At 41.8% G+C, this 72089-nt stretch overlaps 1 protein-coding gene across 1 annotated transcript; it reads left to right on the top strand.

Annotated features, from left to right (window-relative positions):
* Positions 1-40232: 40232 nt before the first annotated feature.
* Positions 40233-43806, top strand: NEUROD6 (neuronal differentiation 6). Its single transcript, XM_009943056.2, has 2 exons — positions 40233-40474; positions 41887-43806. Exon 2 carries the CDS (start codon positions 41908-41910, stop codon positions 42919-42921), a length of 1014 nt encoding a protein of 337 aa, XP_009941358.1. The 5' UTR covers positions 40233-40474; positions 41887-41907; the 3' UTR covers positions 42922-43806.
* The last annotated feature ends 28283 nt before the right edge of the window (positions 43807-72089 follow it).

Here is a 72089-nt window from a genome sequence, read left to right as displayed (position 1 = left end):
TGAATGACTAAATAGACTAGGACTCTTCCACCTTGGCATAGGACTATGGTGTGGATATCTAAAAAAATCTACAAAACCATGAGTGCTGCTGTGTTACAGGAAATGATCTGCTGCTGTGTCTTCTGGTGTTGGAAGCAGGGCATATGAAATAAAACTAGCAAAGACTGATTCAAAATTAACAGAAAGAAATACCGCTTCTCACAGGATGTGGTCAGTCTGTGTATCTCTGTGTCAAGGGATTTTGGAGATCATGAGAGTCTGAATGAGTTCAAAAAGGCACTGGAAAAATTCAGAGAAGTAAAAAAAACCCCAATGCAACCACATTAGAATCAGTAATCTGTACTACTTTGATGGAGATGAGGCAGTGGAATGGCTGCCCAAGACTTCTCTTTACATCCCTGGCATCTCCAGTCTTATGTCCAGTCTGCCTTTTACTCTAGCACTGGAGACCCTTGTCTAGCCTACCATGTCAAGGTGAAATAGTTAATATATTAGTGAGGAAATTACACGAGCCTCAACATTGTTCAACAGAGCAGAGAATAGTACAAAACTGCATTTTACTTAAGGCGCAAGTCAAATGGAGACACTCTGGTAGCAAGGCATTGGTAACACATAACACCTAGCCCAACACAAGTTCGTAGCGCTTTTACACACCTTCACAGAGTCTCCCAACACCTTCTGTGTTGACATTTAGACATTATTACACAGGCCAGCACCAGAGAGAACTCTGACATCCAAGAGTAGAGAGATTAGCCTTCTTTTACAGAAGGAGAAAGCAGCATACACAGATGTTAAGTACCTGGCTCAAAGTGATCTATCAGCATAGCCAAGACAACAACCATCCCAGCTACCTCCCAGTCCTATGCTTAAGCCTCTTGACTGATCTGCTTTCCAGCCGACAAGCTCTACATGGATCTCCGCACCACAGTTCCAGGCAGTGCTTGCTAAGTGGCATATCCATTACCACCAAAGAGGTGCAGAGAGGGAATGCAGCATCAGAGTCAGCGGCTGCCTCGCTCCAGCTCCGAGTAGCCCATTCATCGTGCACTTTACAGATTTTCCCCGCTATAAAGAATGACTAATTTGTTTGAGCACTGAATGCAAAAGCTGGTGCCAGACCTGTCCGTGCCAAGTTAGGGGCTATTTCAATGCATGTAGGTAGCCTGAGTCCTCCACAAAGTGTGGGGTGCTGTGAGGAGCTGTAGAATATAGTCCTTCCTCTGTCTCCCTGGGAGGTGAGCTTTGGGTGAAGAAATTGCTTCTGCCCCACAGTCCTACTGCAGGCCAGGAGGATGCTTTTCCTTGCACCTGTGTGCAATGTCCGCCACAATTTGGCCGTGATGCACTGAGAGAGTTACTAAAGGATTATGAGGGTTTTTTCCCTCCCTCCAGGATTTTTTTTTTAAACTATCCTAAGAAATGCGTAACTCCAGATTAATTGCAAGGGGGAAGAGAGAGGAACAACAACAAGTCCATTTTTATTGTCCTTGAATTAGAAACATGAATTTTCTTCCCCTCCCACTGATTCACCGCTCAGCATTTAGCTAAGATGATCACCGAAAAAGGAAAAGCAAATGAACAGTGATGTTTCTTAGGGTATGAAATACTTTACAATTAAATAAGGTGCTGCGGAGTATTACGCTGATCACCAGTGATTGGTAGCTCTCTGCTAAGCTGCAAATGAATTCAGCACAGGACAGCATTCCAAATTGCTCTTACAAGCTTTCCTTTATTATTTTTATTTGGTTATGCTCTGACTCTCATCCAGAATTGTACTTAATGCCCTCATCTGAAGTTGTTGGAATGGCACCCCATGGCATAGTGTGACAGTGAAAGGATATTGCCTTTGGAAGCTGCTAATGGTCCATGAAAAGAAAACAGCAGAAAACAGGAGAGCAGTTGTTCCAAAATAATAAGAACAAAAATCTTTACATTTTTAGTTCATCGTCTTCCCATTGCACAGAGGATTGAGAATGGGCAGAATGTAGTTTGCAGCCAGTGAGGAGTTGCAGATCCAGATGGGTTGCAAGTCAAATTAATAAAAAAATAGTATGTTCTATGCAGCAAAATAATGTAATATTTTTAATCTTCCAATTGCCACTCAAAATTATTGTTTGCTACATAACATTATTGAAAAGGTATCATTATTCCCTGGGAAGGGAGCGATGGCCTGATAAAGTGTCATTAGAAATGAGCAGCAAAGGTTGCAAAGGTCAGGCCAAGCTACAAAACTTCGGTCCTGGCAACTCTGTCTTAGACAAAGCTACTTCCATGATCCCCAAGTACAAGGCCCCACTGAAGCCAAAAGGAGCTCTCTGCCTCAAATTCTTTAAACTTTGGAGTAGAAAACCCTGCTGGGAAGGTTTCATTCCTCAGTGACTTTACTCCAGACTTACCTGCGTATTGCTCCAGCAGGAGTATTGCAGAGATGAAGCAGTAATCACTTGAATAAAACCATGACAGCAGGCAAGGATATCTGTGTTTTAATAAACCTGATTGTCCTAATTCCCCCAAAGTGATGCACTCTTTTCTTGTCGAATACACTTCTGCAAGTAAAAACAAAGAAAATAAATTAAAGGCAGAAATAATGGCGACTCATTCCTTTAACAACTCTCGCCCTACTCACAAGAGCTTTTCCTCCACTCTTAGATCATTTCTGTGGTCATTGCTGCCTTGGCGTAAGCTTTGGCACCTGCCTCTGCATCCCGCAGACCACAACACTAATAAGGCACCAATAAGGGACCCTTTCATGCCCTATACCTGTCTACCAACTTGCTGTGGTGCCGTAGGAAAAAAAAGCAGATACCGACCTCTTTGCCCTGGCACAGCAACATCAAACTGGAGTCTGTGTCCTGTGTTACTGTAACAGCTCTCTAGCTTGCAGTATATTTCACCCCAAAGTAAAGCATTGCATTTTTTCAATATAACCATTGCTTAAATGACTTACTACCATAAAATTTGCCATTTTTTCTTCCCCTTTCCAAACAACAATATGATAAAATAATAATAATAATAATTAGAAGGAAAAAACATTGCCCTAAGAGACTGTTATGTTTACTGTGCAGTGATTTCCCAATAGAAATTAATTCAAAACAAATTTACATTCTACTTTTAAAGAAGGTATTAATAATTCATGTTCTCATATCATGAGCACTCTGCATGTCATACACCGGGGTACCTGCAATTTTTCAGTTTATCCATTTAAAATTTTCATTCAGGAACTCATTATCATGTTTTTTTGTGCTTCTATTCCACTGTGGTAATTTAATAGTCTTCAATAGAATTATGTTCAATTAAAATGTATTCAGTTTTACCATTCCAAATCTTTTTAGCTTTTAATTTAATTGCTGTAGGCTTCATTTTTACTTATGTACTATTAACTCACCTTGTTCACTGATCCTGCTCTCAGAAATACAGAAAGACTAACCCCATAAAGGCTGCAGACTGGGGTTTCATTCTTCTTAAGCCACTTCTTCATGAATGTCATTCCATCTATTTGAGGCCACTGATTCCCATAATCTCTGAAAGCAGAGTCAGGCCCCATTGCTTCATTTTTAGCAGCCATCTTTCTTCCACGTAAAAATGGTGAACTTCCTTGCCTGCTAGTGCACCCCGTTGTCCTCTGACAGACCATTCCCACACCAGCAAGCGGTCCTGCAAGTTTCTCCTTGCCCAGCTCCTGCCCAGGATTATCATGCGAGTTCCTGCAAGAACCCCCAAGACACTGATGTGCTCAAAGCCGAGCAGGTAAGTAGATGCTTTGCTGGAGAGGGCAGGAAGATGCTCCGCATCTTGTAGGATCGATAACATGGCATGGAAATGGACTTCCTTCCAGTCACTGGAGGTTTTGTGTCTCAAAATAGAGAAAAGGAACAAGTGAGCTGTGGAAAGGTACAAAAAGCTAATTCAGGCTTTTTTTCTGGATTTATAAAATTTCATACCCCCACAGGCGTGAGGGTAGTAGACCAGGAAGATCCTCATCAGTTTCTAAATCTCTGCTGCCAAAAACAGGTTTCCTAAGCTGTACTGACATACAAGCACTGGACTCTTACAAATGTAATACAAGAGTTGTCTGCGAGAAAAAAAAAATAAAAGAGAGAAGTAGCTCTACATCAGCCTGTCTCTGATTCTACATTGCAGGTGACAGCACACCACTGATCCATATAGTGGTATTATTTGAGCTACTATTACAAACTGACTAGTTCTGACTGACCTGTGTTCAGCAGTATGAGTGTTTTTGCTGAATATTAAAGTTAATTTCTAACTTCAGAAATGGATGGGCTATTTCAAATTCTCCCTTCATTATCCCAAGATAAATGACTTGCATTTATCAACTTCCAGTTTCCTCTGCCACTGTGTTAGGTCCTGTTGTGTCCTTCGGCATTTCCTTATGATCCCAGACTGGCATAAATGACTGTAAATTTTTCTGCCTGAGAGTTTACACGTCCCATGTTTAAAAATGCCAGCCAGTACTTCTCTAACTGCAAAAAACTTTCAGCACTCCTTTTCTCCTATGCTAAAACAACTACATTTTTTTCTTATTTCTACCAAAAGGAATTTTTTTAATGGGCATCTCATAGACACAGGCATTTCTTTCTAATAAATAGCGCCTCTTCCATTTTTTATGTGCAGATATTTCAAAGGGTGGATATAAATAAAATCAGGAGAAAAATTTTCTTAGAAAACACTTCCCAGTCATCTGAAATTACTAAATTTATGGTAAAGATCTTGGAAAAGCATGCTGCAAAAATACCTTGAAAATAATCAGGCACACAATTTACTGTGAAAAAAATAAAGCTAGCTAGATGTGTGTTGTTCAACATTGTAACCTTGCTGCACAGGTACTTGCTGGCCCTAGGTGTGCAAGCTGTGCTAGACTCAATCTTTAGGCTTGACTCTCTCCTCCCACCTGTATGTGTACATTGTTCATGAAAGGATCAAAAATCTACCCGAGTCTAACTGACCAATCAGATTATTATGACTGTAGTTGGTGGCATGAGAACAGGCAATGTGCTCAGCAACATATTTGGCTTGCTTCAGAAACCATTTACACATAAAAAGCCATAGATGAAATACATGTTAAGGTCTACAGCAGAGTCTAGACTCACACCACTACCACTGTATCAAGACTCTTCAATCCCTCTGTTCACTGTGCTGTTGAGAAGAGGCAACGGGTCATGCTTGGATTGGGCCAAATATCCAGCTAGCTGACATCGCTGTCTCCAACAAGGGTCAGCCACAGAGACTGTCATGGCCCCTCCACAAGTGAAGAGACTTCGATTTAGGGAGGGCAACACAGGCAAAATGTGCCAAAAAAAGAATTCACTGTTTCTTTGTGTGCAGTGACAGATGTATGTCCCCCCAGAACTCATCTGGCCTATGACAACTGTCTTTCCCGCAGCCAGCACTAATGAATTCCCATTATGAATTAATGCCAGCAGCATTTCACTTTTAAAATTAGAAAGACATTGAGCTCTTCAAACACTCCACAAAGAAACGATACAAGGAACCAGCAGGTGTAGTGTCTCAAAGCAACTTGAACATAGGTAAGCAAAGTTTTGTGTTTTAAATTTCAAGCAGCACTGAAGTTTAGCTGAGAATTTGCGTGCCGAGTTTCCGCTTAACGGGAATTTTTTTGGCTACAATATAAGCCCTGGAGAATTGGAAGCATTCTAGAGGAAACATCAAATCACACTTAACTACTGTATGGCAGAGCAAGTGTCTGTGTTACAACACAATCACTCAATAAGATAATTTCTTATGTTAGCATTTTAATTAAAATAAAGAACACTTGCCTCCATCTTACACTCTACAATTCTCTCTGCAAATTACACAGACGGACAAAATGTACAAAGCAAACAGAAAATAAGATCACAAATCCTAGCAGAATTGAAGGCATAACTCAGAAGCTTTGTGAGAAATATGGCCAATAAAACCAGAGTTAATGATTCTATAAACATTTATATTTTGAGGAAATATTAACAGTGGTCCCTAAAATGTTTCTGGGCAATGAAGAATAAATAACACCTATTATTAATGTAATGGTAAAAACTGTCATTTACCACACATTTGCAGTACGCCGGTTAAATACATTATTAAACAGCATCCCAGTACGGATTAAAACTGAACAGAAGCTCCAGATGTAGAGATGTTTCCCTGTGGTTTTATCAGCAGCAATATGGTTGGTGCTAGCCCAACCCTGATCCCAGTGTGGACAGGGCCTTTGGCTTGCTTTGTTTGTTTTTTGGATGAATAATAACACTTGTGCAGACTTCGTGCTGGGCTTGGTGCTTTGATCAAAGCACTTTCCAGTGGGCACAAAATCTGCCTCTAACGTTTGCACCTAAGCTTTCAATTTAAAGGAAATCGCTGGGGTGAGACCCTTCCAATCCAGCCTTGCATACCCCTCTCTCCAGGCAAACTGTTGCACAGACTGTCCCCTACAGGATCTTGCACTGAGAAAAAAGCTGGTCTTCTCCCATCCCTGTCAACGAATGGTGGGGGAGCCTTTCCTGCACCTCTATCCCTCACTGCCTTGCCCCAGGCAGTGTCTTCGCTCAGCCCAAAGGCAGCAGTGGGGGAATAGACCATTACGGGGCAGAATGCGGCGGAGTCAGTAACATATGCTGGTCCACTTTTGACAGTAGAAAAGCTCCAGAGGTAAGACAGAACATTCTGCATTGACCTTCCAGTTCTCCACCCAGCCATGTTGCTCTGGCGTGAGAAAAGATGTCTCACCCAGCAGGTCTTGAGAAAGACGAGCAACGTGGCACGGACCAGCACTGGCTGAAGAATTGGTTAAAGCCTTTTCTGTTCACTTCAGTCAAAGGTGATCTTCTCACTGGAACCCAGATCAGATGTGTTTTATGGAAAGGCATTGCTGATACTATCCTGGAGCACCAGGCAGGCTCGTGAAGGCTTTTTTCACTCTCTCCAGTCCCTACGGACCGCAGATGCTTAGCAAATCAGCAGCCTTTCACTCGGGCAGTAGCACTCCAGCCTGGTTGACATCTGCCTCCCCGTACTGGGAATTTTTATCACTGATCTCTTCGTGGTGGTAGACATGCTTTAGGTTATACGAGATCATGTCTCCCTCTAGTGACTAAATGTCTGTATTTTTGACAGCATTAAAGACATAATTTTTAAGGGGCTGCAAAGTACTCATCTGCCTATCTATGGATACATAGATTAAACTCTCTTTTCTTTCACTCCTGATTATGCACCAAAGTATGAACTGGATTTTGCTTAAAACCATCCAATTGTTAACAGAGTCATAGGACTTCTCAATAGGCATTGCGTCTCCGTTACACTGGGCTTTTAAACAAAAAAAGGCACTATTTGACCAGAAGGAATGATAGATCTTGATTAAACATTCATGCTATTTATTTTGTACTGGGAGCTAATCTTTGTTCAAACATCGAAATCCAGACTGTAGTATTTAATAGCAACTCTACTAAAACTCTCACTTGTGCTTGCTACAGATATGAGGATCACCCTTTCTTATTTGGCAAGCTAGAAGACATCTACTTTTCCTCACCGACAAAACAGTAGCCCAACTAGTTTTTAAAAGACATAGAAAAAAAGGGAAAATCACATTCAAGGTTTCACCAGCTAGAGATAAGAATAGAGAGATGATCAGAGAAGAAACTGGAAGCTCGGAACTTCACTACAGGCCTACCACGCGGGTTTCTTTGCTGGCTTAACCCAAAGGCACTAATATACTTCAAGCTGATAACAAAAAGCCACAACACACAAAGCATCAGAAAGGAAGGATGTCCTGAGATTTAGAAAAGTAAAATCTTTTTATCTTTAGCCCTAATAATACAAGGTGTAGTACAAGGCGTGGTATGTACATATCAACAAGCAAGTGGAACACAGAGTAGAATGACCAAAAACCACAGAAAGGATAAGCACTAGGAAAAAAAGAAAGGCAACACAAAATCTCACGGGAAGTATGTCACATTCCTCACACAAGGACAGAAGAAGAATGACCACATACCTGAGCTATACAGTAAAAAAACATTGCAAAATAATGCGCAACAATTTCGGTATTTCTCCTGAGTAGGACATCAGGGCCTGCTTCTGCAACTGCTAATATGTTTGGCCTCAAATCTTCATAGGGTCTAATGAAGTGGCAGCAAGAAATATCTCTACCAACTCTTTTCATGATCTGAGTTTCACGTTATCCTGCTTGATCCCCTAGATCTTTCACAGAAAAGAGGATAAGGCAATGTGATTTAAAATATACAGAAACTGATCAAGTTTGGAAGTGGAAATTGTGCCCAGGGCTAGATGTCAAGCCTATGGGGTTCCTCAAACTATTCCTACATAATTTCAAAAGAAAGTGTTATACCATTATTTTATATGGTCTGAAATATTTAATTTTTTTTTTTATCTAGTAATAACAATCATAATAAGACTAAAAAGCTAGAGGAGAGCCCTTGAAACTTTTCTTAAAAATTCACTGTTCACCTGGTCTGGTTTCAGGGATGGTTTTATCTTTCCTGCTTAGTCAACTCTAGTTCAGCGTCTGCTCTCAGCTCTATTCTGGTCCTGCTGCAAAGGAGTAACTAAACCTAAGCGCACATCCCTCATCTCAGGATGCTTTTAGTTTCCTTTAGCTACAGTGTAAGAATGTCAAATAACAGGTTATGAATTTTTTTCCCTTGAAGGAAACGATTTTGTAGAACATCTTCCATTCAATCATCTGCATTCCCCACTTTACCTCCACAGCTTCAAGCCACCCACTACAGCAATAGCACGTCCATGCTAGAAAAACCTGCAAAGGACAGAAGACATGCAGCCCTTTTACAAACCTTGTGAACAGTACAACCAACCACCCGCGCCTCCAAAATCTAGAGTCTATTCCAGCGCTTCTCACTAGCGAAGGAGACCGCAGCTCCACCGGTCGCTCGTCTTCTACCTATAGGTGGCACTAGTTGTGCTCGTAACGTCCCAGCCCCTGCTTGCCCTTAGCTCTGCCGACCTTGGCTGGAGCTTCTTGGCCGATTTCTCCCTTGCTGTCCGTCGAGGTGTTAATCACAAACTCTAAATATATTCAGAAGCAGCTTCAGACAAGCTACGCGTGGATTCATCACGCAAGAAATGAACTCTGACGACGCCTAGCAGTTTGCAGACCTGCACCGCCTCGGCGTACATCCATGTCTGCTGGGTGTCCTCAAACCTTACAGCCAAATGGTGGCAAAGTCCAGTCTGAATCATACAGAATCACAGAATCACAGAATCACAGAATAGTAGGGGTTGGAAGGGACCTCTGTGGGTCATCTAGTCCAACCCCCCTGCCGAAGCAGGGTCACCTACAGCAGGCTGCACAGGACCTTGTCCAGGCGGGTCTTGAATATCTCCAGAGAAGGAGACTCCACAACCTCCCTGGGCAGCCTGTTCCAGTGCTCCGTCACCCTCAGAGGGAAGAAGTTCTTCCTCATGTTCAGACGGAACATCCTCTCAGGAAAGGTGGCCTTCTAAATATTAGGGCATATTTAACATCATTCTCCCAGACCTGCCTCTAGTCAAGAGAAGCAGCAAACCCACCAGGCTCCCATGGAAAGTAGCATCAACCCACAGTTCACAGAAGTTCGTGCAGAATTTGGCAGGGCAACATTTCAGACACAGACCTTTCCAGATTTTAACCATCAAGCTGAGGCACAAATGTTTTTCTCGTCACATGAGAAATTTCAGAATTTTGGTAAAAAGCCAAAAACCTGAAAAATAATGCTGTTCAAGAAGACAAATGAGTAGAAATCACAAAGATTAAATTATTAAAATATTTCACTTACATAATATTAGTATATTTTTTATTTTTTGTTAATTTTAACACTTTAAACCACAAATTAACTAAAATACTCTGATGAAAGCATTGGTCTGAATTATAAAACCATAAACTCTTCTTCTTGAAAACATCAAAAGGGAATATTTCAAGAAAACATTTTTTTCCCGCAGAAATGTTTCAGATTAGATCAGAACATTCAAAGCTGATCCTTTCTAAAAAGCAAGTTTTATTGTTGTTTCAATGAACCTGTATTTTCCAGAAGAGAAAACAAAGAATTAACTTTAAAATGTCAGACTTTGTGTCCTATTTCTTTTTCTTGTGATCTGCTAATTTTTACCTTTCTGTTGTCTTTCATTTTGTACTTCAGTTTTTTGTGTTCTGTTTTTTTGAGTTTTACTTTAATTCTGAGATCCAGAATGTTGGAGAATAGATGTATAATTAGGTTTGGGGCTTTTTTTGCCCAAACTCTGGTGGTTGATCCTGGCCTATCCAGAGAGAAGGAAGACCTTACCCCAAACACATGCATAATTCTCCAAACAGCCCGGGAACTGCCCCGCCTTGCTCTGTCCAGCTGTACGCACAAGAAGAAGCAGAGAAAAGATGGGTCAATCTTATAATACCTATTGAGGGAAGGATTAATTTCACCCAACTTTAACCATCTAAACTGCAGATATCCAGTTAAAACCACCCATGTAGTGTCTACCAATACTCAATAGAGAGTGATGATCCATCTCAGCCTGAAGCAGTTTCCTACAGGATGAGTTGCAATCCAGAAATGTCTCTCAAGTGCCTTCTGAAGCAGCCTGCAGAACTCGTTTATACTCGTCAACTCGCATTTAGCTTGCGTGGTTGACCTGAAGGCTAAGACCCTGTGAATGTACCCTGAAAGCAAAGGCTGCTTTTGGGAACAGAATATGCAGAGGCGGCTGCCTGTGTCCTTCCCCTCTGCTCTCACCAGCCAGTCGCCATCTGCATCGCAAGCTTTTCAATCTTCGTGTCGTTGTTTGGGTGGTTTGTTAGGTGCTGCACTGCCCTGCCCGTTACTCTTCTTAGCCCCCAGATCAAAGACAGATATTATATACTGCAATTACCAGGCTTTTCTTTAATAAAGCAGGTCAATAAATATTCTGAATATAAAACACCACGTTATAACCTAACACACTCACAGAGGCTAAAGGATTGTAATTCTTTCCTATTGCAACGTTGTTTTCATCCACTTTTCAGTTGTTTTATTTAAATGTTTAGTTGTTGTGCAACTTACTTTTTCTCAAAAAAAAAAAAAAACCCGTCTTAACACATCTTGGCTCTGTTAAACTACCTTTTACACATGAATTAGTGTGAATTTTATTGCTGTATTTCCCCAACTTATTAAAAGGGCTGTACTTTACAAATAAAACTGCAGGATGGATTTATTATTTACCGTCCTAGTCCTAGCCTTCATGTCTACTTAATATGTGTAAAGTGTTTAGTTTTCCAATGTAGTCCAGCTGTATCACTGGAATCAAACTTGTAATTGCCTCTTTGGGATTTAAAACCATTATAGTTGTGCTTTTATGTTCTCTTTTGTTTTGCTTGAATCACTTTTTCAGGTCTATGAAGTACAGCTGGCACAATAAAAGTTTGATCAATGCATAACCAATGCAGTGTGTATTTCTTCCAGATATATAAAACCCAGGTGAAAAATGTTAATCTATGAAAATTATCTTTGTCAGCTACTTATTCCTGGAATTTAAATCGGTTTCAGTCTTGAGGTATATGGTTTGGCCTGGGGTTTTCCAGTCTGGGTTTTTCAACAGTTTCTTGTAATGTGTACATTTGACATATTAAAATGAATTATTGCCTGATGTAAAGTTTCAATTACCAGGGCAGATTTTTTTCTCATACTGTGATACTTGAATAAAATTATCCTGATACCACAGGAGTTTGCACTGGAAAAAGCCTACATTAGCAAGCTTTATTTCCTTACCAATTTAGGATCCTCTCACGCATCATTGACATTGATGCTGTTGGATCTTCTACTCAAATCCTTCAGGCCTCAGAGTCATGCTTTGGGCCTATAGGAAACCAGCAAATCCCTGCCAAGAAACTGAAAAATTAAACCATTTAGTTTTGGCCACATGAACTGATCTTCACGTTCTGGAGTACATTAACCTGATAAACAATTAATTCTTGTTCCCTCACGTTGATGTAGTGGCCTGCTCCATCTAAAGTCTGAGTCTTCTGGAATTGCTGGTGGAGCAGGGTGTTTTTCAGTATGAGCTAGGAATTCTGACCCTGGCGTTCAGACAACATTCATTACACTATACCCTTTTAAAGTAAAATGTAAAATAAAGTAGAAAACAGGTAAAATTTCTTTATATACCTTTCTGATGGTAAGTTTTCTAAATAACAGTGTATAAAAATATTGTAGATGTGCTGACATAAAACTGCAGAGCCAGCTTAAAGGTGGTGTTGCCAGACCTAATGGCTTCAGCAAGTTTTGCAGTATTTGATGTTTGTCTCTGAAAGATCATCTTCAGGATGTAAACGATTACACTAAGGTCAGAAGCAAGAAAATATATAAAATGGACTAGATCCGTAAATAAAAAATAACTAAAATAAAACTAACATCACAGTAAGAATGCTGTTAGCAACATAGACCCTGGACTCCTCTGTTCAGTCCACGTTATATATAATAAACAACATAGCCTATTATGGTTCCAGAACATGACTGACTTTGTCGTTGGGCACAATCAGGCACAATCAGGAGTGCAAGCTGTCCATACACGCTAACAGAAAGCCTCTCACAGCCACTCTGATGTATTAAAGAATGAGCCCAATTTATAACGGTGTCACAACTGGAGTGGTGGGCAAGTCTGGACTTCCTGCACTGCCTGCACAGCAGGACTCGTACAACTGCATGTGCAAGACAGAGTTTCTTTGGGAAGGCGTGCATAAAGACAGAGCCTTTAGTAGTTATGAGAAGGCTTTCCTAGACGCTCTTCAGATAGGTATTATAAATATGTCTATAGGAACAGAACTTGCATCAAAACATAAATGTGATTTGACTAAAAGTGTGAGGGGAAACAGCTACTTCTACAGTAGTCTTGACTAGTCTGATTATAGCAGAGGCTCTCATACCAGAACAAGGGCGATTTTCTAGACAATACTCAAATTTCTTCTTCCTGTCCAAATAAACTTACTTATGAGACTTAGGTTTCTGGAGCTTATATCCATACACATATATTCAAGACTCATATTCTGTGAATATGTTGAAAAAATAGTTAATATCCACAGGAATGCCAAGCCTTCCTCACTGTATCTTTAGCCATACAATGAAGATATTTTTCTTGCACAAACTTAGTCATATAAATTTAAATTAATACTCACTAGAATGATTTTGTAGTTCTTTTGTATCCTCATTTTTATCAGAAATGGGTGTAGCAAGAACATATTCACAAGTGCAGTATGTCCCATCTATTTTCTAGAGCAAAAAATATGCACAAGGTAATGATTATCATCATTCAAGGAAAGACGTTATTTACTAATGCCACGAATCTAAGAGAAAGACCTCAGATATGTTCTGAGATATTAACTTTCAATATATATTAAATAGACAGCTTTTTATTTATTGTTCAAGAGACATTTCTGACGATTCTTCTGTACTATATAATGCATAGAGCTCTTCTCCTAGATTGTCCCTTGAATTAAGACCCTCACTGTGTTTAGATAACTCTGGAAGACCTGACTCAAGAAAACATCCATGCAATCCAGATAAGTTCTGAGAAAGATTTTCTCTTCTCTTTTCCCTTTAATCAGCACATATTTGTTGCGTATGTCCCCATTTGTGTGGTGTTCTCCTGCCTTTGCTGCTCGTTCCTCATGTGTTCTTTGGTTCAGTCACTACTAGTAACTTTTTCAAAATACCTCCATGATTGAAAGCAACTCTGGCATGATCTGGCAGATCTCATGGAGCTTTCCAAACCCATCTAATTTCTTGACTTTTCCTGATTTGAAACACAGCTAATTGCAGAGGATGACGTTCTGACCACCCTCTCTGGATGGACAGCTTAGGCATGGTTGCTCATGCTGTCAAATGACTGTCTACAGAGCTCAAATCTGGCAACTTCAGACAGCAAATGCCCTGGACTGCTTATTCATTTCTATTATTTAAGCTATAATAGTTCACCTCAAAACAGTCTCAGACGTTTTTTAAAATCTAACAAGGGGTCTTCTTGCATCATTTTATGCCTGGGTAGAGAAAAAATTATACATGTCTTATAAAAAACCATCTCCCTTCTGGAAAGTTGGTGGGCCCTAGGCTTCCATATGGCTTCCAGTCTTTAAAGTTCGACTTGGGATTATGAATATGCAGGTCCATGTTATGAATTCTTCTCCATCAGACCTGGCTTGAGAAGAGGTTTCCTACATCCTCCCCAGAACCTTTCATTCCCACTGCTTCCCTGTCAAAGCTCACAGCCTCTCCTTTGTGACAATGCTTGCGTGTTTATATTCAAGACCACCTTTTTTTTTCCATTTCCTTTTAAAAAAATAGATTATTTCACATAAATGGAAGAATTGTAGTGAAGAACTGGCTCCGCTGAAGAACTGGAGTCCGCATAGAAATAAAATATCCTAAAATGAATTTGCAAACAAATATTTTATAAAGTAGCATTTAAAACTAAATTATTTAAGGCCTTTTAAGGTTCAGTGACCAGCAATGTGGGCTTCTCCCACCCTCAGACCTCATACCACCATCACACCCCAGCATGGGAGGACAGGAGCTAAAGAATCAAATGCTGTTGCCACTCTGATATATATCATCCCCTTTATAAAAATATCCTTACTCTTGCTCTCTTGTGACAGCTCTTGCTGTCATACTGAGACTTGGTTTGTCAAGTTTTAGGTCAAATCAAGCTTTTGCAAAAGAGTTCCCTAGTTTTGACTGTAGAGATCATGATGTGAATAGCAAACATTGGCAACAAAACTGTAGGCAGAACGGCTGCCGGAATTTGAACGGTGTGAGGTGTCTGTGAAGCTTAGTTCATCCTTCAACACAAGGTTCAGGTAGGGTAGCTGCACTACATTCCAAATTGTGCTGCTTTAAAGTAAATTATTTTTCTTTCACAGCAGAATAATTGTTAACTGTGAATATTTGCAGCCACTACAGGGTACTCATAGAAGGCAGAGCAACAGAACACTTGGTAATTTATTTTACCTGTCGTTTATAATGGTTCCTGAGCACCTCTCCTTCTCTCCTAGAAGAAAGAGGCATGAGGAAAAGATGTAATGTACATCTTTCAAACTCTTGTTTTCTATTGTCATTGATCTTAGGTATTTATATACAGATCTACTGCATCATTTGTAATGCTGCACTCTCTAGAACTGATGCTTTAATCACATGCAATATAGGCAACAATATGTACAAATCAGGAAGGAAAACATATGTTCAACCATACTTGGCCTGATATCTCTTGACTCTCACACGGAAGGCCAGAGTAGCAGGTTCTGGAGGCTGAAAGTCAGCTGCTTAACCATCAAATATGCTGTATGGAGATTCATGTTCCATATACCTTCCCATCTAAACCACCACAAAACTTTTCCCACCCAGAGTCATCATCAAAAAGGAGAAGAGAGTTCAACCTCTATTCTCATTCCGATCTAAACATTGGTGCTGAAGCAACGACAAAAGATGATTTTTAAAGCCAGTGGTAGCCATACTTACCTTGTTGTGTGGCCAGATATTCCACTAACTAGGAACTCAGCTCCCACAGGATGCCAAAACACAATCAGATGGTTCTCTGAAATCCTTTTTGCCAAGCTCACTGTACAATTTGTATGAAGTTGCAGCCCTTGTGTTAGTAAGTCTCTTTGTGTCACTACAAGTATTTCTGGACCCCTCAAGATTTTTATCCCTTGCACATGCCACTCATGCATGGGAGATGCAGCTGTGCCACACTCGGCCACAGCAGGTGTGTTAAGACATGCTGGAGAAACCCAGAGAGAAAGTGTACTTCCAGCCTGCGCTCCTTGAAATGACACCTCCAAACCCGTATTTAGCCTTGCTCTCTCCTTCCTACAGAGACTTCATAAATCAAGTCCCGTTGGTATATGATGGATCAGGAGGGAAACTACAATGCTGTACTCTATATGCATGAGAACAAGACCCAATTACAAGACAATGAGAGGCGGAAGTTGGTTGTGTAAGACTTGCACCAAATGCGTGAGCCTTGATTACCGGTGCTCTTCTCTGTGAGCCTGTCTTTGCATTCAGATGCTTTCCTTCTCTCACGAACCACAGTGGTGTTTGGTGCTGTGGTTGAAAGGAAATGTCTTGGGGTTTCCCCTTCGCTGGAAGTCCCCTAGTTAAGGCTGTTGTTGCTGGGGAACTCTGTGCAGCCTTTCCTCTGGTCGAGGGCTGAACCCTGCAGTTTTAATCTTTAATTAGCTTTCCCTTGACCCCTCCGCAAGGTTTGCCACTGGAAGGCTTCTCCCTGGGGTAAAGGAAAACACCTGTTTGCGTAAGTAAGACATTTTGATGAATCTCTTTAGGAGTGCTCAGGCCAAGAGAATTGCCAGGACCTGCAGAGCAGTCTGTGTTATCTTCACAACAACGGGGTTTTCTGCAGAATACTGTGGACTGGCCGCTAATTAAGGTAATTTCAGCTTTGCAGCTTTTGTCTCACCTGGTTTCAGGCCATTCTCAGCCTTGAAGATTTTACACGAGCCAGAAGAAAACAAGAAGGGCTGATTTAACAAGCCTTTTCACAAGCAGACTCTTTGCTCTCTGCAGCACAACTAGGCAGCCGCATGCAAGGAGCCTGTCCCTCTGTTAAAGGGACATACGGCGTTTCACTGGGCACAGACATGAAGTACTCCCTCCCAAAGAAGTCAAGGAAGTTTGGTGACATTGTTACTTCAGAACAGTTTGAGTTGGAAACTCCTCCAGTGTCTGAAGCGAGTATTTCTGAATGCAAAGACACGATAAGAATTGTTATTGCAACACCTACCACGAGACAGCTTCCTACAGAGCACCCACCACAGAGCTGAACTCCCCAGGTCTTTCCATTGTCAGCAATGGGAAACGGGCGCCGTCACAGAAAGGCATAGTCCAGGACCCCACTGCAAGCGCTCAGGACTGCCCTCTAAAGAAGCTCTTCTCTCTCTTCATTGACTATAGATGATACCTTTGAAGAAGAGGCTATAGTTTGGCAGTGACAGAAAGATGGGTGGCTGAATACTCACTGGTAGTGGCATTGACCGATCATGATTATAGGGGTTATAATTGTGTTCTCCCTTTCTTCTTCTTGCTGGCTCTTTGTGATTGCTGCTAGCAATCTCACTCACAGTTTCTGCATTGCAGCTGAGTTTTCATTATCAGAAGCAGTTGCACTAATATTAGCAATTCCCTGGAGCCTGCAGCTTCTATTTGATAACTACTTTTTCTAACTGAATGTTTTGCATTTCACCTGGGTGACTACCGCATCAGCCTTGTACTGTCCAATAGGGTCTTCCTCTGTTAGAAAGGAGTTTTTCTTACACCTTATGGCCTTTAGTCGTATGAGGATGTCCTCCTCCTTGCTCTGGCCCAGAAGCTGTATTAGTTCACTGAGCTTTCCAGCACTGGGCCATGAAACGGGCAACACCTTCGTAGCTGGAGTCAGGGGAAAAACCTCATCAGGTATGCTGAAGTCATTCAGCTGTCTGAGGAAACAGCCTGGCTCCAATTCAGTCATCTGGGCTGGCCGCCCCTGGGGTGGTGTGGCATGCAAATCATTAGTTGTTTGTGCATCAGACACCCATCCTCCAAAGTCTTCAAGAGTCTTCAGGCAAAATTTCTTCTCTTCATTCTGGGATTACTTGGATGGTAATACAGTATCTGTCGGCCTTGCTTTTCTTGAAGTGACATCAAAAAAGTTCTACAGTCTTCACTCACCATCAGATAGTTTTTCCTCCATGTCAGAGGATGCCAGCTGCTCCCTCACTTTTCTAGGTCCAACAAGCGTGCTCAGAGGTTCCCTGCAGCAACAGCCCTGCCACGTGGAGCAAGTCCAGTATTTAGCACGATAGCATGGGGCTATCAGTGCACAAGCGTCTAACTTAGAGGATGTGTCTCCAAACCGTATTTTGGATCATGCTGTATGAAGGTGTCTGCTTGGAATATTTTTTCCGGCTCTGGTCACAACTTCTTTGGACTCAACTTGCTACATTTTCCACAGTTTGCTGCATTTTCTCTCTGGAGTAGAAGGAACTTATTCTTGTACAGACCCTCTTGACAATGACCCCTGCTTTCAAAAGACTGATTACATCATCACTTTCTGTTTCTTTCCTGGTAAGGGCTGCTGCAGCACACACGGCTGCTCCTTTAATTCATCCTCCGCTTTTGCAACATGCTACCCGACACAACTACAGTGAAGAAAAATCTCCTAGAGGAATTTTTCTTCTGGGCTTGTATTGTGCTTTCAAGGACCACCTTCACAGCTGAAAAGTGCTGCAATGAAGTCCTGGCCATGCAGATGCTAGAGGTTTGTCAGGAATGTCTTCTGGGGGCCTGTGATCTGTTTCAGTGGTACCAGCACAGTTATACATGTGCTGATTAAAGTCCCAATACTCAGGGACAACAGCAATAATCCAATCTTTCCATCTGATTATTTTGCTGTGTTGACATCTGCGCCCTCAGTCCTTTCATTGTCGAGCTGCTTCTTGCACTAGTGCTGTTCCAACTCCCGCTTGTTAAGCACTTCCTGTGGTGGGACTTCCCTTGTTTTCATAAAGCATTTTGTTTCTTTCCCAAGGCAACAGCGTCCTTCATGTTCCAGATCGCTGCCCCATCCTGGCTGTTATGGAGGCCCTATGACTTCTGCTGAGCTTGGTACGCAGTATTAATCGGTAAGTAGTTACCCAACGCATGGCTTCCATTTTCTTAGAGGAGGTTGGTTAACGGTGTTCACTTCATTCACGGTGCCTGAAGTCCTTCATTTGCTATGCAGTGATTTGCATTCTGCTGTCAACCAGGTTCAGTTTATGCTTCCCAAATTTTGGCTGAGTGGCGGTATTCCCTCTTGCCTTGGTTGCATACCTCTAAGTTGTCATGTATGTTTTCACCTCCTGTCAACATCCATGCTTCGCGCACCCTCTTCCCAGGAAATCTCATGTGCCGATAACAGCCCAGCAGGTGTTTCCTACCAACTGTTGTGGCTGCTCATCTTTTCTTCCAATCTCACCTGCCTTGTCGAGGACGGGCAGGTTATATTCAGAAATGCTGCAGAGTCTTGATAAATAGTAGTCTATAGCATAGGGAGCTGCTGCCTCCCTGAAATACTGAGTTGCTTTTTTTGCAGTGATCAGTATGTATCTAGAATGTCATTTTCTTCCTTGTTGTACTCATTTTAGAGGTCTGACTACTTTAAATCACACTCTCATGTCAGACACTGAGGTTCCTTTACCTCTCTGCACCTAGCTCATGCAAGTGGCTGCTGAAATACCTGAGCTGTCAGTACCAGAACCTTGGGAGGTGACTTCTTTCTGCAGTTTCCAGGCTATAGCCCATGCTTGTGGGCAAAAAATTCTTAGCTGTTAGAAAAATCCCGTTTTATTTGCCTCTGGTATGAAATTGATTGCACAGATACCAAGCTTTTTATCAAGTGAAACTATTTTTTGTCTCAGGACTGATTTGCCAGCCTGTCAACCACACAGAAAGAGAGATTCTGACCTTTCCCTTTGCATCTATATTCAATCTGTATTTCTCCAGTGCTTGGGGTGGAAGACCTCTGTGCTTCATTAGTCCTACTGATGCAGGCAATGTTAGAATCCAAATGGAAGCTGGCTTTAGCCCATCTTCCTTCTCATGACTACAGATTACTTTTTCCCCAGTTCTCGGTTTTGAATGTCGCAGGTTTTCCTTTGGCCTGTGCAGCTAATTAGACCTAGGAAGCTAGCTGCATTGTGATCTTTCTCTTTGTACTGTACCGGAGCCAAGAAGAGTGCTGTGTCACTGCTGCCGCTCAAGTCTCTTTGGGGGTGCTCTCCAACTGCAGGCACTGTACACCCTGTACTTTTCTGTTTGCTTATGCGTCATGCTTCTGCAAAATGGTTTACTTTGTGGTTGGAATCAAACAGCCTTATCAAAATGCAACTCTTCAATAAAGCTGAAATGAAACAGTTGGACCTCATGAAAACAGAATGTTTTGCTATTTTGCACGGGGGAGTTTAGGAAGAAGGTGAACAGCTTCTCAGTTGTTGAGTCAGCATTTGGGGGGGTGAGGGGGGAATGGATCTCCCTAAAAGGCCAGGGCATCATTTGCTTTTAGTACAGTTTTGATGGTCAGAATTGGAGGCGATGTCAGAACACCAAGCTGCAAGTATGGGAAGATGATATTTCAATCTAGATCCAAAAGCAAATTCACAGCTGTCTGTAAATTAAAACAAAGAACAGCTCAGTGACTTGGGAGCTTGCAGACATGTAGAGCTATGCATCTGCCTGCACTTCAGGCTGCCGGGGTACCAAGCGAACCTAACCCACCAGGAGTATAGCTGTGTGCATGTGGTGCTGAGTCCCAATAATACGCCTTGCTAACAGGCAAGCGTGTCCTACGTCATGGTGAACACCTACCTAACATAGTGCCATGGCTGCCTCACATACATAAGTGCATCCATTTTCTAAAGGACTCTCACATGCCTACAGGGCTAGATTTTTAAAGAGTGTCAAAGGATGCAGATAGAGAAGTCGATGGGAAAGGAGCACAGAAAACAGCAGTGGGAAATAATTTGCCTCTATAGGTCCTGAATGCGTTTGGAAATCTGGTTGTTTCAAGTATAATAAAGACTTTAGTCATAAGTTTGGTTAGTTGGTCCTCCAAATTATTCCATTTTTACCTGAAATGACATTCATGAAGGACAAGTTTTATTTCTGTTCAATGTTTTCTCCTAATTGCTTATGACACAATTGAGTATGACAGAATCTTTGACAAATATTCTTATCAAGAGTGACTGTAAAAACTGTATCTTCACCTGTAGTGGTAAAAAGATTCTTTTAACTAACATTCTTTATCCATATTAGTTCTTTCTACATCAAATGTTTATTCACAAATTCTTTCTTACTAATACTGGATTTCATAAATGAAACAAATCAGAAACTAATGTTTTCTCCTCTTTTAATTACTTTCAAATACTGATAGAATTGACTCTTTTTTTGTGGTAAATGTAGAATTAAATTTTACCGATTGGTAGGGGGGAAAAAAAGGTAATTTTGCTTGTAATCCCCACACAGATATTATAATAACAAATTATCATACCTGGGTGTAGGTGTATAAAGGAAAAATAGGGGTTGTCTCTATTTCATAGGGACGATTACATTTTGAATTATCTTGCTTACATGGAATATGCCAGGGGCATCTTGGGAGCTAATCAACACCTGCAAATCTCACAAAAGTTAATGGATTCAGGTTTAGAAGATATTCCTGTTGACTTAGGCCCAGTTTACACTTAGATCTTACAAGCTAATGAAGGTATACCAGAGGGGACAGAGTTTATACCTACAAAGTGTACATTAGCTTAAGCTTGTTCCTTGAACAGCATAGAAATATACTTTATAGAATGTGGAACTGCATCTATACTAAAGCTCTAACTGCTGTAGCTAAATCTTTAAGCTTATCAGGAAAAAAAAAATCAAAAAAGAAGGAGCAAAGTGACTTGCTGTGATACAGCAGAGGAAACTACAGGAAGCTGCTACAAGTCTTGAACTCTACCGTGCTGTAAATGCACGGTGATGACAAGTGATGGGCAATACCCATTTGCATCTTCCACAACACCCACACAAGTGTCAAAGTGGCACCAACAGCTAATATCTGATCAAAGCTTTTGGACAAGGACTCAGTGAACTTTCAGAGGACTGTTCTGGGTTCAGCACTTGCTCATCCCCCATTCCCAGTCACAGTAATCTCAAAGAGGAGACAATGCGTCTTGCTGGAGGAGGACTGGAGATTTCTTTCAGCTGTAGTGGAGAAAGCAATGTAAAGTGCCACAAAGAGGTACCAGGACTTCCTCCACTGACCTATATGAAAACCAGCTCTGCTCTGGCATGCTGAGAGGAGCATTAGTAATCATTCTACAGATATGATGGCATCTGGATATATCACCTGACAGACAGACACATCTCTCTCCAATATTCTCTCAAACCTCACTAAAATTTCACTAAAACTTGGGACAATGGCTGTCCAGGCATACAAAGTTCAGGTATGGAGAGCAGAAGGACTGTTTAGATGTGTACAAATAGGCACACCCTCGAGGGTGCCCAAGGAGGAAAAGACGACAGCACAGCAATCTGGAAAGCTCATCACTTATCCCGGGCTTTTACGGGCTCCGCTGAGTTTGACCTCTCAGCTTTAGCAATTGGTTAGACGGTGTAACTAGGAAGAGGGGAAATCTCCGTCCCATCTATCACAAGGCAAGGAGGCTTCTTACAGCTCCCCTTCGGCACCTAAATCAGGAGAGCTGCAGCAGCTACCCTCTCTTAAAGATTTGACTGTTCAGAAGCATGGAGGAGTTTCATGCTTGCAGTGGCTCATTGCAGGAAGTCAGTTAATGGGAAAAACAGCTGAAAAGGTGATTAAAAAGCAAAAGAAAAAAAAATAGAAATAAAAAAATTAGCAGTCTTAGTATCTTAGACCACATATTTGCACTCCGTTCTCCTAACAAAAGACACGATGAGCTTGTGTGCGCACACACACACACGCTCATGCTTATTCTATGCTTTTTCGCCTCATCTGGCAGCCGCTTTCCGGTCCAGCAGACACTAACATCTAATGAGTCAAACTTCCCATTTTCAGACTAATCAGTCGGCTGCACTAATTGCAAATGCAAATATGCAAATTTATATTAATTAATTACTCTGCTAATTAGTTCTGCGGTCTTTTTGGTGTAATAAATCATTGTGCAGTGGAAGGGAAACATGTCCTGTCCCATTTCACTCCACATAAAAATTTAATGTACTCATTGAAGAAAATGTATAAAAAAAAAAAATCTCTATTCTGATAGCTCTGCTTCTGCTGACAAGTCCCCTACAGAAAGGTACGATTGTAAGAAGGCTTTCACATCTCCAGCAAATGCCATCACTAAGGTACCTGTTAGCAATTTAATTATCACATTATGAGCTCCAGGAAAAGCCAGTTTGCTGTGCTGCAGGCTGTGACTCGGAGCTCCGTAGTTCGCACATTTTGCAGCAAACGCTGTTTATACATACATGAAAGATAATCTGGAGGAAAGCATTCAGTTTGCTCTACCTGAGTGGACTGCTAAAGCTTGCCCTCAAATCCCAGGAAGCTGGTTCTGCTAAAACCATCATGACTATCTCTGCTTTAGCCCTGCCGCCTCACTAGATCACGTTTGTATAGGTTGTCAGCAAAAAATGAAGAGTAGGTGAAGAAACAGCTTGCAGAGCCCTTCCCTGGCCTTGAGTATTACTTCAGCTCTGATTCATTTCAACGGGGAACTCCCGTCTCCCGAGTAGGTGCCGCCTCTCCCTTGCAGCCCTCAGCTCCCCAGAGCACCCCAGAAACAGGGAGGGTCACCCCACTGACCCCCGCTGGCGGGCTGCCCAGCCTCAGGGGATCTGTGTCCTCCCTCTCCACACCAGTACCGGGAAGGTGCACCGAGTTCCCCCCACTGACCTCAGGCCCCCAGCCTGGGGGAGGCTCGGGTACCAGAGCCCCTCAGGGTGTGCAGGTCCAGGTGGCGGGTGGCAGGGCTTATTCTACACCTTCCTCCTTTTCGGACAGGAGGAAAACATCCCCACAGCATAACAAACCCAACAGCACCCGACTGTGAGAAGAGACTCACGGAGTCCCTGCATCCTACAGAGCTACACCAGCTCCCAGCGATGCTATGGTGCACTGTTCACCACAGGCATCCTAGGAACCAAAGGCTCTCCTGAGAGGTTTAGACAGGCATTAAGCAAAGCGCATCTTCTTATCTCACACAAGTTAAGGCTAACTACAGCATCTCCCACAGCTCTAGGAAGGTTTATTTATCCTCCACTTTCTTACTTTTCACTGTTATAATACCATCATTTCAATAAGCCTGGAACTTTCACAGAGCATTTTCTGGAGAGTTTGAATGTGATCTAGTGGGTTAAGCCACCTCATAGAGCTAGGCTGAAAACTAGATAAAGTTATTATAAGTTAACGGAGCTCTTTTTGTATCTCTGAGATTCAGGCAACTCGCATGTAAAAAGTCTTCCGATATATAAAAGAAAAAAAAGAAGAAGAAAAGGCATTAGCAAATGTTTTGCGTTATGCTTTGAAATATTTGGTTTAAATTGAAACAACAAATCAGGTTTACAGGTAATTAAATTCCAAGAGCTTTTATCATGCTAGGTTTAACCAGAACTTGAGCTGTACAGTTTTCTCATAGTTTGGAACCCAAGAATAACTTCTTCGTTATTTATTTTGTTTTCCTGTCCATATACTGGAATAAAATACTGTTGAACAGGTAATCTGAAGTCCTGTGGCTTAGATTCTGGGAAACAGAGGAAATTAAAAAAACTAAAACTTTAACTGACCGGGCAGTACATGGAACAGCCAAAGACAAAATTTAGTTTACAAAGTTGCCACCTTCGCTTGAAGTATTAATATGCACTAATGGCTCTGCCATTTAACATCATGCATATTAAAATATTTATTTAAAAGCAAACCACCTTTGTAATCCTTCTGGGTTTGCAGGATCCTGGAGTCACATGGGATCCAAATTATTTGTTATAAAGTACAGTCCTCCCTACCTGCCATGAGTTTTGCCTGATATTTAAAAAACAGCTGCTTTTTTTTCAAACCCTACAAGTTTTCAGAGATTAATATGTAAAGATTTTGACAAAACTCCACAAATGACTCTTTAAGAATGAATAGGTATGAGACAGTTATGGGACTTTGTTCTGGTCGTCTGTAGTGTCCTTTAAATAGTTATGTTTGTATCATAATTGCACTGGGACTTGAGATATAACTTCAGACATTTGACAAAGTCTCCAGACCTATGATGGGTTCGCTTCAGTTAGAAAGCTTCAGCTGCACGTGTATCTCCTGCAAATCGCAGTAGGCTTCCTCACGTCAGGCAGTGTAAACAAAATTATCTTTTTAACTAGTTTTTTGACTGTGTTCATAAAGTAGCTAAGAAAGCTTTGTCAATACTCATTTCTGAAGAATATTGTCTTGATTCAGAATACTTGCATATAGTCAGAAAATAAGTGATGCTAATAAAAATTCCATCATGATAATCTGTGTTTATTCCCTTTCAGTTACTTCTGGCTGATATTTATTCTCCTGTCAGGGCTGTGAAATTAAGACTTTTCTTAACATATAGGACAGCAAGACCCGTTTGGCATCCAAGACGAAAACCAGATGAGTGTTAAGATTGACAGTGTTTTCACCCTTATAATTAGCTATTCACACAAATGGGGTTTTAGTTTGCACTTATGTTTGGAACATGGCACTTCTTCATACAGAGAGCAGCATTCACATGTTAACATTTTCATTTTTGTTTTTTGTTGGCAAGTAAACCAGCGTACTTGCTATTGACTTCTGTTAGCGTTTTGCTGTATATTATTCGCTACTTATTAGTGCCCTGTTTAAAAAGAATTGAACATGAGCAAAGCATGAACAAGAACTCCAGTGATGCCCCTTTCCTTTGCCCTGCTCTGGAGGAGGATGGCACCTGCCTGGAGTCACTCTGCTTCTTCCAGGTGAATCCTTTCCACACGCAGAGTGCTGGGGCACCGCTTTCCAGCATCCATTTTTTTCAGGGTTAAAGCCCTCCCCCTCCCTTGCTGAAGGAAGGATGGGTGGCCCCGGTAAAACAGAATGCATACCATGCCGGGCTAATTTGCAGCCTTGTCCTCGGTTGTGCACAGTGATGTCTGGAGGAAGGGCGCAGAAGTAGGAAACCTTATGGCAGTACAGCAACCGTTGCCAGAAATTCATCACGGATTGTGATGGGTTCTGAACACGGTCCTGTTCATTCTAAATCGAGGAATAAAAGGCTCCATGGTGGAAAAGAAATCAAAAGGACAGCTAAAATGTTGCTGTTTTGCTAGATCAGAGATGCAACTGATTTGCTTATACGCATTAAGAGTTTTAAACAGAAAAAAACAAAATAAAGCATCCTAAATAGACTGCTCTCAAAGTGTATTTAGGCTAGAGAGCTCACTGCCACAAGAAGCGGAGTTTTGAAATGTCTGGTTGCAAAAAGGAATTGATATGCATATCAGAGTTACCATAATTAATTACAATAACGTTTTTGGGTCATGCTTCAGGGCTCACAGAATTCAGCAACTGTTAGAGAACGGGCTGAGACTTAACAAGGGTAATCCCTTTTTAACCTTCATGTACACACTTTAGGGGTCTCTCTTCGGCAATGACTAGTGCCAGAAAATAAATACGAGATGAGACCCTTCTTTGGTCTAAACAAACAGGAAAATTCCTGTGTTCTCAGCTGTGGACTACATACCTAAGTGGTCCTTCCTCTTCTGGGAAAGGATGTTTTTTGACAGTTGATTTAGTCTCTTTCCTAATACTTTATAAGGCTAGAATATAAAGGGGATGATAAAAAGATAAGGAAAACTTGATCACTTGAGCAAAAGAGGTGGCAGAATACACAAGGTCTTTTGCACCAAATTAATTAATATTGTTCATCTCTTTAGAAACAATTGCATCTACAATGGACAAGAGGACAACTATCAGGCTAGATTAAAATGAAGATTACATATAAAATCACTGGGGGAAAAAAAGGAGAACAGACTAATGGTGGAGAAAAGGCACAGAGAAGCCCTAAAGGCAAACAATAGAATGAATAAGTATGGTAACTGCAAACCACCTAAGCAAAAAATAAAAATAACGATTGGGGAAATAGCAGTAAAATGGGAAAATCATTTGTCTATACCGAAGCTCCACCACTGCAGCTCTTTGCCTCCAGGCACTCCAAGAACAAGGATGCCTTCTCGCCCAAGTGATAAGATATCCAGAGAAGCAAACCGAGACTGCTGTTCATCACTCTTAGAGGAGCAGAGTGATGCCTCCCTCTCTGGTCCTACGTCGATGAAGCACCACCACCATAGCTCAGAGAGGGCAGCTACGTAGGGAACTGGACTTGAGGATGGGCCAGGGGGATACAGCGATGTGTAGCGACAGCGGGAGCCCAGGGCTCGGACGCTGAGGTTGCAGCTGCCCAGGAAGGCAGCAGCAACAAGCATCTCTGATGCAAAGCAAGGTGTCAAGCAGGTCATTGCTTCAGGGATGGGGAATTCCACTGGTGTAGGTCAGAAAAGTGGAACCGAACCACCACATCCCTACTGGAGATAAAAAGCTCTAGCTTACTCTCTTTTATTGTATTTCGATGTCCTTTGCCCACTTTTGTTGGAGGATACCTCACTGTACTTCACTTAGGGCAGAAATACTGAGCCTGCTATGCGGCAGCTTAAAACAGAGTTATGGCTGCAAGGCACCTTGAGATAGTTAAAGATAAACCAAAATTAGGGTATTCTTCCAGTGACTTATCCCAAAATTTCCATGTTTGCTTTTAATCTCAGCCACAATGAAACATTACAATGTGCAGTTGATATACTCCTTAATACTATTTTCAACAGAAAGACTACATTTAAGTTTCAGAAGCTGAACCTTTTCATCTTTGATGTACAAAGTAGGAAACGGCTCATTGCCAGACACTTAAAACAGAAAAACACCTATTTCTCCACTGACCCTCTCCTCAGGAGAGCTCCTTCCTGCCCCAGCCACACACCGTGGTACAGAACGTTGGTCGTTCAGAGGCAGCATTGCACTGTGCCCTGGAAAACGCTACATGGCCAGAAAACAAAAGCTGTAAAGAAGAACTGGGGCCCACACCACAGCTCCCATGACCTAATGTGTCTTCTAGGACAGGACACATTGACATTTACCTGATTAGACAAATATACATCTTGGGGCAGCCCAACAAACAGATTATTCTTGTTAGGATTTATTGACGCCACAAAGGACTGGTTTTGGCTTTCTGAGCAGATAGTCAACAGACTTCACTACCAAGAAAATACTGATTTGTAAAAACAGCTTTGTCACGAGGAAATTGTTCTGGCAAATGATTTCCAATCAGCTCTAGTCCTGACCTCACAAAGACTTACAGTGGAATTTGATTTATCTAAGATCAGCCACCAAAAAAAGTTGTCTGTCTTAAGCACGTTGTCTAACACACACACAGAGTTAGTGGAAAGGTGATTCATTGCACCTAATTTAGACACCCCAGGAGAAGATGGTGCCTCCTCTTGCCATTCCCTAAAAGCAAGGTTAGACAGTTGGCTTTCACTCAGGCAGCTACTGAGCAGCAAACTGGGGGAATGCATGTCCTTGCACAGCTTCATGTGTACATACAGGGTTCCTACTCATTGCACATCTAAAGTAATGCTGGTGCTGAGTGAAGTCCACCTGGATCTGAGCTCAGTGAATAGCCCCTACCCTTGCTGTCATCCTTAACATCACCGTGGCTGCATGAGTCTGCCTGGACAAAGTGGAAATTATAATGTTTTGGGCTCTATCAGATTAAGTGGAAAAGACCTGGAGCTATGGCATGAAATATGTGGCTGAGAGCAAAGATTGCAGCAGTCTAAAATGACAGAATTCTCTTTTCATTCCCCAGTCAGAATAAACTTTCACTGAAATGGGACTGACAGGTTTGGAGTAAACTGTTGATGGGATTTTAAATGTCCTGGTGGTCTCAAGTTGGCTTGACCGCATTGCCAATAGTGTTTAGGCCCCTCAAAACCAAAGCCTTGAAATGAGTGTACTAGTACTTAAATAAAGAAGAAAAGACCCAAGGTCAGTAAAGATCCCTAGGAAAAAAAAAAAAAAAAACCAAAACAAATCAACTAGGGTTTTGGGAGGATCCTTACATGTTTAAAAATGTTTGCTTTGGGAGAAAAGATTTTGTTGTTAACTAATTATTAATTTTTAGTTTCTCTTTTAATTTCTTATTTGAATTACCCTCTAACGTAAACAGCAGAGTGTGAAATGGTTTTGTATGTAGTTCTTTCACATTCACTACCTTGCTTGCTTTGTGAAAAACTGAATTAAAATGCTCACTTTCAGTTAAATAATCCTTTCATCAGTTAATTTCTTTTACTGTGTCTTAATTATTTTTCTTTTTTGGCATTTTACTTATCCAAGATCATATCTTAGCTTTGAGAAGCAGTATGGTAGGAACTATAAAAGTTAAGTTTGCAGCTGATTCTTAAATCCCTTTTCCTATATAAAGCATGAAAATTTGCACCCTTTTTTTCTGCAAGAGTAAAGACATGTAAGTGTCCTATTCAGCTAAGTCTTTACATAAACAGAGGTTAAATAAAGCATTGGTGAACAAGATGCCATTTGACCAAGGCAGAGGTTTCTTGACCATACATACTGCATAAAATGCACCTTAAACATCTGACTTCCCTGAAAATGAATTATTCAGTTTCTTTGGAATAAAGAGGCAGCACAGTTAGGTCTGGATGGATTTTATCAGACTGCGAACTAGCTGTGCTGTAAATAGAGAAATACTTGAGCTAGATCAGGCTGGAGAGGGACAGAAAAATATTTATGCTGTGCTGCATTACCAACAGGACACCTGCGTGCTCCACAGACAGTAGTGTCACTGACTTTTCTTGCTTCTGCTCTACCCTCAGTCTATCCTGTTCTAGCCCAGACCAGTGTTGTGCCAGATAAATAATAATCAGTACCATCACTGTTGCCTCAATCTACCACCGGTAAGAGATTTCGGAAGGCAATCGGCCCAGCTGGAAAAGACATCAAAGTGGAAAATATATTTGTACCTAGGAAATGTTACATTTATACTTGGGACTTGGACACATCAGGCTCTCGCTTGCTTCTCTAGCCACGTGAGCACCCTTTTTTCTTAATCGCTTGCAGATATAAATTGGGCTCTGTGTGCATGGTAGCAGCGTACATGGAATTCACAGCAAGATTCACAGCGTCCACCTCTGGGAACTTGTCCCTTCTGGTTTCAGTCAGGAACAGCTGTTTTAACTACATAGTTTGAATAGAAGTTACTTTATTTTCCTTTGAGGTTGAAAAATCAAACTGTTTTGCTCCATTATCTTCTTACCACTTAGAAGTTAGAATTAGGTCGGTAGGAAGGGCACACACGTGTGTGGGTTAGATCCAGCAACCAAAAGTTGCTGAGCTCTCAGTGTATTTCCCACTGCACATCTGACTCACCATGGGAACTTGAGCAGTAGCTCCTCTGTCTGAAACACCGATATGGACTCACTGAACCAACAGGCGCTTAATCTCAGTATGTACAGAGCTGGGAGATCTCTACTTGCCGTGCGCTGCAAGAAGTACAAAGTAATTTTCGCAGTACCAAAAGTAAAAGCAAGTAAAGTGGATTTCTCCTGCACATTGCTTATAAGAAGCCCTTGGTGCTTTGAGAATCTTCTCCAGCCACTGATGGGATTTCACCATTTTAATAGTAGCACACAAAAAATGTTCCAAGTTTTTATTCCTCAATTCTACTTTTGTGCATAAAGAGTTATTAACTTTGCATCAACCTCTCCGTGGATTAAACAGTCCCTAAGTACACATTGACAGCACAGATCGTTACGGTTATGGACCCTTAACATTTAAAACGGGAGGGGAGGGAGGTTGCTTGTGTGTGCATTCATCTACTTGCTCCCTCTCTTTCACAAACTATAAGGTTTAATAGCGATTAACACTAGACCACAGCACTTCTAAATTAACGATAGCCCTGCCAATTCTAATTGGTATTCTAATTAGTCTGACAATTCTACTAATTAAGAACATTAAACTTTTTAACAAAGGCTATCTTTTTTGTGTTGTGTTTGGCAAAATGGAATTGAGGGTATAGGGGAGCCTGAACTGCTACTTCAGAGAACTGCTGATGATTAAAGAAAGAAAAAAAAAAAAGGAGGAGCATGTAGAAACAATTATATATGATAGTTAAATAACAAGAATAGGCTATCTGAATTATAGGATAAAGCACATCAGAGAAATGGATTAGTAAAGTGAAAACTGCAAATCCAGAATACATGGCTGAAAGAGCCTTTAGGAAACACTGATTTAGCCCAGGTGTTACCAGGATTTTAGTACCGTAGGCAAACTGAGACACTACTTTGAAGGCAGCTCACATTTCTAAATTTGCTTTCCTTCAAACATGACACAAAAGAATCAACTGTGTTCCACAATGCAAGATTTCCAGCAAATATTTGTTTCATCTCAACTGAAATTTCTCATTTTGGAAAAAAAATTGCTCTGGTTTTCATTTTATGTATTAGATGTGATTTTCAAAAGCATTATCCTTTTGAATCCCTTTGAAATGAATTAAAGGCCTTACTTTCTTACTAATGTCTTATTCACAGAATGAAACTGTACCATAATGCACTTAATAAACAAAGTTTTATGCCGATAAGTATACGCAATCGTCTGAAAGAAAACATGTTCCATTTTCTGCCTCTTGATGTTACAAGGTCAAACTGCAAATATCTTGTTCATAGTCAAGATTCCCGTTTCCACATGAGCCAGAGCATTTGCACAAAGTCTTTTAAAAAAACTCACTCATGTTAGTTGGTGCTGCAAGAAGCGAAGGAGTAACAGACTGAGTGGAGAGCATGGAAAGCAGTATTTACTCCAAATGCCACCAGTCTGAACCTCACAGGTTATACTCTCCCAACACCCAGTCTTCAAGGCAGAGTGCAGGAGCTCTGACTCTCTCAGGATTTGGCCCTGTGCTGTAACGCCGAGTGTATTTCCTCCATCACTTCACCAAATCGCTACGGCACTCCCTGTATTCACACTATTTGAGAGCTTAGGGGTACGAGGAGATATGGCTATTCCAGTCACCATCTGCTGGTGACAGCAAATGTTCTCCACAAGTCTTCAAAATTCATAGCAAAGTACCCTTTTGAGATAGATCTTACCTAGATGGCTTTACGTAGCAAGATGCCCCACAGGTCTAAATGCAGAACGCAGAAGCTAGCATGGCTCTCTAGGCAGAAAGTGCACTTCAAATTTCAACCCGAGCCACGCATCCAACTCCCAAACACAAGAATGAGACCCTGAACACATTAACGACACTCATCAGAATGTATATCTTTGAATACTTTGTAAAGCGCATATGTTTTCTCTGCTGGTCACATTGCAGCAAGGATGAACTAAACTGCAACGAGTGTTTCTCAAAAAATAGCAAATGAATTAAATACGGTCATGAAGAAACCAAAATAAGGCCAGATATTTACCGGCTGACACTATGCACAATACCATGGAAAAAAAAATAATATTCCTAACTTGCAAAAATTTATGTATATTCAGTACTCTCTCTGCTGACCACCGACTGTTTAAGCATTTTGCAAATATTCCATGACCTTATCCCATTACTTCAAGAGCTTAAAGAGTCAGACCTCCAGTAAGGCCACGCAAGCCAGGTAGAAAGTCTGCTTAGATGGCAACTAGCGCAGCAGAGGGGAAATGCAAGCAGGATTTGGGCTCCCTTCTTAGAAAAGGACATTTGGCCAGATAAAAGGGCTTTTTGCCAAACTTCCAGGTGCATTCTGGCAATGGTTGCTTTAAACTCTTTAGGGATTCAAACCAGTCCTCAGCCAGCCAAAGGACTGAAAGGATAACTCCAGGCTGCCAAAAGATGCTACTCTGTTGCCCTCGCACACCCTGTAAGGTGAGGCCGCTTTGCGGAGCGATTGCCTCCAAAAACAACACCGCGTGCTCAAGGCTGCGGCATGAGGCACTGATTTTTGCGATGCCTGGTGGCTGAGGAAGCTGGCAAGCTGTAGGGCTTATGCAACTCCTGAGAGATTATGCACACATAAGAGGTGGAAAGAGAGGGAAATTACTGAAACTGCTGTTTTACTTCAGCTCGTACTTAAATGTGTGGTAACCTCACCTCTCTTTACGGCAGATCATAACTCCACGTCGATTTTGGCAAATTTTATTGACTGTTGTTAGACAACACTGCTTCCCAGGGAATGCCCATAGACCTCACCAAAAACATCTATGCAGGCATAAGCAAAGCCCTCTCTTGAGCTCTACTTCTTTCAGTTGTGTACTCGAATAGATGGGAACCATCACTCTATTCTTAATCTTCTCTTCTTTACTCTGTCCTAGGAAAATAATGGGGCTTGCAGTGGGAATCTAAGAATTTACAGCTTACAACATCAGTGTGTCCACTTGCCCAGGAAATTTGGTGAAAAACACATTAAAATGGGTTTTCATGGAGATGAGAAGCATCAGTTACTCTTAAAGTAGATCTGCAGCTAGAAGTAATAGAGTCGTTCATTCATCACTGAAAAAAGTGTTCTTTAAACATCAATCTTCCAAAATGTTTTTGGAAAAAGATCATTACAGCCCAATCTGAATTCAGCACCATTTTACAGCTGAGCTGAAATTGGCTGTGCCTTTCACTTTCTCAGAAGCTTGGGGATTGAATCCAGAAAACAGTTTTATAAAATCCTGTTCTGTTTGTGGTCAAATTCTGTCACCGAATCTCCGGTACTGTCAGGGGGAAGCGGATCCTGTGGGTAAAATAGCCCAAATGACCTAGCTTTCACTCTCAGTTGTGACAAACTTTCTGTGTCTTGAGGTAAAATGTGATGGTCAAGCTCCTCTGCAGAATATTGCTATCCATCTTCCACCACCTTCAAATCCGTGAAGATATGTATAGTTCTGTGTAACAGGAAACAGCAGGAAAGCTACAGGATATAGTGACTAAACACTTCATCTCATCTCCTTCTGAAAAACAATTTTTGGAGTAATTATCAAATAGCCTTTTGATTCTTGATTACTCCTAACATTTGCATGGGATGTTTAAATCAGTTCAGGATCTGTGCTGCAAGATCCTTGTGCCTGTCTTTTGCTTCTGGAAGGCAGCATCTCCCCTCTTCGTAGGAGTGGTATAAAGATAAACCTTTAATTCTGACACTGGCTTAGGTTTTTTGGGTTTTTTTAACCCAAAGTTACCTTTCTTTTCTGTAAGGAAAGATCTCCAGTAAGGTTTTTAAGTATACATGTCATCACATGTTGCAGATGCTAGGAGAAGTCAAGAGTGTAACACAGATTTAGGAAATGTGAAGGAGGTCATAGTTCGTTAACAGCTTGGAATGCCCAATTGCACAGCTTTTCTGCTTTTTGAATGGTAAATGTACTTCTCTTTATCAGACCAGTATCTCAGGAAGATCCCGATCCAAGAAGGATTATAAATTCAGATAACGAAAAGCAAACCAAAATGAGGACAGATTCCCATTACAGTAAGCCTGAGTCATCCTGCCCCACACTTAGAATTTTTTCTAAAAACAAGCATCTCACCTCAGCTTTGCTGTTAAAAAACTACCTGTATATTTGTATGTAAGAAAGAGATTTGAGATTTCACGGGCAACTGTCGCTCTGGCATTTCCTACTGTCAGCTACTCAACTTCTCAACTTTAATAATGTGCTTTTGAAATAGGTTTAAAGGAATTGTTCTTTCTAAGGGTCCCTTTTTTTTTTCCCTAAGATGTTCAGATACTATTTCAGCATGCTGCTAAAATTTGCCTGAGGAGTGCACACAAGAGAAAGGAAATGAGGATTATTAGGAGCTTACAGCTCACCTGAACCTGGATAAAGTTTCATGGGAGTAAAGAAAAGTCATTTCTTTAGCCTGAGGGCTTTCTCCCTGTTGAGTTTCAAAGGTCTGCTGGAAAGAATGGAAATGTCACATTTTCTCACAAACTTTGCAAGGATCTGTTACAAAGTTCCCCTTACAAAACATCCTCTTGTTTCCTGGGAGGGAACTGGCCACCAGAAGTTGATGTTACTCTTAGGTTTTATTATGCACTTCCGTCAAGTCAGTGTTAATTCAACTTCTCTATTTTCTTGCATCTCACATTTAATTTAGAGCATGCTGTGTAGTCCTAAACAAAGTGCTCATCTCAGCACGTGCTTTCTGCAAGGTCGTTCTGCTCTTCTGAGTTGATGCCATCGCCACGCACTCAGAGCTCCCACCACTTCCCAGAGGGACATTGCCCCAGCGCTGCCTCACCACGTAAGGCTCGGCGAGTTGTTGCTCCCTACGCAGTGGATAATGCTCTCATAGGGAGAAGGCTGCAGGAAGGGAGAAGAAGCATCAGGAACATCCACATGCATGACCTAGGGAGAGTATCTCATCAAGGTGCCTCTTGCTGGGGGAGATCTGCAGCAGAGAGAGGAAAGCAGTCCATCAGCCTCAGAGATTTTTTAAGGAAGGAGTGTCCTGGTTTATGGAAAAAAAATCATGCATCACATCCATGGGGTCTGCTTAGGGAAGGGGAAGCAGTGAAGGTCTTTTCTGGGGTCACGCAGACCCACACCACTTCTTCTAGAAGGAACTGGCTGCAAGGCCCATCCCAAAAAAACATGCTTTGATGGGGACAGAGATATTCTCAAAATGGAAACACGGAGGAAGCATGCCTGTGAATCACTGTAGGCACCAGCAGAAGAAAAAGAGAAAAAAAAAAAAAGCAGCATCACTAACTAGCTCTTTGAGAGGGACTGCCATTAAAGAGTAGACACTGATCAGCAGCGTCAGGGTGCGTGCCACAGCCAAGCGTCCCTGCTGCAGCCTCTAATGGCTGCCGAACTTATTGATCTCAGAGCATCCTCAAGACAGGGTATCAGAGTGTGACAACTCCAGTCACAAAACATGAATTAAACCCCTCCCAGTTTCTCAGATGTACCATAGGGTTGCTTCACACCACAACACAACAGGAATGATATTAGACCCCTGCAGTTTCCAGAAGTGACACAACTACATGACTAGTCTGACTAGAGCATTTTTTTCCCCAGAAAAGTACCTCAAACCCCATATTTCTGCAAGGTACATATTGCCTCTTAATCTGGTAATAAAACTTTCAGGTTATACCATGCCATTACTTTCCTAGGGTGGAACACTTCTTTTTTTTTTAATGTATTTTCCATTTTAGGATTATTTGGTCCCCCCCTTTCAACTCATTTACATTTGTGTAATCCAGGAGCAGCTCAAAATCAACATGATTATGCAAAATGTATGTCATATTTAAATCAGACCCATTCTAGTCATCTGTTTCAGAAATCTTAGAGCAATTTCTGGTCACAAAGTCATTTTTCGTTAACCAAAGCAAGCAATTAGTATTAGAGTCTATTTTCAGACTCTAAATTCATGTTTTACTCAAGCGACTCACAATAAAACAGAGTAACTAACCCCTCTGCAGCTCTTTCATATTTGTCCCTAACAGCCTATTGAAAACATAAAACTAAGGATGTCTGATTAGAGCAAGAAGTACATCCTCATTACAGGGGGCTTAGATAGCGCAAAGCGCACTTATAATATTTCACAGCATTAGCAGATGGGTTAAAATCACGTTAAAGGCATGTTTTCAGACTGAACCAAGTCCTCTTGAACTAGTGTAGGTTAGTTCTCTGAAGCTGGGGGGTCCTTATTAATGTCTTCCTTGCTCTCTCCTGGGAGAAGGACATATATTCCTGTACATCAGTTTAGCACTGGTGGGAGAGGGATTAGCCAACTTGATGGGAGCAGCAGGTTCCCCTCATGAAGCTGTCCATAGTCTCTGGCAGTGTACTGAGGACACAGAGAGGTGGAAGAGGGCAGGGTCGCCCTGGAACAAGGACAGACATCACTTCAGTCCCATAGTCGCACATCGGGTATGCAGCTCGCATGCAACATGCGTATGGCACGTCAGTCTGGTTCCTCCCCCAGCTGCTCCTGCCGTGAGCACGTGGTCCTGCCTTTGCCAGAGGATCCCAGTTCCGACCGGTCTGAAACTCACAGGGGTTAGCAGACCAGAGCACTTGCCCAAGACACCATGCTCTTTTGCCCTACTTTTGTAAAAAACAACAAAACCATAACAAAACCAACACCCTTCTCCCCAACCCCCAGCACAGGTATTCCCACCTCCTCCCGAGCTCTGAACTCAGCAGGAGACTGGAGCCAAAAGCCACTGTTTTTCAAACTATTACCCAGCTTTTTGCTGCTTGTGGTCTGGCTTTTTGATTCAGGATGCACTAGACACCTTTTCCCCCAGCATCTCTCCCAAGGCAGCGGAGATAACCACCAAGGGAAGCTGAGCGCCCAGCCCCCCTGCAGACGTACAGTCAGGTTCTGGCATAGGAACCAACTGCCAAAGCCTGCCCAGAAGTGAGCGGGTTCGGAGGGGGTATTTCTGGTCCTCCCCAGGTGTTTGGGCTGTGCATATGGGTGCTGTGGCATGAAAGCAAATTCCTGGTAGGTCGTGAGTGAGGAAGGAGTTTGGCATCACAGGATTGTCACCAAGACTTTACATGCGTGTGAGGAGCAGAGTTGCTCCGAAGTTCAGTGCTTACATTAGAAAGATGAGGAAATAAGGAAAAGAAAAAGATTTAAGCTAACTTTCCTCTTTCTGAACTGTCCCCCAGTGCCCATGAGGTCTTATTTCTACCAGTGAATGACCCAGACTACCACACACCAAACTGGTTCTAAGCAAACATCATTAGAGTTCCTTAATTCTGATGCAGTTCTCCTGTTACAGCACAATTGGGAGGTATGGGCCAGGGAGAGTAGGAGAGGATGATGAAAAAAAAAAAAAAAAGAAAGAAAAGAGAAGAGAGTGGAGACATTCCCTGGAGATCCGATGATAGCGTATTGAAGTTACTGGAAGGACTCCCATTGATTGTAGTGCAGTTTGGGTCAGTCCCCCTGATGCACCATGGAGGTTCTGCAGTCCTTTGAACTCCGCATTATTTCAGTGAATCTATTAATGTTTGGCTGTATTAAACGTATTATAATAATATTGCATTTGAAATAGAGTCACTTATAATTCAGAACTGCACAGGCAAAAATATTGTGGTATGTGTTCAGTAACATATTTGGTGCCATGCAGCCGTTCTATAGAGTGCATTTAACTGTGTTTTGTGTATTATTCTTAACATGCATTCACAGTAGACAGCAAAGCAGCAGTTATGGGGTATGCTGTGAATGCATATTAACAGCAGTACACATTTGCATATCATGGATCCATAATACAAAATGCGTAGTAAAATCCTTATGAAAAGTTATTATGCATGCACAGTAGAGGCTTTTTAAACCTTGATATCTCAGCTATTTTGTTTCTCCACTATTTATTTGAAAATATTAAAAAGGTCAAATGATGGATTAAGAATCTGCAAAAATGTAATGTTACTACTAAAGAGGGAATCCTTCAACACAAACTAATTCATTTATTTTGTTTTTAGTAGCAGTGAAAGAGCCATTCAAAAATGCATTTTACAATAACCTTTAAGTAGCTTTAAAAAAAAACAAACACAACCTACTTCAGCAATAAAAAATGAGGAAGAAAATATTTCTATAAAAGTGTATTTCAGAGGCTGGGTGATATAACTGGAAATTTTGACTGTCCTTCCCGAACACAGAGCCACTACAATGTCAACCTTTCCTTAAATTTCCTGTAGTGTTTTTAGTATGCATTGAAACAGGGTTTGGTTCCTCAGGACTTTGCATATTCAGATTATGGTGCATTGTATAACACTCTGAATATGCAAAAACCTTGAAAAGGTTAACAACCCTTAGGACCTTCCACAATATAAATCTTAATACATAAATTCCTATTGAGAATAATGGAATTCTACCCTCTCCTCTATTACACAGATTGCAATATTTGGGACAAAATGAAACAAATGTTATAAAAAGTACAGCTATTGCTCCTTTTGTACAGTTGGCCCTTAAGTTTTAACATCTGTGGCACTTCCAATATATTTGACTTAAAAAATAAAAATTAAAAAAAAAGAATGAACGACCCAGTATTTCTCAGTTCTGTAAAAAGAAATGCAAATTTTGGGGCGAGGGCTTTTTTTCTTTTTAATGAAAGGCTCTAAAATCTTTGAGCACATACAGGTGGATGTACATAACACACACTCCACACACATATCGTTCTGCTGCTGCCTTATTTTTTTGTTCCACTCTCTAACCAAAAAATGCCCAAACAGATTTAAATGAAACTTTGTGAAAACAAAATAATTGGATTGGGGCTGAGGACATTAATGCCAAGCTTGGGCCCAATGTGAATTAAAGTAGATGAGTTATAAACCCTTCAAAAACAGGATTTACAGTGGAAACACTGACACAGACCCATAACAATAGCAGCTCTGCCAGGGATTATTTTAATACTAAAAGCATACTCAGTCGGTCACTTTTTAAAATAGAGATTACTTCGTCACTAAAAAGCAGTGATATGTGATCATAATGAAAGCAAACTTAAAAAAAAAAAAATGTTTCTAAGATGACATGTTGTTCCCCCTGTAACTCTCTTGATATTTCTTAGATGTGACACGCCACTCCTTACATTAAAAAAAAACCAACAAAACAAACCACAAACATAACCCACCAAGGTGGAGTTTGCCATAAGCTCCATGGCAAGGCTGAGCCGAGGGGCTTTGTCAGCTTGGTTTAACAGTTTCTTGCCCGTGGAAAGAGACAAAAGGGTTAAGGGAGGAAGAGTGGGGAGGACAGGCAGGAGAGGCAGCTGAGGGGAACCAGGGCACGAAGAAAGGAGCAGCCAGGGAGGCAAATGGAAGAGCAGGGGGAGATTCTAAGGAGAAGGAAGAGCCTGTTTCCAAAGGAAATAACTCAATTTTTAAAGAGATTTCAGGGAAGAGTTCGCAAAAAGGCGAGGCAGGCGGAGAAAATTTGGCAGAGGGGGAAACGCTGCGAGCACCTCAAGTTTGACCCGCCAGCCCATTGCCCTGCCACAGGCAGGTGTGCCCCAGTCTTGTCACACCGGGGCAGGACGGGGACGAGTGAGCCCCGCCATGCGCTTCCAAAAAAAGGCAGCGTTTGTTAAATCTTCACGTTGTACCTCCAGTTTCCCCACAAACGCCTCTCTTCTGTCGGGAACGTTGAAAACCACGGAGGAATGCGAGGGGAGGATTCCTTACAGCCAGCAGGAGGTTTGCTCCCGCTACCCTGCGCTCTGGGGCGACCCGCTGCGCTCCAAAAAAATCCCACGCCCCAAAAATCACTCCCAGTAGTGTCACACAAAAACTACTTTCTGTGACCGTGCTGTGTGTTATAGCATCGGCATTACTTCCCCATGCCTGCCTTCCCTTCCTCGCCTTTTTTTTTTTTCCTGGGTACCAGGTGCACCGAAGGGACTCAGATCGATGCAAGACAGCACTTTTCGTATAAACAATGCCGTATTAACAATCACAGGGCAGCCGTACCTGTAGGCAGGGACAGCACCAAATGTTGGCACGTCTATCCGTGCAGTTAGACTGCTAAAAAGAAGCAGCTCCAGTGGAAATGCACCTACTGTATGTGAAATGCTGGTGCAGATTTTTTTTCAGGGTTGGTTTTTTTTTTTTTTTTTCTATCAGTCTAACCTTCTGTGTTGATACATGAATGCTGGTACCCACTTAGAGGGATGCCAGATGATCAGTGCAGAATGAAGGTCCCAGGAGAAAGGCTCACGTGGTTTTCTCTGCCCCGTGACGTCACTAGCAGATGGCATGGGTACCAGCTCTGGCAGTTGGCATCAATGTCACTTTTTAGAGATCAATGAGATAGTGCAGATATACACAGATCTAGACTCCAGGAGACGATGCGACATTCAGACTGAAAAGATTTGGAAGGCAAAAAATGAACACTGATTGTTGAATGAAATAAAAAGCTAAGGTAATACAAATAAAGATATATTTCAGTTGGTGCTGGGTGTGCATGCAAGTGTTTAAAGATACAGTATCATTGTCTTGTCTTTTATGTATGCTATTTACTGTCTAATAACTCCTCCTAAAATTTTATTCTGCTGATGCAATTGCATACTTTCATTGGTGTTATGTAATATTGCAAGTGTGTAGACAATACTGATAGAGTTAGTCTTTGGCTGGGGTTTTTGTTTAGTTTTGTTCTATTTTAAAAAGTCCCTGCGTTCGTTTTGTTTGTCTCTCTGAGGACCGTGGGGTCCAAGCTTTTGCTGCTCCCAAACTGCAAACAAAAGCAAAATAATTGGGAGAAGGAAATTATTTTCCCTTTTCAGGCTGGATTCTGAGCACACGTGCAGGACTGCAGTCAGAATCCACAGACCGCTCCTGTCAGCTACGAGCTGGAGGGAGACGTCTGAGCCTTGCAGAACATAAACACTGCTATAGCGTGCAGGGAATTTTTCACCTCCCCCCCACTACAATTGATGGGGGGGAAAAAAAAAGTGAGGAAAGAAAAAATGAGAAAAAGCAAATAAGTTGATTCTAACTAAACAGATAATATCAATTAGAATTTTTGCTGGGAAAAAGGAAAAAAAAAGGTAGGGGGATTTTATTTCCTAACTCTAATCCGAATACTTTTAGGGTTAGATCATTCTGATTTTTCTCTTAATATGAAATAATTAATATGTGATTTTCATACAAATAATTAGAAAAAAACTCTTCATTTTTAATTATGTTACTAGCTGAGTGATCGGGGGGGTATATTCCATTAATTTTTTTTTCTCACCCACTCTAACTTACTAGAGTTTAATATCTTGATTTATAAGGGAAGAAATGTGGAGGGGGAAAAAACAAACAACTTTGAAATAGAAGTCAGAAAGTGATTTTGAAATATTTAACCGTCAGTTAATAGAGATATGGCACTTTTCAATTTAAAGATTGCTCTCGCTCTCTTCATTTTTTCACCCAGGGGAATTTGGATTAATGAAATTTCTGTATTGCTTTATCGTGTTTTGCATTTCTTTGAATTTCACGGTGGCGAGGGTTCGAAGGGCTTGTTTAAAAATAAGATAAATGATCAGGGTGCTAACTGTACATTTTAGATATTGATTTAATCTATACTTATTTGTGAGAAACGTGGCTTTTTAGTTGCAAGTTCCTGAATGTTTCAAGTGATTTTAAAATTCTGGACAGCTTGTATTTTTTAAATAGCAAGAATTTGCATCTGGCATTTTATGCAAAAAATATAGATTTTGCATTTATATGTACAGATACAATCTCCACAGAGCATGCACGCAGACGTGCGGAAGGTGCATGAGGATGTGTGTGTAAGTCAGCAAACTTTAAAAATGGAAATATTTAAATATTGTGCTGGCATTCTTTCAGGTAACGTAAGATTATAGAACCATGTTAACACTACCATTTGATGAGTCTGTTGTAATGCCAGAATCCCAGATGTGCAGAAAGTTTTCCAGAGAAAGTGATGACCAAAAGCAAATGAAGAACCCAGAAAGCTTTTCAAAGCAGATCGTGCTCAGAGGAAAGAATATTAAAAGATCTCCTGGAGAAGACACAGAAAAAGAGGAGGAGGAGGAAGAGAGAGAAGAGGAGGATGAGAATGGCTTGCCTAGGCGAAGGGGCCTTCGGAAAAAAAAGACAAGCAAGATAAGGATGGAAAGGATCAAATTCAGGCGACAAGAAGCCAACGCTAGAGAGAGGAACCGGATGCACGGCCTTAACGATGCCCTGGACAATTTAAGGAAAGTGGTCCCTTGTTATTCTAAAACACAAAAACTGTCCAAAATAGAAACTTTGAGACTAGCCAAGAACTACATTTGGGCTCTTTCTGAAATCCTGCGAATCGGCAAGAGACCCGACCTGCTCACCTTCGTCCAAAACTTGTGCAAGGGTCTGTCCCAGCCAACGACAAACTTGGTGGCGGGATGCCTGCAGCTGAATGCCAGAAGTTTCCTGATGGGCCAGGCGGGTGAAGGCGCCCATCACACCCGCTCGCCCTACTCCACCTTCTACCCCCCTTACCACAGCCCCGAGCTTGGCACCCCCCCGGGGCACGGGACTCTCGACAACTCCAAGTCCATGAAACCTTACAACTACTGCAGCGCTTACGAGTCCTTCTATGAAAGCACGTCCCCCGAGTGCGCCAGCCCACAGTTTGAAGGTCCCTTAAGTCCTCCCCCAATTAACTATAATGGGATATTTTCCCTGAAGCAAGAAGAAAGCTTGGACTATGGCAAAAATTACAATTACGGCATGCATTACTGTGCAGTGCCACCCAGGGGTCCCCTTGGGCAGAGCTCTATGTTCAGGTTGCCGACAGAGAGCCACTTCCCTTACGACTTACATCTGCGCAGCCAGTCTCTCACCATGCAAGATGAATTAAATGCAGTTTTTCATAATTAATGAGGAAAATGAAAATAAACAGTGGTCATTCACCTCCCCATCTAATTAAGAGCAAGCAGATGCTTGGGCACTGCGTAATTGGCACAACCCTATTTAACGTGTTTACTAGTTCCTAAAGTGTGTTTCAACTATTGTGGGGGTTTTCTATGTATTAATAAACCCTTTTTCCGATAAGTATTCTTCCTTTCGTTTTTTTGTCTGTAAACACTGTGAGATTCTGTTTCCTCTCAGAGGTTATTTCCCCCTCCTTTTTTTTCTTCTTATTTCCCTATTTGCTTGGTTTGTTGAGCAGTGTGTCTGAACAATATCGCCGAAATAAAAGCCAACACACTGTGTAAAGTCAATGTCTATTTTGATTGTACAGTAATTATACAAATGCATGTTATTGGAATCAGATTAATAAAAATGATGTATTTATAATTGGTAGAAAATATATATTATGTATTTGAGGAGCACTGGATGAAAAATATTCAGAACTTTAAAGAAATTATCTCATAACTGAGATGGGCTCGCAATATGCAGAGGTGAGAGTGCAGCAATATTGAAAGCTATGCAAAAAAAAAAAAAAAGCAAACAAAAAAGCAAAACTGTTTTTTGGGTTGTTTTGGGGTAAGCTAAGGAAAACCAGTGATTGTCACTGACATTATTCAACCTGAGCTTTAGAGTGTTGCTGGCAGGGGCCACATGCTAATATTTTAGAAGATGTTGTCGAAATTTTGCCTCAGTTATTTTGACCATATATAATCAGCACTTTTTTTTTGTATTATTCTGACTTCAGATGTAAAGGTTTGTTATAACAATGTATAACTGTGGTTTCTCACTACGTACTTTAAATGCAATTAAACATAGATGTTTCCACTTTTAAAATACATCTATTAGCTGTGATACTGTATTTTGCCTGATACTTGTTATTTCACAGTATACAGCTGCTTTTGGTCGTGTCTACACAGCTTTCTTCCCCTCACCTCCGTAGCGCTCGAGCCTGGGGATGGAAACCATGAATTATCAGGGCGAACCCCACGTTATTTTCAGAAGGATGTATTAGCGATGCAGTAAAAGCAGACCCAAAATATCACTGCAACAGCTGCATGCTAAATGAAACACAGGTTGGAGGAAGAAAGTAACTCTATAGCTCAACAAAATGGCAAATTTCATCGGGGAAAGGGCCCTGAGCGGACACCAGGCCACAAGCTGCCCCTCCAGCTCTGGCTCGTGGAGGGGTGCATGAGCTTGGGAAGTGTAAGATCTGCAGAAAGGACTCCCCCCTGAACATTACTAAACTTAGTCTTAGCTAAGAAACAGCACCAATAAACTGCAGATGTGTCTGCAACCCACATTAGATCAGCAGCTGCAGGGGTCTGCGTGGCCATTCGCATCTTAGCAGAGTTGAGCTCAGCTGAGCCTCGGACATTTTCTAACTGCTCCGAGCTACTTCTCAATAAGCTACACGAGTGGCAAAACAAATTAACGGTTGAGTTACAAGCCAACAGCCTTTAAACCTGTGAGTCAGCAAGACCTCTTGATTTTGATGGAAAAACAGCAGCTACCTGACAAGCATTCACCTGAAGTACCAAAATGCCATGCTGTGAATGAGCAGGGAATAATTTTTTTAAAAACTACATAAAAAGCACAAATTCCGCCTGCAAGTTAGAGACCGCTGGCTGCATCGCTGTCTGGGTTGCGGTTTGTTAATGGCATATGAACTTCAGCTCCTCACTTGAGCATGCAGCTTGACAAAGAGGGGACGGGCCAGTTTTTCCTGATAATTTGCCTAATTTCGCAAGCGGGACCTGTTGTAAACACTCTGCCCATCAAGCATTGCAGCTCCTTGAGGAGAACAGCAGCCTGACATTTGTCTCTTCTAAATAAGACCAGGCTAGCCCAACTGCTGGAGAGGGGTAACGAGTCCCAAAGTTTGGATTAGGGTCTAGAAGTTCCCAAGCTTGCAGCGGAGGGGGGCGGACTTGGGGTTTTGCTCAACCAACATCATGCCTAGACAGAAATATCAGGCCCAGAACAGAGCCTTTTGAAGGAGAATCTTGAGCCATGCTTCAGGGGTTTGCCTCAGGATTATCCCACCTTTCCTCAGGGCCAGGAACTGTGGAAGGTACAGGGAGCAGTTTTCTGCCTGAAAGGTGATGGTGATGGCTGTCAGCTCAAAAGCATCCCCAGCTGTTTTGCACTGAATACAGGACAGGTTTGGGGAAAGGGAATAGGGTAAAGTAGATTGGGTTTGCTGTTACTCAGAATTGGCTGACATTCAGCAAAGCACGGAAAGGTGACAGGAGAGAGAAGGAGGAAGAAGATGGTCAAGATGAAGAAAGCATGCAGTCCTGGGCACAGATTCACACAAAGAGATGCTGAGATACACGAACAGATCACAAGGCCGTATAGGCAAGTGGGCCCAGAAACAGGGGACCCTCTGAAGGTGAAGGGAGCTGCTCCCCCCAAACAGTAACAGCAAACCTCTCTAACCAAGTTTTGCAAGAGGAGCCTCCTCTGGGAGGCTGAAAGTTAGCAGAGCACCTCAGAGCAGCGTTGCTGCACCGGGGAAGGGTGCATTTGCAGGAGCTGAGAGCGAAGCGAAGAGGCAGCTGTGAAGTGCTGTACCAAGGGAAGGAAACGCCTGCCGCAGTACACTCACCAGGCACCCAAGGGACGTGAAGACTTCAGGCTCTGCAGTCTGGGGGTCTCCAGTTCTGTGGCCCTATATTAACTCGATAACTCATGGGCTAGTTCCAGTTTCCCCTTCTGGCAGCAGAAGCAAAGGAAAAGGGGAAAAAAATATCCTTGCCAGTTAGGATCTTTCTCGCTCACTCCACGACAGATGGGGAGGCAATTCACAGCCAGATTCCCCCTCTGGTAGCTCAAGGCAGGCACCACGCTTGCTCGGGGCATTGCAAATTGGAAAGCCAGTCCAGAATAAATAATGGAGCAAGCCATAGAAAAATATTGAGACAGCATAAAAAAGCCCCGACATTCCCTGCCTGGGAGGGTATGGATTATTTAGAGGTATGGAGGTAAGGAATTCCCTTGAGAGCAGGCTCTCTCACACACCTTCCCTTTCATGCACATGACAAACTTTTCTGCGGTCCTTCCCCAGCCAGTCGCAGAACATAAGGTGAGCCGAGCTCTGATGTGATTTCTAAAAGCCTTTGAAGTAACCTTATTTTAGAGAACAAATCCAAGCACCAAGAAAGTTGTGGCGCTTTAAACTCACAGGAATAAAAGCCAGTGGGTTTCTTTACCCAATCACTGCTTTATAAGGTTTGTCTCTTTTCAACCCCATTCATACAGCATAACAAAGCTGCTCATTTCTGCCTGCCTTGTTCTCCTCTTAACTGCCTTTGCTTCCTTGAGGATAGAAATATGTAAAATAACAACTGCTCCAGAAAAATTAGGTGAGAAGTTTCTAATCTCCCCTGTCCTCTAGCACAAGAGTAATGCAGCCTTCTGTCAACTTCAGAGGTGGGAACCCCAAAGCTGGCAGAAGAAAAGCTATTGCATATGTGGTTTTGTTACACAGCGGAACTCTTTGCCATTTACTATTTCCCAGAGTAACATTTCAGTGAGATTTTTAAAAAGCACTGGTTCATGGTACAAGACATACACTAATTATTTAAGAGAGGCAGCTCTGCTTCAGATTAAACCTTCATCTAATCTAATATCCTGTTTCCTACATAACAGCATGAAAAAGAAAAACGTCCAAAGATATCAGAACAAGGTGAGGGAAAAAAAAATTGTTTTACTAATAAAAACGGTGGAAAAAAACCTAAACATCATGTTCCAGGATTTCAGCCAGCCCTGTCAAAGACAGGGATGTGCCTGAATTGGGAAAAGGGGTGGGAAGCATGACAGCGTACTGCAGGGTTTGCACTCTGTCCTCTGCAACACCGGGCTCACCAGTAATCACCAAGCAGAATGGACTGGGTAACGCTAGGCTGTACCGCTGAACTCTGCCTCAAAAAAACCCCTCAGCAGGAGTAAAATTTAAAACCAGTGGCCCCAGCCCCGCAGTCCTACAAGTCCCAGTGTGACCGCAAAGAGAGAGGGAGGGGTAATCACTGCTTTGCCAGAGCTCAGAGGAGATCTCAAAAGCTCCTCTGCATTACAGTAGGAATACGCTCGTTTTAGGACATGTCCTGGCTGTGCTCCCTTTGGGATTGTCTGCATTCTTTCACTTGATAGATATCTGCACAAAGATTTTTAAAATGTATGGAGATTGCACAGGCACAAACGTGTCGGCAGGTTTTTTCTATGCTAGCAATTCCCTCTCCTGTTTTTACCCCTACTTTACTCTTCTCTGCTCCCCTTTGCCTGTAGGGCTCTCAAATGGCAGCAAATTAAGTGAAATGCCATCAATAAAGATGAATGAAATCCCAGTGAAACACATGGCAGAATCTTTCCTTGCAAAAGCAAATATTACTTGCCTAAATTAAAAAGTAGCTGCATGGGTTTGTTTTTCAGATTGTGAACCTATCTTAGCTCCAGCCTATGGTTATATTTTATGGTCCAGACCCAAGGTCAAAGCAGGTTTAATCCCAGTATCAAAATCCTACAGCTTTTGATGTACAAGTAGGAGCGATGGCTGAACTGTCATGAAAGCAGCTCCCCTTACAAAATTTCAGCAATTTCCAAATTAAAAGCAAAACCAACCAACCAAAAAAAAACCCAAACAAAAAACCCCCACTCCTCAATAATCTGGCGGTGGGTCTGACCCAGAGCTGAACCACGGCAGCAGGTTGTGATTTTGCTCTGGAGAGACACAGATCAGTGTGGCGAACAGCTGGCGCCGTGCCACCGCAGAATCTCAAGGGCAGACCTGTCGTGCCTCACTGATACAAATCTAACTACCATACATGGGGCTGCCATGCAGAATCGCGCTCCCAAGCCCTCTCCAACCACACAATCAGACCCGAGCAAGTCGTCTCGCAAAACTCTTGCGCGTTATGCCAAGAGGATGGCCTATTTTCCTGCATAGCCTTCCCCCTTACCCCAGAGGATGCGCAAGAATGAGCTAGGAAAAAGGAAAGGAAAGCCAAATTCACAGGCAAAAGAGCTCTGGGGGAAGGAAAAAAAGAAAGTTTCCTTTTTTTAATGCCTGCAGTGTGCAGTCCTTCTGACTCACAACTGGCTTCGAATTGGCATCACCCGCAAAGGTTGTTACAGGGTCGTAACGAGGTTTTCCTCCCCCTTCTCCCCCAGAACATTGTTTTCTCTTGGCTGTTTTCCTTTGTCACCGGCTCCTTACACTTCTGCATTTATCCTGGTAACTGTGCTACTTGCACTAATTAGTTCTAGGACACTACATATGTAGAACATTCCATACAGAAACAAGCCAGATCTTGCTGTAGCTGAAATTCTGGACTACTTCAGGAAGTTAAAAATAAATAAAGAAACTGGAACAGAAAAGCAACCTTTATGATTTATCATTTTTCTAGGCTATTCAGTGTATCCGCATCCCCAGCCCAGCCTCATGAACACTGTACTTTCTGATATTCTGGGCTTTTTTGTGCATTTCTGTAGAGCATTACTAAACAGGTTGGGGTTTTTTTTTTCTTTTCCTCTTGTTTTTTTTGATTGGACTTGATTAACATTTGAAACAGTATTTTCAAACTGATGACATTTCCTGGTCTAGATGTATACCCACATCTAAAAGGTTATAAATTCTGAAATGTTTGGACATTCTGTTTGCAAATTAAAATTATAATAATCAACTAGACATCCTTGTGTAAATAGAGAATCTAGGTTAAATCAGAGATTGTAACATAAATTTTGTACTCTTGAAAGCAGGAACGTGAGGGATTGGGTCTACTCTTGTTCCATGGGAGCTGAGCAGATACCAGATTGGATCCTAAATCACACGGGAAGCTACACGTAGCCTTATCCATTATGTTATTTATTTACAGCCACACGAGCAGATGCATAATGCTTAGATGCAACTGAAATGACATTTCTGTTGGGCAAACAGCTTGCAAACAAAGAAACTATGATGGGATCTTCCTCAGAATCCAGAGGGAATCCCACATGAATACTTGTGGATATTTGCCCCGCACCAGGAAAAGCACACCTGAAAATGAAAACCATTATCCAGGCACCAAGAACAGCAGAAGTGGGACTCCTCTTAATTTTTTATAATTAAGCAATTGAGATTCCGTCCCCAAATTCCGAGGGAGAATCTATGTCAGTCACGATGAAAAGCCCTTTCCCTCTGGATTTACGAAAAGAGCCGTTCTTGTGCTTGGCATCTTTGTCTTGATAATGGGCATTACTTTAGAGAAGTAAATATATTCCCCACGATAGGTGTAATAACCATTTTGGTTGACTTCACACCCACTAGCAGAAAGAGACACACCTATACCCACTGAGAAGGACTTTTTTGCAGAACCCCATCAAAGTGGTGAAATCATTTGACTGAATGCATATAGTTATATTAATTTTGATGCCAAAAGGGCACAGAATTTAGGAGTGTGATAGACAGTCAGTGAATAGTCAGTTCACAGGTGTTTAGCTACACAGACCTTCAGCCCATGCTTTCAAACTAGTCATAAGGATCATGTTCCCCCCATTCCTAAATTTCACATATTCTTACTAATTCTAAACACTCCGGTTTTTCTCTTATTCAATAAAATAACACAAATGGAGCAAAGAGGATAACCTCGTCCCTGTGTCTCATCTGAAGCTCTCTTTTTAGGAGAGGCTAAAGATAACTAAACCCAGAAACTAGAATGGCAAATGACGCAACCATGGAAACACAGCCCCAACATAACGAGTGGCACAGGATGTGAAGAAGAGCCACCAGAAGTGTGAACAGGGATGACCTAGCAGGTAGACTAATTCAGTGCAGAATGCACTGTGGCACCCAGTGGGAACACTGGTAAGGAAGTACTTGGCTTCTGCAGGGGAAAAAAGTGATTTTGTGGTCACAACAAATTGAGAGAATTCCATCCTCAGGGACAGGTATGTTAAAGGTGAGCTGGGATGCTCTGCCTGGACAGCAAGTGTGTCCCGGCTCCAACTCTGTTTATCCCTATTTTGAACGATGCAGTTGCTTTGCACAGCAGGTCATCTACCCCATAACAGTTACTTCAGCCTGCATGCTGGATTAACAGGCACTTCACAACAGCTGAGCCTGCAAAAGATGCCCTAGAGGAGATATGTTGCTGTACAATACATTCACTTCTTACTCAATCACGGGTTCCCCGTACCCTCAGGTACTCACACAGATGTCAGCACGTTCTGTAAGATGGTGACTCCGCCATGAGTAATGGCCCCTACCACAGGCACAGCCTTATGGAAAAGCTCTTCAGTGGTTCATTTAAGCTGTGCCTAGTGGCCTCCATGAGAGACTAACAGTACAAGCTGCCCGAGCGCGATATCTCACTGCTACTGTGGTCATATTCCTTATACTCTTTTTCCTATCTGGGTGTTTGGATGTGCCATCCCTTCAAATTCAGCACTCTACTGGGTAAAAATGACACTAGCAGCATCGTTATTAACGTATTAAATATGTTAATGATGCACCAAGTCATAAAAGAAGATATTTTATACGGGACCACACACATTTCTAGCAATCTCAGACTGCAAGCATACGCTCACCATCATCCTTTGCCTTCTTACAGACATCAGTGAGATGGCTGGGAAGCAACTGCTCCTCCAAAAAGCGTAAGTTATTGGCAAGAAAGAAACTGCACACAAGGAGGGATAACCCCCGTGCTCATATATTCTAGATCATTGTTATACCTACCCCTTCTTTGCTGCAGGCCAGTGTGTGCGAATGTAGCAGCAGAAAATACAGCTTCTTTGGTTAGTTTACGTATTTCACCTCTGATTTACTCCAGCTCCTGCATCATGTATAGGTAATCTGGTATCCAGGTCACTCAATTGCTATGTGACATTTTACTTTGAAATATCCAGAGAATTATTAAATAAACTCAGTCTCAAATTATAATCTGGCATTAATTTTTTTTAAAGAAAAAAATCCTTAGATTTGTTCCTAAATGTATTTAAATCTTACCAGTGAACATGATGCTGGTTATTAAAAAGTAATTCTGGAGAAATTAGCTCGCAGCTACAAAATTAATATAATTCATATATTACTTGCAGCCACAAATCAAAATGCTGTTAACGCTGCTGCATGCAACTTAATATGCACAGTAAGTTTCCATATGGCTTCAATTTTAGGTTCCCTGGTCACTACAGAGGCTTATTTGCAGAACGCTCTGTAGGCATGTGAGGTCAGCTTGTGCTTACCGGCAGAAAAGCTGTTCTAAATGGTTCCTACATAGGCACAACAGTCCAAACAGGTCCAAAACAACTAAGACCATTTGGGACTATCATATCCGATATCAAACTGAGGAATATCTACATGCATTCACAGACCCACAGGTGTAACCAGTGTTTATAAAAAAGGCATCCACAATCAGACTGCTATTACCTGTTCAGCATCCTGACCAGAAGGGCACATTTTTTAAAAGCACTGAGCATCTAGTACCTCTTCTGGAGCCAGCAGGACCAAAAGATAACAACAAGATGATACATCAGCATTAATTATAAAGTTTAAAAACAAACAAAGAGCCTAAATTTTGACAGTGACATATAGGTTGGCTGTTAGTGAAGTACCACAGAGTTTTTTGCATAATATACCCAGAGTTGTGCATACACTGTGATTAGTTTGAACACATCAACTAGATGAAGGCAGTATGCTGCACATACATTTCATTTTCCATAGGATTGTTGCAGTACCTTGTCATATCTGAATGAGAGACAGTGTTTGTTCAAAGTTGTCTCTCTCTTACTTTCTTCTAGCACTAAGACCACACTGCACTCCAGCAGCAACAGGCTCATCGTTGCCTAACAAAGCCAACTGAAGAGCAGTTACAGTGGATTTATGCCCCTAGATTCAAGTCTGATTGACCTTTTGCCTGACTGAGAGCAAGAGCGATAAACTGAGCCCTTTCCAAATAAGAGCAGGCCATGAATGCCAGCATCCCGTCCCACAGCTCCAGTCACGAGGCTGCAAGCCCACACAGGTCACAGCAACACTCATTCTGTCCCTCTTCCTCCTCCTCCAAAAAACCCACCCAACGAATTCTTTCTCATAACCAAAGCAAGATGTTTCAAGTTGGAAGTTTTCTGAACAGCTTTCCTAAAAAAATTGCTGTGTTTCTTCTCTGCTGCTTCAAACAGGCAGCTGGCATCAGCTGTGGCATGGCGGTCAGCCCCAGGTCAACAGCAAATAAGGCCAAAATCATAGGCACAGAATTACCTTTTTTTCATTGACAGCACTTGTGATTGAAACCTTGCCACTTGTTTGAGAAGTCAGCAGCTCTTTTGATTCAGCACTGTTCAGCTGTGCCTGGGTTCCACTTATAACTGGGAAACCACATCAAGCACAGCCCCAGTCATATCCAAACTCAGAATAAAAGGGCATGAGTCTGGGGCAAAAAACAGCCTTTCACATCCTGAGACCACAGTACATCAAGTAACAGCCTGAAAGCCCCTAGCAAAGGCATGAACACCACCCAGAACTATGAGGTCAGGCTTATCACATCTCCACTGAGCTAGTCAAAAAGAATGAGAAGACAGCCTGTCTTGGTGACTGTTATTTATCAGGGACACCTTTGAGGCTCATTAGTTGTTGGTTGTTCAGCGGTTGAAGTCAGCACAGCCCCTCACCCAGAAAACTTCTTCGCCAGGTCTCTCCTGGGAAGCAAAGGCATCAGCACACCACTACAGCCTGGCTAACCACAGATGGGAAAAACCATTAAAGCACTAACGATGCTGAAGCCCTGATTCTGAAGAGGTTCTGTGAAACAAGTCTCTGATCCAACCTCTGATAGGATTTCAGGTGATTTTGACTAATTTCTAACCAATACTTCCGGGACTACCCCAGGCGAAATTACTGTGAAAGAAGGGAGACAGATGGAGGGAAGAACAATAGAAGCAGGCAGCCTATTGTAACTTGTCCCACTCTTCGCAACACTCCTGACATCAATAAGTTCTGTCCACCAGAAGGGCATCGTGATGGAAAATGGACCCACAGAAATATTTCACTGCATTTACACAACGATTTCCTGAGATGGGAGGGAGTGGGGAAGCTGCGTTCTTTATTTTAGTACTGTCAACTGTTAGTACACAGAGTCTCTCTCTGGTGTGTTATGTTCTCATGAGCTGACAGACCTGTTGGGAATATAATGAGGTCTGTGCATGCACCTCCTGGTGTGATGTTTAAAAACTCCATTTCTAACAACTTCTTTCTCAGATGCTCTCCCGATTTTCTTGAGGCGTAAGGACCAGTTGACTATGCAAATGAAAGAAGAGAATGTAGGAAATGAGTTAGACACAAAGGGAGTTGCTGGCAAGTGCCATTGCTTCCTCGGGGCATAATAGTAAGAGACAGCTGCTACTGCCAGCCCAGAAGCGGTAGCTGAGGGGGTTAGCACAGCTCTGTTGAAAATCTTTAGTCTGATGAATAACTAGGGAGAGGCTGCCTGCGCTTACGAGGCAGGACCCCTAGACCAAGATCTTTGATTCTTGCTCTGCCGTAAATGCATTCAGCAGCGATATCAGATGATTTTTGTAGCAGTTTGCAAGTTTATTGTATGAAAGTCCCTTGTAACAGGAGGGGCAAGGCAGGAAGTTGACTGAGAGTATGTCAGAAGCATTGTCCTTTGCAACTTCGAAAGCTGCTACTGTAAGAACACGATGACCGTTTTTGCAGCAAGACATTAATTTTCTGGATCAAATATCTTGAAATATGCACCATCTCCATGACTGTAGAGTAAATCATTCCATAAATATTTAATCACTGTACATGATACTATGATTTTATTTTTAATTTTCATTATGGAGCGCTCCCTCAAGTAATTATCATAGCCATGGTAACTCTGATAAATGTATTTTGTCTTTCTGCCCAATAAATAGTAGCAGAGTACTGTAACTGATGTGCATACATAAATATTTTAGGACTTTGTGCTTCTTGAATTGTTTGGAAATACTTATGGTAACCAGTAAATACTGATACTTTTCTTTTGCCTCCAAAAGAATCTGTCACTTGCACTGGCATGATGCTTAGAATACCACTTTATGGAAAAAATAACACAAATGTTTATTGGTAGTATTAAAGGAAATGCTTGGTGGTTTTTCAGCTCTGAGCAGAATAGCTGTCTGGAGTGCCACATGTTATGATCACCACACAAAGACAGAATAAAAATCCTTCCACTAGGGAACACCTTCATTTCAAACAGGGGAGAAAATAAACCTCTCAATTTAAATGATTAAAAAGCACATCGTATTTAAAAAAAAATAGACACTTGTGCACTTTTCCTGGGAGGATAGGGGCACCTGATACTTTCGAAAACACCCAAAGAGAGTCAGTAGTAAGCAAAAAGCACGTTTCCCGATTCTTCTGCTCTTCCCAGGAATTGTGATAAATCTCAGCCAAGGTTGTGCATGTTCACCAACGGAAGGCTAGGTTCCTATGGCAAGATTCTGCCCTCATTTATACCAGCAACAACCATTTAAACACATTGCATTTACTCGGGTATTAGTGAGGACAAGCATGAAAACTTTGCACTAAACTCAGCCAAAGTGCAACATACTCCACACTTCTACCCAGCAACAAATAACATCCTGCTCTTATTCCCCCACCCCCAAGCACTTCACAGCTGTGAGCTGGTGCCATTACTACTGCTATATGCATGAGAAAACCAAGATGAATTCATTGCCCAAAGAAGTCACAAAGTAAGCAGAAGCCTGGGGAACTACCTCCTGAACTGAACCCAGATTCCTTAAATCAGATTTCAGACGTACGGAGCTACCTTGGCCTAATGGCTGCCATGCATCAGCTGAGCCCCAGTGAAAATAGTTTAAATTAGCCTGTGCTACCCTACATTTGCAACAGCTCAGCTGCTACACAGGAACTCATTAAGCTATGGTAACTTGCTCAAGTGTCTGAGACCTCAATGTGATGCTTTACCCAGTGGCCCACATAACTGCCCAAATCGTGCTCTCCGCCTCCATTCCAATACACATCCTGAGCCCCTCTTTCACAAAGTAAGGACGTGCCCAGGAAATTAAGCTCAGTACAATTTTCCAGTGAGATGCTTCAGAAGATTTGTTCAGATAAGGAGAGAGCCCTCAAGGACGCCGTTATTTTTTCTCTTCCTGACTTAGATCTGGACAGAGCTCTCTGCAATTAAAGTAATTTCTGTGGACAGTACTAGGATTATCTTCATGTCCTGTCTTTATCTTCTGTTTCATGTACAATGTTTGCTTCTTCAGCCCACCAACAAGGATTACACTATTCATCCCTTTTACTTTAACTGTTGTAATCTCTTCTACTCATGATCTCCTCAAGACCTACTTCTCCAGAACACTTCAAGCAGCTGCTTTTTCCTAGAGGAGAAAAGAAAAAAAAAAAAATTTTTTAAATCGGCTATATAATCCTATTTTCGTTAAACTCTGCTGACTCCTCCTTCATTTAAAAATCAAATTCCAAACAGTTTCTGTCCTTCTCTCTTCCTCTCTAAACCATCTGTTCATCTATTGTCTACCAGAAATGTAGTGCAGGAAACTCCAGATCGGCTAGTGCCATGTGAAATGTTCATCCTGATCCTTGACCCATATCCCCCTTATTGGAAAGGGGGCTCGAATTCATTTTTGCTTGCTTCCTTAATCTCTCTTTTGGGGTATAATAAATGTATCATTTAACTCTGTTGAACATTTTAGAATTCAGATCACAAAAATTTTATGCAAAATTAAGTTATACTTTATTGTCTTGCACAGATTTCTTGTTATTTTGCAACCTGTAATATCTACCAAGAGAAATATCTGTGAAGATTAATAAATTATATTAAATGCAGAGCAAAAGCAAACATCCCTGTATTCCTGACCCAATGTAGCTCAGTATCTCAAGTTTTCCAAGTGATTAATTTAAACCTTAGTGCAACTGTTATCTCACTATTGTGTCTACAGGTAAAAAATATTGGATTGAGCCAAGAAATTTTGGGCATCCATAAAATTGTCATGATAAGATTTGCAATTTTGCACTAAAGAGCGAGTCAAGATCTAGAACCACAAAGTCAGATTTTGGAGGGGGTAAATGCAGGGAAAGCAGTTACCCTCTGATGCCACAAACTTACCAAAGCAGCTCAAGAAAAAGCAGGCAAGTCTTCTCCCGTCTGATGATGATATTATCATCGCAATTTCAACAGGTAACTATGATCTCAGCTGTGTGCTGTAGCACAAAAGCACTGATCTCTGCGTGAGCTACCCCTGAACACACTACAATACTTTCCCCAGCTTTGTGACTCCTGAGGTGACAAGCAGCCAAAGCCAGGCTTAACTTCAGAGCACCTCCCAGGGCTGGTGGCTGGGCTGTGCTGGCACAAGGTCTGCTCAAAAATGCACTTCCCTGGCTGAGAGAAGAAGTAGCAAAGGGAGGATTGCTGTAGTTGTTTTCACCTGGTTGGGCTGAGAACTTGCTGCTTGCTCAGCCCAGCCCCACCAGCTGTGAAATAACAGGACCCTAAAGGAGCCATTCTCATTACCATTTTTCTCTTGTTTTCTCAAGTCTCTGAGGGGATGTTTCCTATTACTTCTATCTTTGAGGCGGTCATGGACTTCAGGGTCAGCCTGTCCATTAGGGCATCATGCAGTCTGTCCGCTATCCTACAGGACAGCCAGGAGGCAGCTGTCAACAGTCTCCAACCGCACAGCAATGGTCAGGGAGCTGGCCTCAAGCTTGCTTGATATAGACTCCAAATGGCCTTCCCTGGTGGCAATTTGTTCAGATCATTGGCAAGTTTTAAAGCTGTGTATTCACAGCAAAACCTCTGGGAAAAGACAATGAAAATTTTGTTCTTTGGCATCTACATGAGGGAACCCGGACTTTAGCTCAATCAGTGGCTACCAGAGCGATGGAGGAAATGAGATGCGAATCCCTTTCAGTGAGGGGGAAAGGGTATCTGTCCCCAAGTGCCTGGGTCTAGATTCTGTGCCAGGAGCAGGAAAGCAAACAAATAAAACGAAACATGTTTTATAATAAAAAATGGGAAATGGGGGAATGTTCCCCGAAACTAAGAAGAATCGAATAGCTCAGCACACTAGAAAATTGCTGGACACAAAACCAAATGCATTCTATTGCACTTTCCCAGAGCTAGGAAAAAAGTAACTAGTTCATAAATTTCATCAGGAGCTTGGGGATTTTTGATGTAATGAGTTTTACAGTTTCAGAGGAGACTGCTTTGCTAATAATTATGTAACAGTAATTAAATCTGAAAAAGGCTGTACTCTAACTATGTTGATTTATTGCAGCTCCAACAAAGTACTCCTAGAGTGTGCTTTGGAGCGTGCACCTCCTCCCTCCAGTTTTCTTTAAATTCTCACAGAGCACTGGGTCACAGATGGTCTGAGATGCGATATTTTCCCTATTAAATTCCTAATAATCTTTTTCCAAGGCTGAGTCATGGAAGCATGGGGATTTCTTATTTTAATTAGAAGGTTTAAGGAGCTAACTCTGTTTGAAATTTCCTCCTAGGAGAAATGGGTGCAGGTGATCCCATTCAGAAGAATGACACAATATCAAGGCCAACATCTCATTTCCATATTAGATTACAGCTAGTTTGGCATAACTCCTGTTCTGGATGCTGATGATGTGCTGCCTGAGCAGGAGGCACGAACTTTTACCATTTGAAAACAGGATTATTTTAGGATTATGTCTGAAGACATTTTAGGCTCTAGCTGGATTTTTCCTACCCTACCACAACGCTCCACCACCCTGTGTAGAAACCATTTAGAAATGTGAATTATTTATTAGTCTGATTGAAGCAAGAAGTCTATATCTTTTGGAAAGCAGTACTGTTAAGGATGCTTATGAAAAGAAATTTTACCATATTGTCCAAAGGGCTGATCCTCATGGTATTTAAGATATTAGTGTTTCAGATGGATTTTCTCTGAAAATATTATAAGCTAGATAAACAGAGCATTCACCCAGCAAAAGGTTTTATGTACAGCTTTAGAATTTACAGTAGGCAAAGAGCAACATCCCACCCCTGCCATCCAAAGGAGGTTATTCTTAGGCACTCATAGCTGAGTTTGATCGTTTGTAAGAATGCCTGTTGTTTAAGAGTTAGTCTGGTGTACTATTCACATGTCCCTTGATAGTCTATTGTGAAAAAAACCCTGCTTCTTAGAAGACAGCTGTTGAAGTTTTGTCAGCCTACGCTGTAGAGCCAGTTCCTGTGCTTTAGGAAAATAACGAGCATCTCATATTCTTCCAGCATGGCATGCAGTTGTCAAGAAGTCAGATGAGACATTATTTGCTTTTTATAACACTAGGTAGCTTCTCAGTTTTCGAAAGACAGAAGTGACTGTATTTTGGGAAAATAAAAAATTTCACCCACTCTAGGCTGCACTACTTAAACATGCTAAAAATAAGATTTTATTGGAAGTAGTACTGCAGCATATAGACTTGGCTCTGAATAGAAGAAATAACCTTTTCCACATTAAATCCTGCCAGTTGTGCCATCTCCCTGAATAGGTTTTGATGAGCCTGAAGTTCTAACTTTGTTACGCATTTTAAAAATACTCTGCGTGTAATTGTTCAAAAGCTTTAGTTGTCATAAATTGTTTAAAAGGTTTAATTTCTATATATAATCCATCCATTTGTACATGCAATTTTTATGCCCTTTGTTGCTGAAATGCTCCAAATATTTGGGATTTAATTTCATGGGAGGTATTTCTCTTATGCATTACAGAAACAAAAGAAACTTTAGACTATTTTCCAAAGATCGAATCCATCCTTACTCACATCACAGACTGCAAATGCCGAAAAATTGTTACTCCCACAAAAGTGCTATGCCACTTGAGAAAGAGGAAGAAGCCAAACTAGTAATGAGCAAGAAAAACCAGCCCTTGTGAGAAAGCAGAATTTAACCCAGCCCTAGACTGCACATAATATTTTGTACATGAAACACCAACATGTGAAGTGCAAACCCAGACACTCTTCTGAATGCCCATGGGCCTGGCCGATGCTGTGGGAATTGGCTGGATTTGGCCACTGGCTTCACAGCACCTGCAGCTGCCTTGCCAAGGTACCCACGTGGAAGCAGGCTGGCTTCTACCTGTGGTGTATGGTTATAACACCATTTCTTGTAATAACAAGGAACGTATACCCAGTATTACAATGGTGTGGAAAATCCAGTCATGTTAATTTCCTCAAAACTGATGTAGGGAAAAGCAAGTATTACTTTTCAGTGCCCGTTCACGTAACAGCTGAGATGCAAAATGAACTCCTCAGTGAAGGGTCAGCAGAAAGCTTGGGCAATGACATCTTTTTCTGCAGCAATCAGCCTTACAGCTCTCCTCTCCCCCTTGCAGGCCCAAAATACGAAAACACAAGGAAAGGTAGATTCAAAATACTCTGTAGTGCAATGAGTTAAAGTGGAAGATGAAATCAGGTTCTGTAATGAGTTAAAGGGAAAATGTCTCTGAGTTCTGATTAATGACCAGGGACACCTAGAGCTGCTTTGCCTGTCTCAGCAGTACATGACTGGTGCAGCAGGGTAATGTCTAATAACTAATCTTTGACACTAGAATTAAGTCATTTTGCAAGAAAGCAGGTCATTAGAAGCTAAATTGAATTATAAGTAATACTATCTCTATGGAGGATTGTAAATTAATTGGTTTTTAACAATAACATTTCTGTATTTTATTAAAGCAGTGTAAGAATTCAGCGAAGAAAAGAACGTAGCAGATAAACAGGGCAGGTGTTGATGATGCAAATGAAATAGATGACAGATGGTTAGTAGCACGATCACTCACTGTGTGTGTATAATGGATAGAGGTAATCAAATTCCTTTGTGAATTGGTGACTTTCTTTACATCAAGAACTTTAACTGTGCCGTGCTTATACATCTTCTCCTTCAAAATTAACTCCAGTCCTTGTCATTATCTGGAGGTACAGGACACTTGTATTTGCATACCGTCACAAACAAAAGCCAGACGTGCAAATAAAACCCCACCTGGGCAACCAGCTATGTTTGCAAAGTGTTCACAGGGCAGCGAAGCAGCCTCTGCCATCAAAGAGCAGCCCACCCCCCAGAGAAGGCCAGGTGACCCCCAGTGTAAAGGCTTTTCTTCAGCCCTGTGGATGAATTTCTGCGCTGAATATGGCTCCACGACATGGGTGCTACCCCCAAACAAACCCCAGTTCAAGGTTCTGTCTCAGTGGGAAGAGGCAAGTTAACACTGCAGCAGAATAAGACGACTGTCGCTTGCTGATGGGTGCTAAGCTCGGCTCAGTCCATGATCTGTATACCGATTTTTGAGGGACATTTATTTCATGGCACCACGCAGATACATCTGATGATTTAACATAGACTGCAAGAGAAAATCACCAGGCTCTAGATGTAGAGATAAGGCAGCATTACATATCCACCACACACACATGCAAACACACCCAGGGAAAAAGCAGAGAATGCTTGAGCCAGCACTTGCTTTACAGAAAGCTGTCCTCTTTCCGAGCCAAAAAAATGAGCAAAAATAATTGACCGAGGGCTGCAGACACTGTACTGGGAGCCAATCTATTAGCAGAGCAGTTTCCAGGATGACTACAGAATGGGTTGTTGTTGAGGTAGGTAGGAAATATTATCTACACATGGCACTTTCTTAGCATGCTGCATTTCACCTAAACAAATCCATGCCTTTGCCATGGAAGTACTCTGCACACAGCAACGTTGGGAGAACCCCTGCAAGATATTTCTGTGGTCGCTGGTGAGGCCAGGTTGACTTCGCCTCAGTCCTTGCTGTCACAATTACAAGTCTAACATCACTGCACCAAGGCAGCCTCAAGCTCTTCAGCGGAGTGGTGTTGTCAGGATGGCATAAAAGGGCAACGGTCCCGATTTTGTGGTCTAGCAAAATATTCCTGTCAGAATCTGTTGTGCTGAAGCACCTGCATTTCCCACCCGTTCCTCACCCTCCAGGAACAGAGTGAATGCCTGCAGGGGGAGAGAAGGGTGGCCGGATCCTACTGCTTCAAGACCACCACAGAAAACTTGTACTGGCTAATTCTACTAAACAGCCAAAACCTCTCCTAAACCCTAAAATTGCTCAGCAGGCGGCTTCATTTGCTTGAAGGCTAGAGTAGTTTCAGGGCCACAATGTCAGCTGCTTGTGCCCTCTTCTGTCACCAGAAGCCTAAGCCTGGATAAACACAGGTCACTCACAATGCTTATGGAGAGCATCGCAATGTGATGATTTTTGTCCACACGCTAAAATATTTTGGTGACGGGTGTCCTGCTGCGCACACATAGCTGTGCAGAGCATTGGAAATCTGGACAATATATTTGATGATTTGCTTCAAGTGTGCTATATCCGTTACGTTTTAGTGAGGCATGTAACTTTCATATCCTGAATATTTGTTCTTCAAATCTTGAGTGTGGAAAATAAAAAATTAAATCGGCTAACAAGTATCACAGAGAGGATTTTTTTTTTTCTATTCTACCTCTCTGTAGCAGGAATGTAGTACTCAGTTTCTCTGACCAGCAGTACCCTACATGAAGTCAAGGAAAATAACCCATGCAACTGCATTTTATTATGAGTCAACATGGAAAAGTGAGGCAGCCACCTTTCAATAGAAAAAAAACCACACTTTCTTTGGCTGTTAAGAAAGCCACTGCAGCAGCATCAATAAAAAAAAAGAAACACGGTGCACAGTAAATGCTGTGCTTGAAGCTAAATGTCAGGAGTTCTAGCAAGCTTCTGTGGTGAGAGTACAGATATACATGGATGCTAAAGAAAGTTTACTACAATTTATATTAGGGACTCAAAATACGTCTCTGTTAGATGACAGAGCACATTATTACATATCTTTTGTAAAACATCAAGAACACAGTTCTTGACACTGTTTTGGAAGAGAATCTTTTTCCTCCCAAAATCCCTACATCTACTCCCTATTAAAATGAAATTGTAGCAGGTTGCTGTATCATCAGAACAGGGGACACGCATGCACAGTCCATAGATTACCATATGCAACAAAAGACTGGAACTGCATTCAAGACCCTGTGATGTTTCAGTTTATTATTGCTGTATTTCTGTTTTATGATTCTTTAATATTAAACAATCAATTTTTTTTGTTTATTCATGTCTATACTTCTGACTGACACCTGCAAACAATTTAACAAATTTATTAGGGAATTTTATTATTTTTCCTATGGGAAAACTGCATATTTCACAAAGGAAAGAATATGTGATGGTATTATTATTTATTTTGGGGAAGGCAAAACACAGAACTTTCATGTTGTTAAAGAAACTACGCACACAGCCTTCAATATAACAAGTATTTGGGATAAAGAGAATAATTGTTACTGAATAAAATAAAAAAGCCATTTAGAAAACATTTTATCACTGATTTTAAATTGTATCTGCTTAAGCATCAGATCTTTGCCGTTGCTATTGTTGTTTCTGCTCCTTGCCTGCCCTGAAGAGAAAAAACAGTAGAGAATGAGCTTGGCTATTTCTTCTTAGGAAGCAGCATTGACAACTAATTTCATAGTACGTGGGCAATGTGTTAACCCTAACTTTGTGTGAAATCTAACCTTGAATGAAAAGCTATGGCAGGTGAAAACCTGGCCTGTTGCATTTTCATCCCTGGTGATGGCTAACAGCTAGAGAAGAAGGTATTTGGACTCTCAGATGGCAGGCTGAGCTCACGGAGTGTTTCTGATCAAAAAGTATTTTAGTATAACGTACACAATACAGAAAGTAGCAAGGAACAAAACTGCATGCAGGAAACATGCACACACTATTTTTATGACCAAGTTTCTGAGCTGAAGAATACTTTAAAATGACTTGAGGTTAGATCCCGTATATAGGTATTTAACTGCCTTGTGCTTGACCTGTCGCTCGCAGGCAAATATGAAGGTACCAAAATGGATAAACATATATGAAGCAGATAAATATACATGCACATCTAAATGCTGTGTGTGACCAGGGGTTTCTATGTGGCTGTTAAAAAACAAACAGAGGTTGTAAAACAAGATCCCTATTGCAAGACCCAGTCCAGGTGTACACTCCAAGCTAGGGTCCTAGCTCATCAGAAGCCCAGCCAAAGAAGCATTTCACTATTGCATGCGTTAAAATTGCATTTTACCACCACTATTCTGACCAGCTGCTATGTGGTCATTCTACACAGATGAGAGACCTTAGAATCACTTCCCACCAGGGTAAGATTCCTCTCCTGGGGGGACTGCAACTGCCTCCATACTGGTCAGAAGTTCCTTTAGAAGGCCACAAGGTTAGCGCTGCATGATCCATGGTTCACATTTCTGTCTTGGCACCTAAACTCACTGAAATTTGTGAAGAATTACATGCTGAACAGGAATAAGAATTTGAGTACTCATTTATTTTAGCTGTTTTCCCCCTCTCTTCTAGGGTCATTTCGACAAAGAGTTACAGATTCCCAAAAGCTGACAACGAACTGCAGGGGACCTCCATTACGCATTTCATATGTGTTTTAACGATGACAGTACAGTCTCTCAACTCTATTCCCATACTACTTTAAGACCACCACAGAAACCTTGTACTGTTTAACATGTTACATCTCACTCACCACTCTAGGGCAGGTGTTGGGGAAGGGAGAAAATATATCCTACATATTTAAACTCAATTAAGTTAGACTTCAGGCGAGTAACCCCTACCTATCCCTGCGTATGTTGTGATAAGTGGGTCTTTGGAAGAATGGTAGAAATGCCAGGTTAAATTTACCTATTTGGAATGCAAATCTCCTCTGGAATTACTGGTGGTGGAAAGCTGAAATACAGAGGAAAGCTAACGAGAAGGAGAAACATGCTTACAGCGTTTTAATTTCCTAACTGTTCAATATTCCTGCTAACAAAGAGGATCTAGGGAAATAGTATAATTATCAGTTGCTTATTCATCAAAAACCTTCTTCTGTAGAGAGGCGGGAAAAGGAGCAAACACAGAAGAAATAATAGCAAAGATACCTTTAATTTCACTGATATGAGGAATCCAAAATATCAAAAGAATCCCTGTTTCTTCAATAAATTAGAGAGTCTTTCTCTTTAAGCTATTTTGGAAGACCTCTCCAAGAGCTCTCTGGGTTTAAAATAATGGTCTGCATTCAGAGAGTTGGAGCCATTCCTATTCCAGTAACAAACCACAGAGTAGCTTGCATTTACACTATGCAGCAGTGGCAAGGATGAGTATTTCTGCACCACTTCTCTAGTGTGCTCTCTTCAATGACAACTAAGAATCTGTGAGGTGAAAAAGCACTTCATTATCACTTTTCCACCTTGACCCCTGTCATGCCCTTGGGACTGGTCCTTGCACTGAAGCGTTACTATCATATATGATACTGGGCTTAGTCTTCTCATTAGTGGTAGGCAGGAGCTAGTTGTGTTTTGAGATGGGAACAGCAAAAACCCACTTGCATCAAAGGCTTGTTCGGAGAGTTTTTGGCTGCCCATGAACTTCAGACGGAGGAGACTGATGGCATTTGCCTGTGGGAGAGCGCCAGTCACAGAGCAAGGGCTGGACACTGGGAGACAAAATGAGGTGCAGCTCTGTAACCTGCTACAGGCTGATGGAAGGAACTGTACAGAAAGAGTCTTCAAAGCAGAATCTTGGGATGTCCTAAAACAGGTATCAGATTTTTAGAAACAATTAAAAAAAATTATAGGTAGGATTTACTTTTTAAAGCTTTTACTGAGAAGTAAGTGGCTTTTCATTTTAGATTTTTTTCCTACTCAGGAAGCACCTAATTTCTGTTACATTAACCTAATTTTGTGGCTATTACATTATGTATGTTAGATAATGAACTTCCCATGACTGTCTTTAACTGGAATTTTGGAATAGAAACCCAACATTCAACAGCTATTTTGTAAGGATCAAATATAACCTCTTCTACTAGGGTCAAAAGACTCCACAGCTGCCTTAAAAACGCTGAGGGATTTCAGAGAGAAAGCAGCATTTGCTGCCGTCCATGGAGCTTCTCAGGAGTTCACTGGGCAAGGACAGAAAGAAGTGGCTGCCACAGCTTTAGGGGAAAGAAAATCACCCAGAAAAGGGAAGGAGTCCGTCCTTCCTACAGAGAAGAATACAAATCTCTCCCTAGACACGTGAGAGGCTTTAGTGAGAAAACAAAAGTCAAAGATATGGAAAAACTGACGCAAAAGATTTGTCATGAGCTAGACCAAAACCATTTCCAAAAAAAATTGGCAGTCAAAGTAGTCAGCTGAAAAGATTGTGTCTGCCTCTCAGTTACCAAGTGGCACCAAAGGTGAAGTTAGAGCTGCAGAAGCCATAGAAAGAGCTCCTGAGAAAAATCTCTAACAAAAGTTAGCAGTAGACGGCACAATCAGTGATATGACACGCATATGTGATTCATGTTGTCCATAATGCAGTCACTCAAACATCTGATGAAAGGATTTTGAGTTGCTTTCCCAGGGGCTCGGCTGTTGTAGAGGAGGCAACAGAAAGGAGAGCCGGCTTAGCTATTGCCATAAGGAACTGCACGGGCGACGGAACGGAGAAGGTGCTGTGGGAAAGACCCAGACAGCAGCTGGGCAAGAGACACATGATAAACCCGAGTGGCAAAAAAACCATCTGCACTGGAGCACAGTCATAAGCATTTCAGCCTCTGCACTTGCTGATAACGAAGAAGGGGAAGTTGCAGGATACTTGTGCTGTTCAGAAATGACTCAAAGCCAAACAGCTCATTACAGGCTGTATCTGAGTGGCAGCCAGTCAGCGCAGGGAAATGCAAGCCTCTGTGTAACACAGCCACTAGGTCCAACGGTCTCATGGCAGAGCACGACAAGGCACAGTTCCCACAACCTTCTCCTTGTCAAACTTCAAAATCACACTGATTGATCAATCTGGATACAATGCACATCTGCAGTTGATTACAAACAACCCACTGACTCAAGTAGAAACATTCAGTTGCAGTGGCTCATGGACCTCCACAGCCACATGTGGCTTTTGGGAGGCAGCCACAAGAAGGGCTCAATCTACCTCCCTGCCCTGGGGGCTCAGCTCTCACACGCACCTCTGCTTCAGCTTAATCTTAGGGTCTCTTGGTAGAAACAACCGATAAGGTGCCCTCACTGCTCTGGCATCTTGAGGTGCTGCCATGTGTTCTTCCACGGGAGACCCACAATTGGTGGGAGTGGAAGCTTCATGCAGCTGGAGGGCTACCTCGTGTGCTATCCCCATCATCTGCAGATAGTCTCCTGACGTGGACTCACACAACATCGCTCCTTGGAGAAACAGCAATACCCGGGTGGTCAAATAATACCAAACATCTGTTTTTCTGATCTTTATTCTTTCCATATCTCTACACCTCCACTGAGGCCGACATCAGTGTCTAACAGTGCAGACATTGTGCTCTGCAGCCGTCAGCTGAACAAAATGTCAGCAGGTGACGACTCATGCTTCGCTGGTGCTGCTCTATAATTTAACAGCAGTATATACAAATTAGGTCTGCCTCCACTGCCTTTTTTTAAGAGGGGTGAGATTATTTTGATGCTTTTTTCCCAGCAACCTCCTTGCTAGTGGTTAATGGAGAGTAGCAGTGACTGATCAAAATCTTCACTTGAAATGAAGAAATGGCTGGCGCTTTTGATAATTCAGTTGTGGAAGTTACCATGCCAGATATAAAATGGAATAGGCTCGATATGAGCAAATATCTAGCTGTGAGATATTCTAGCAAGAACATCTTGGGGAAAACGAAAACATCAGATTAGGAGAAACACCCAATTTTCCCCGCCTAACTTAGATGAATGCATGACTACTTGGCTTTTTTTTTTTCTCCCTGTCATTAAGCTCACCACTTTTTCTTAGATTAGACTGTATTTCTGACCTTATCACCAACTTCCAACATTTAGTTTTTGTGAGATCAGTACAGAAGCACTCTGTTATATCATTTACATTTTTCAACTTCTCAGTGACCTTCATTATGTCACTTAAAGATAAGAGTCACCTTCCCAGTACCTTTAAACAAAACTCCATTTTGTACCAAGACATTTTTCAACCTAGTAAGAGGAACAGGGAACATGCTGTTATGTTCAATACGTTTTAATAGCATTACTTTTTTTCTGTGTCTCCTCCCAATGCTGGCCAACTACAATCCATGTGACAAGCAAGATGAGAGTTTTACAAAGAAGTGTTTAGTTTCGCTTGGGACTTTGATTCATTGCTTCCTTTTCAAATGCTGAATATGGCATGCCAATGGCCACTGTAAGTCTCCCACGTTTGTATCATATTTACAGTTATAGCTGGGGAAAATGTCTTGTACCATTGCAGGGAGATAGGAAGAAAAGAGGAGGAAAAGAGAATGCCAAGCTAGGGACAAGTGATTTTTCAGAGTCAGTTTCAGTAAAAGTCGATCCCTCATAAATGTCGAGATTGAGGTTTTTTTGCACCTGGTTTCCTCTGGGAGATCAGCTTTTACTGACATTGGCTCCAGTTTTTACATCCACCTACTAACACCTAAACCACCTCTTCTGCTGAAGCACGCCAGTAATTCACCTTGCCAGCCCTGATGGCAAGCAACAAATTTTCCGTACAAATCACAGTACTGTAAGAGAGCAACAAGAACAGCCGAAGAAGCGAGAGTAATTCAGTCTCTGAAATACTTTTGCCAGTGAGCACAAACTTCTGTTGTTAACTGCTTAAACCACTCAAGCACTTGACTTAAAATTACTCACCACACCTTACTCAAGGTTGTTGGATCAGGTAGTTGCTAAGGAAGACGCTGGATTCCTCCGCCACATGCGGTGTGTATGTTAAGTCTCCGCATTTGTCATTATTTACATAAGAGCTGACGTAAATCTGGAAAATATTAATAATTCTACCCTTTTAGGACTGCTCTCCTGATACAGAATACAGCATTTTTTAAGTCTGAAAAAACCCATAAAGCTGAAATAAACTTGTTCCTAAGGACTAAGAAAACCCCCAATGTCTTTGGAAATGCCGCTCCTTCTCTCTTTCAGCTAGTTACCAAAGAAGAGCAGATTTTGAACGATTAGCCCCAATGAGTGAATTGCCTGCTGGGGTTTATAACACTGAAACACATTTCATTTATAAATGAAATGTTTTTTCAGCTTGCTGTCTCTAAGCAATCCCCATGCTCTGCTGTCTTATGAAATATCAAGCTTTAACATGTTGCTGATGTTTTATACATACTGACAGCCTTGTTTACTAAATATACGTATCATCAATTGTGTTACCCCTAACCACATTATAATCTCTACTTACACCAATCTAATTGGTACTGCTGCTAAGAATTATCAGTATTAATAACAGCAACTAAAGCATGGAAAATACAGCTAATATTTCCTCAGCTGAAGGTCACACTCTCCGCCGACCTGCTCCCCCCTTTACGTCACTGAATTTAGGGCAGCAAGAAGGGAGAAGCGCAAGACAAGACTAAATTTGTACTGTGCCACTTCTCAAAGTCCTGCCCTGCTTCAATCACGGGCAGCTTCATGAACAAAGGATTTACGTGCAAGTCCATTCAAAGCAAAGATCTACTCTGGTTTGACGCAAAGCCCACTGCAGTCAGAGAAGGTCCGCCCCGACAAAGTGTACCAAGCCCTTATTCACCATAGGACAGTTATAATTGCTAACCAGCAGCACCATCAGCTAAAGCTGTTTGAGTAGAAAACTCCTAGAATTTCATGGGTAATGAGCCCTTTTAATAATTAAAAAAAAAAAAAATCTGAGAAATAAGCTTACCACTATACTTCGTAAGATGTTTAAAGGAAACTACAGAAATTCTACCATTCTTTACTAAACGTTAAGTGGTTCTGAAAGAGTAGTTTCTAGGGGGGGCCCATTTAATTTCTAAACAGTCCCACTGGGTTTCATCTCTTCTGAATTCCACAAGGAAAGAGGAGATAGAAATTGCATTAAAAAAAAAATCTGACAATGAAAGGGGAAAACATCTTGCAAGCACTCTATCCTCCCCAGGAAAAAAAAAAAAGTAAAAAGGATGATTTAAACAAAAATTAAGGACAACTCACATTTGAATATTATATCTTTGGGCAGAGAGCCAAATGCAGATGCATCTAGCCATGTTTTGGACCGAGGCCAAATTCTCTCAGTCCCAGTTGTTCAATATTATAGCGAGCGAACAAAAGGGGGGGGGGGTTGATATAATATGGTCGTTTGGTAACCAATGTTTGGGGCCTTGTTAAGGTGCAAGTGAGGGTGTTTATGTGAAAGGAGAGCATAAAATTAACACTGTGTTCTTCAAACCAAAGGATGAGCTGTGTCATGTAGCACTGTATTTTGCTATTATTTCTGATGGCAGCAGAGCAGCTCAGCGCAGTGATTTACAAGTGAAGACATTGTGTCAATCCACTGGGTTTCACTTCACAACCATCTTGAGAAAAATCAAATCTGGACACAGTATTCAGTGACAAAACCCAAATATACTGCAGCAATTGTGCTTCTATCTACAGGCAAATAAACGTCGACAACAATGTTTTTATTCTTCTCTCACAGCACTGCTAAAACAAGTCAAACCTTTAGCAAATCCGGTAGTGTCTGGGAATATTAACACACTAATATTGAGTTTTTGCTCCAAATTACAATGCATCCACTGGGTCCCTCTGACCCTACAGACAGGAAGGGAACCCAGTGGCTCTGGATTGGAATGGAGCAGAAGAGGTGACCACCAGCAATGTGAGGGACACGCACAAACCTTCCCTCCCCTCCAGACATGTTAATGTATTTCACAGTGTGGAAGATCACCGAGTGGGGAAGTGACAGCTGCAGAGGCATCACCAGCCACCACAAACCCATGGGATATTAGCAGGTACATTAATGCTGATCCTGTTGGCATTAATTTCCCGGCTGTCCTCTCTGCAACGCGAAACTCTCCCTGGAAGATCTTTGGTGCAGCAGAAGGGAAAGCTGTATGTTCTTGTGAGTGCCCAAAGTGACTGGGACCAATTGAGGCGACAAAGGGCCTCTGCGCCACCAGCCTGGACCTCCATTGCTGTGACAGTTTAGGGTGGCTCCTCCTCCAACAGTGAAAAAGAAACCCTCCCTCTCAATGCCTGTTGGGAAACCAGTGAGAAGCTCCGTTAAGTGAGTAATAGTAATGATTAATAATCCTGGGGATTCGTAGCTCCAGGAAGTTAGAATAGCTGGCCAGAGGGAGAATAAATACTTTTTTTTCATGTTTGGGATATTTACAGTGGCCAAAAAACACTCTGCAAGAGGAAGCAGAGTCCCAACTTCCACGGTTGACTGGAGGAGCAACGTGACAGCCAGAGGGTAAGGCTGGGCACAGGAGCATGAGTGGAAACAAGGCCACCCCATCACCTAGGGCTGGCTCCGACTCCAGGTTACCCTCCTGCAGAGCAGAGGAAGGGCAAGGCCAGCCCATCCGTCGCTGCCGTGGCTGGCGCCCATGAATCAATAATGCCTGCCAAGCATCCCCACTCACAGGCAGAGACAGCAACAGGTCTTGGAGGACCATTTTGAGAGCTCTCCAGGCTGTTCTCAGGCACACTTCTCCAAGCCTAAATTCGGCTCGAGTGCAGGCGGCTGCCTCACAGTTGAAGTCAATGAAGTTGCACCCACCTACACCGGATCTGAATTGACTCTATGAATAGATATGTACAGGGTAGGATATTCAAATTCTGTGGTTGCCAAAACTAGACATCTGTGTCAAAGCATTTGACAAGTGCACTGATATATGTCAGCAAATTGCCTGAGGTACTTGCTAAAAAACTACAGTAACTTTCTCATCCTGAAATACTTCATCTGCACAATGATTAGAAAATGGCTACAAAGGCAAAATGCTAATAACTTCTGTCTGACAATTTAACTGCTTGCTCAAATTCAAGAAATGGGACTGCAACTTCAATTTAGTTATGTACAAAAAAAAAAAAAGAGAGAATGATTAAAACAAGGTTCAAATACAGGACCTTGAAAGCAGCTCTACACACCAAGGATCTCTCTGGGATCTGATGGTAAAGAAATACTGCTGTGACTTACCAGTTCCGCCTGTAACCACTGCAGGGAACTCAAGACTATCACGATCATCAATTCCGGGAAGCAACCTCTGTGCAAAGTAACACTGATGGGTCAAGTGCCCTGTCCTGTTCTCTGGCTTAATAACAGAGCTGTGCACCAGATTGGTGCTTGAGGAATCCATATGCTGACATTCTGCCTTGCTCGCCTCAGCCCGGGCTGCGCTGCTCATCGCTGGCATAGCTGGACACCACATTTGAGTGAGAAAAAAGCCAAATTGAAAAGGAAAGATTTCCATTCTGTCTCCTTCTATTATCAAGGGAGTGCAAATCTTCTAAGGGATGGAAAGAGCCATGAGCAAATTCTGTGGAAAGGAATGCCCAAGACAGAAGGACATCACCCCTGTTCTGAAAAACAGGGGAGCGATGTAGTCTGGATTCCAGCAAGACATGAGATATATGTTCTGTTTTGAAATTAAGATGGTTTTACTCATAAGTACACAGCAATAAATGCAAGCTGTCAGACAATAACAAACCAGCCCATCCAGGTCTTTGATCACTAGCATTTGTATTATAAATAAATATTTTTTTATTTTTCCTCTGGCAAAAAAACTTGTAATTGCTGCAAAACCACAATTCTGGGCTTTTCCTATGCATTCTCTGATCAAACATTAAAGAAAAAAAACCACTCAGCAGATATTTTTAACCCAGCCTGAATAATTAAATAAATAATGTAAATAAAAATAAAAAGATAGTCACAGGGAATAATTAAGAACAGAGGCATATTTTATAAAACAACCGAGATAAGGTAGTTCTCCAAAACCAAGCACAAACAAAAGACAGTTTTCCTAAGAACATGAACCCTGCTGGGAAAATTTAGTTAGAAAGTCTTTGACAACTCTGAGACGCAGAGCAAATCACCCTGGTGCACTGCAGTTGTGACTCGGCTCTATCCTTTCTGAATAACAGGCAGTATCTCTTCACAGCACTGACAGTATTTGGCATCAGTTTATTTAGAGCTGCATTGCACAGGATAGCTGTATTTCAGAATTTACTGTAGCATAAGCTATGCTAGTCTGATAGCTGCAAAATTCAGTTCAGTAATTTTATGCAATTGGCAAATAGGCAGAAACAGTATAATTTAACATTTATGAA

This window comes from Opisthocomus hoazin, chromosome 4 (genome assembly GCF_030867145.1).
Source record: "Opisthocomus hoazin isolate bOpiHoa1 chromosome 4, bOpiHoa1.hap1, whole genome shotgun sequence".
Lineage (NCBI taxonomy): Eukaryota > Metazoa > Chordata > Aves > Opisthocomiformes > Opisthocomidae > Opisthocomus > Opisthocomus hoazin.
The sequence above is the reverse complement of the archived record's forward strand: the minus strand, read 5'-3'. Positions and strand labels throughout refer to the sequence as shown.

Bases quoted from the DNA above. Each gene is read 5' to 3' on its own strand.
- NEUROD6 (XM_009943056.2), top strand. From the start codon at position 41,908: ATGTTAACACTACCATTTGATGAGTCTGTTGTAATGCCAGAATCCCAG.